Source organism: Atractosteus spatula, chromosome 6, assembly GCF_055471065.1.
Source record: "Atractosteus spatula isolate fAtrSpa1 chromosome 6, fAtrSpa1.hap1, whole genome shotgun sequence".
NCBI lineage: Eukaryota > Metazoa > Chordata > Actinopteri > Semionotiformes > Lepisosteidae > Atractosteus > Atractosteus spatula.
Window position 1 is genome coordinate 19,321,119 of NC_142711.1, and position 51,638 is coordinate 19,372,756.

The window sequence follows — 51,638 nt, forward strand, 5'->3', positions numbered from 1 at the left end:
TAAATACCCTCGAATTAAAGCCAACATTCTGCACTTTAACCTCATAGCCATTGTTTCATTTCAAATCCAGTTGTGCTGGAGTACAGAGCCAAAACAACACAAATTGCTGCACTGTATTTTCTATTGTTGCCCCTAAGGAGAAGAATAATTCCCCTAGGAAAAGTATTAAATAATATTGCATATTCTTTCAATTCAATTCAAGCTTTACAGTCCCAATGTCCCACTGTCCCACTGGGGAAATGGGTGTAACAGCACACTCCCAGCATAACGACAGACAGCACTTGACCAACCGAGACGTCAGCAGTATTACAGTGCAGTACAGACAGGGGAGAAAACAGCTGTGACACGTTGTTTGGAAGACAGATTGCAGTGGGGATGAAAGATTTCCTGTGTCTGTTAGTTTTACACCTGGGGACACAGAGGAGAAGTGTGAGCTCACAGTGGAGGGGGTGTGAGACACAATAACACACTTTTTGCCTGCTTTGCCACCTTCTTTGTTTTTTGTCCAGCCTGTTACAATCAATGGTACTGATATTACCAACCGATAGGCGAGGCAGTATGTTAAGACACTTTCAATAAAAGACTTATAGAAAAGTGTTCAGTTGGTTACCATTAACCTTTTGCCAAAAACCATTAAGCAAGCACAGAACTGTTTTTTAAATTTTTTTTCCATAATGGGAGGTTAAAATTAAATTTACTTCCTTCCGTCTAATCTTCTTTACTATTTGCTTCACCAGAATGGCACATATAGGTTCAAGATAACATTCTTTTAAAGGAAAAAGTACACATTTCTCAATATTCAGAGTTAAACCTGATATCGATTGAAAATATCAATTCTTTCAAGAGCTTTTTTAACCCCCTTCTCTTTCCTTAAAAAATGGTTGTATCATCAGTTAATGACAAATTCTGATTTCTGTTCCCAATAGATTAATACCTTGAAAATGTTCTGTATTTATATAAAGGGCCATTATTTGCATTAGGAATAGAAATAAGAGTGGAAACAACAGCTTTGCCTAATACCTGTTAATCTCAAATATTGGTGATGTTCCGTATGATTGAACTATTCTAGTCTGTTTAATGATTTTATCCTTTTTATATATAGATAACTCTTTTCCTTTCTTCATAGCCAGTTGTCTTATTTTAAATGTAAGTTCATTTTTTTCCAAATATTTTAGTTAATGTGGCCAGTTTCCAACAACTCCCAATCCTCATTTTTGTGTTCCTCTGGTATTTTCTTTCATGATACCCATTTAAATCGATCGATACAAATATGGCCTTGTGATCAGTGAAAAGAGCAGATTAATCCACACCTTAGCAGTCTGACTCTCCAGGAGACTGGCCATGAGCCACAAGTCAGTTCCTGATTGTTCTGACATATCTTTACTGCACCAAAAAAACTGGACTTTATCAGCGTTTTTATATCTCCAAATGTCAACCATATCCAAACCCAAACGAAGATTATTCAAATCCTCAGATTCTCCCCTAGACAATTTTTCTATATCATCATTTTAGCACAGTGTTAAAACCTGTTTAGAGTGTTAAACCCCCTCCCAAGATTATTTTAGCCTTGGCCAGTTTTTCTAAGAGATTGTTTCTTCCTCACAGTTTTGGAAGAGAATTTTATTTTGTAATTTATTATTAGTTGCATGTATACTATATATACACTACCAGTCAAAAGCTTGAGTACACTTGCTGGAAACTAGGTTCATTTATTTTAATAATTGACAATATTTTACCTTGTATGTATTTCTGTAAATACTTGTTCATAAAAAAACACGCTATAATATACCAAACAAAACATCAGAATATCAAAGTAATGTTCGAGAAACCTGAACATTGACTCTAAATCTTTGACTCCTCACACTAGCCACCCTTTGCCTTAATGCCAGCTTCACAGACACGAGGCATTCTGTTAACACGATTCACCAGGAGATCACTGGCCAGGTCCTCCCGGCTCTCTGCAGCCGTTCCCAGAGCTGAAGCCCACCCACCCACAAGGCCTATGGGCTCGAGGTCTGGTCATTAGTCTGACTTGTCCTTCACCAGATAGTTCTTGCACGGCTTTGAGGTGTGTTTTGGGTCGTTATCTTGGTGAAGCATGAAGGACCGCTCAACTAACCGGAATCCTGATGGAACAGCGTGCCTTGGCAGTATGCCATGATAGTCGGTAGGGGTGTAACCCTGGCGTCCTGGCCAAATTTCTCATTGGCCCTTACCAATCATGGCCTCCTAATAATCCCCATCTATGAACTGGCTTCATCACTCTGCTCTCCTCCCCACTGAGAGCTGGTGTGTGTGAGCAGACTGGAGCATCATCCAGGTGGGGGCTGCACACTGGTGGTGGAGGGGAGTCCCTATTACCTGTAAAGCGCTTTGAGTGGAGTGTCCAAAAAAGCGCTATATAAGTGTAAGTAATTATAATTATTATTAATTATTAATTATAGTCATGCCGGTTGAGATTGCCATGGGTTTGGTAAGGGTCACCAACTCCATCAGCAGCAAAGCAGCCCCACCCCATGACACTGCCCCCTCCACGCCTGACTGCAGGAGCCCAACATGCAGGACGCACGCGCCCACCCTCTCTGCATCTCACAAATATTTGGCGGTTGGACCCAAATATTGAAATTCTTGACTCATCGGTCCACGAGACGGACTTCCACTCCTCAGACGTCCAATTTCTGTGTGTCTTGGCCCTTCCTCTTACTCTGCACTCTTAGCAATGGTTTCTTTGCAGCAGTTCTTCCTGGTAGGCTGGCTTCACGCAACCTCCTCTGAACAGTCGATGTTGACACATCTGTACTTCTAGCTGCAGTGAGCTCAGCTTGTACCTCAGGGTTGCCGGTTTCGCAGACCTGTGACTCCAATGAACGTATTCTCTGATTCTGGGGTCACCTTTGGCCTGCCTGACCTTTTTCGGTCCTCATGAGTGCCAGTGTCTTCATGTCGTTTGAGACTCTTGGCCACAGCAGTTACTGACACTTGCAAAGGTCTTGCAATTTGTCTCAAAGATTGACCTTCATTTCTTAAAGTAATTACAGACTGTCTTTGTTCCTTGCTTAACTGAGCACATTTTGCCATGTCCATTCAGGAATTACAAACTTTTGCCCATGCTCCCTATATTTCTAGTATTCGTGGACCCTCACCTGTTCTCTCTCCCTTTTCGGTGCGGGGCCTAGTGCAGGTGTGTGGAGATCCGATTCGGGATCTGCCGTATGTAACAGTACGGGAGACGGGCTGTCCCGTGAATATGAGGGTATTGATGCAATTTCGTCACTATGCATGGCGTTTAATTCTTCTAGAATATGGGCTATTTTCCCATTTGTACTATACATGAATGATAGGTGAGCTGTAACTTGGTCTTTTTTAAAGATTGTCAATTCAATTCAATTCAATTCAAGGTGCTTTATTAGCATGACCGATGGGTACAATCAGTGTTGCCAAAGCAAATGGAAGTAATGATATTTACATGAAACAAAACAAAAATAGAAGTAAAATAAAATCTACAGACATATTACAGACATTTACAACAAAGACATATTATACAATATTGACATATTCTGTAGGCGGCTGGAGCATTATTGGGAGACAGACTCACTGTTCCTCAGGCTGTGACAGGAGATCACATACTGGGCTGCCAGTTCAACTGAGTTCCCTCCTCCCTCTCCCAGTAGGATTGGGACCCGTTGTGATTCTGGCAGGTGTGGGAACTCTGGGATTAGATTTCTGAATTTAGGGAAGAATGTTTCTCTAATCCCAGAGTATCTGTCACAGTGCAGTAGGAAGTGCACCTCTGTCTCTATTTCTCCCCGCTGGCAGTGGGAGCACAGCCTGTCCTCTCTGGACAGCCAGGTCTGCCTGTGTCGCCCAGTTTCTATGGCCAGGTTGTGGTCACTGAGCCTGTACTTCGTCAGGGTCTGTTTCTGTTTGTTATTTTTTATTTTGGTCAAATATTCAGCTAGTGTGTATTGTCTGTTTAAGGTTCTGTAACATTCCAGTTTATGTTGTGTCTGTGTGTGTGTGTCCCAGTGTGTGAGATATTGCTGTTTGATCTGTGCTGTGATGTGGTTGAGTCTGGGTTGTGGTGCTCTAGCAGTGCTGTCCTGAGGCTGGTTAGTGTCGGTGTGGCTCAGGTCGGTGAGCCTCAGGACCAGCTGGCTCAGGGGGCTCTGTTTTGGGCTCAGCTCTTGGCTCAGCAGGGCTTTGTGGTGGTAGGAATTTTGGTCACTGTTTTTTAGGTGTAGCCAATACTTGAATATTCTTTTCTGTATGTTTATCAATAGTGGGTACTGGCCTAATTCGGCCCTGCACCCGTTGTTAGGAGTTCTTCTCTGCACACGGAGGATGTTTCTACAGATCTCCATGTGCAGAGTTTCTGTGGGGTGTTTGTCCCATTGGGTGTAATCCTGGTCTGTGAGGGGACCCCACACTTCACTGCCGTATAGGGCAATGGGTTGGATTACACTTTCAAGTATTTGGAGCCAGATTCTTGTTGGTGGGTTGATGTTGAAGAGCCTCTTTCTTATTGCGTAGAAAGCCCTGAGTGCCTTCTCCCTCAGTGCCTTCACTGCCAGGTCAAAACTCCCGGAAGAGCTGATGGTGAGACCGAGATATGTGTAGCTGGATGTGTGCTCCAATGTGTTGTTGTTCAGTGTGAATTTGTACCTGTTTCCCTGAGGTCTGGCTTTCTTCTGGAAAACCATAACTCTGGTCTTGTCCAGATTGACTGTCAGTGCCCAGGTCTGACAGTACTGCTCCAGCAGTGCCAGGTTCTGCTGCAGCCCCTGTTCTGTGGGCGACAGCAGGACCAGGTCATCTGCGTAGAGCAGGAACTTGATTTCTGTGTCGTGTAGTGTGAGACCAGGAGCTGCAGACTGCTCCAACATTCCTGCTAATTCGTTGATATAGATATTGAACAGTGTTGGGCTCAGGCTGCAGCCCTGTCTCACCCCGCGGCCTTGGGTGAAGAATTTAGTCCTTTTGTTTCCAATTTTCACTGCACATTTGCTCTCTGAATACATTGATTTAATTATGTCGTACACTTTGCCCCCTATGCCGCTTTGGAGTAGTTTATAAAACAATCTTTCATGCCAAATCGAGTCAAATGCTTTTTTGAAATCGACAAAGCAGGCAAAAATTTTTCCTTTGTGTTTTTGGTGGACGTGTTTGTCTATCAGTGTGTGCAGGGTGTAAATGTGATCAGATGTGCGGTGATCTGGCAAGAAGCCAATCTGACTTTTACTCAGGACATTGTGTTCGGTAAGGAAGGCCAGTATTCGTGTGTTCAGGATACTGCAGAATACCTTCCCCAGGTTACTGTTCACACAGATGCCCCGGTAGTTGCTGGGATCGAGTTTATCTCCACTCTTATAGATGGGCGTGATCAGTCCTTGGTTCCAGGCCTCGGGGAAACATCCGGCTGTCATGATGAGATTGAGGAGTTTGAGCAGGGCTTGTTGCAACTTTGGGCTGCTGTGTCTCAGCATCTCATTTATGACACCATCATGGCCACAGGCTTTGCGTGGTCTGAGGGCCTGGAGTTTGTCCAGTAGCTCCTGCTCAGTGATTGGGGAGTCTAAGGGGTTTTGGTTGTCTTTGATAGCCAATTCCAAAATTTTGAGTTTTTCATAAATGGTGTTTTGGTCTGATTGATTTGTATTTGGGAGCTTTTCATACAGATTTTCAAAGTATGTTTGCCAGATTGTTCCATTTTGGATGGCCAATTCTTCTGGTTTTGATTTGTTTAAGTTGTTCCACTTCTCCCAGAAACAGTTCTGATTTAGTGACTCCTCAATTTCTGCAAGTTGTTTGTCTATGTATGTGTTTCTTTTCTTTTTCAGCGTGTGTTTGTAAAGTTTTACCATGTCACAGTACCTGAGTCGCAGATCTGTGTTGTGTGGTTGTCTGTGTTTTTCATTTGAGACTTTTCGTAGTGCATTTCTGATGTTTTTGCACTCCGTATCAAACCACTTTTCTTTTGCTTTTGTTTTTTGGTAGTTTTTTGATTTAGTTGTTTTTAGCTTAGATTTTGATGCTAGTTTGTGGAATAGGTGATTTAGTTTTTGTGTGGCCAAGTTGATGCCTAATTTGTTGGTTTGATACGGAGTGTTTAGGAATGTGTCCATCAGTGTCTGAATTTCGTCATCGCCCAGTGCAGTTTGGTATCTGTCGAGGCTGTCTGTGTCCCATCTGTACGCCTGGTTGAGGTCATACAGCTGGCTGGGCTGTGTCAGTGTGTCTCTGTACTGGTGTGCTCTCTTCATGTAGAGTGTGATCTGGCTGTGGTCAGAGAGGGGAGTTTGTGGCCTGACAGTGAAGGCACTGATACAGGAGGGGTCCAGGTCGGTGATGGCGTAGTCCACCACACTGCTACCCAGAGCTGAGCTGTAGGTGAACCTGCCTAGAGAGTCCCCTCTAGTCCTGCCGTTGACGATGTACAGGCCCAGCCCTTGACAGAGCTGCAGCAGCTCGCGCCCGGTGCTGTTGACCGTAGTGTCATGGCTGCACCTGTGTGAGGTGACCGGTGTGTGGTACAGAGGGGATTGTCCGAATATGTGAGTGTTTCCCTGTGTGCTGGTGAAGTCTGCCAGTGTGCCTGTTCGTGCGTTGAGGTCACCATAGAGCAGCACGTTTCCCTGGCCCTGGAAGTGACCGATCTCCGTGTGGAGACTGGGGAGAATTCCCTCACTGTAGTAGGGGGATTCTGAGGGCGGGATGTAGACAGCACACAGGAAAACCTCGTTTTCTGTACAGATGGTATTTCTTTTGATTTTAAGCCAAACTCGTGACTCTTCTTTCTTTACTAATTGTATGGAGTGACTGAGCTCCGCTCTGTACCACACAATGATCCCCCCAGAGTCTCTGCCCCGGGTGATTTGGGGTTTTTTGACAGAGGGCACCATGATCTCCTTGTAGCCTGGGGGACAGTGGGTAGCCAAGTCTCCCCGACACCATGTCTCCTGTAGGATCATGATGTCTGTCTCCTTTACATCCTTGATAAATTCAGGATCAGTGCTCTTCAGCCCAAATGCTGACGAGCCCAGACCCTGAATGTTCCACATACTTATCTTTAGAGATCTCATTGTTATCGCTTGAATTATCTTTGCAAGTTGTTATTGTTTTCTGGAACTGTATCAAATTTGTGTTGGACATTTACATCATCGGCAGAAACAAGTATTGTGCTGGGTTTTTGTCTGTCGCTGTGGGTGGTGGAAGTTCAGCTCATAAGCCGGGTGCAGATGAGGTTCAGGAGCTGCCGGATTTCTCCCAGCTCCAAACCGCTCGGGACTGCTGGTCTGGCCAGGGCTGCGGCGTAGCTGTGCAGGAGGGGCTCGGTCCGGCTCTGTAGTTGTGCTGGGTGGGGAGGGGTTGTGGTTCTGGTCCGGTTCAGCTGCTGGTCTGGGTGAGGGGCATGGGGTGGGGCGCTGGTTCTGGTCCTGTTAGGTCGTTGGTCTGGGTTGGAGGGCTGTAGGGTGGTGCTGGTTCTGTTCTTTGTGGGTTGAGCTGGTCTGGGTTGGGGGTGTGGGTGCTGGGGCGTTCCTCTGGTAGTCCTCCTGTTTCTCTCTGGGGTGCTGTTCGGGTGTCTGCCCAGTGTGGTGTCTTTCAGAGTTTTTGTGAAGAGTCCAATGGTCTGTTTTTTGAGGTGTTTATGGTCGTGTAGGTGCTGTGGTCCAAGGGTGGAGTGATGGGCCAGGTAGACGTTTGGGAGCAGGGCGCAGCACCGTGAGATCTCGGCGTTGATTCTCTGGATGGTGTGGTGCTGCTCGTCCTGTCTCGGCAGCAGGGTGGAGATGACAATTCGGGCGCGAGGGAACTCCTGTATGGCCCTCTCTGCCACTCTCCTGATGGACTGGGCCACCTGCTCCCTCTGGGTCCTCAGGTCGTTGGTGCCGGTGTGGATGATGATGTGCTGAGGGGCTCCCAGTACCGACCTGGACAGCAGCTGCAGGGCCTTCTCTGTCGTCGGACACCAGAGCTTTGCTGTTTGTAATCCCGGGAAGAGCCTGTGCTCATCGATGTACCTCCCGTTGGAGTCGATGAGAAGGGCTACTTCCATGCGTCTGCCTCTGGTGTCCAGTCTGCTGGAGGGGCGCTGTGCTGCCGGGCGGGCGGCTGCTTGGGGGGGTGCAGTGTGTGAGGTGGAGGAGTTGGGTGGGGCCGGGTGTGTGTGTGGGTCACCCTGAGTGTTCGGCAAGGTGGATGTGCTTTTGGGCAGTGGAGTTGTGAGGGGATTTGGGGTGCCGGGGGGTGCAGTGGGTGTGGTGTTTGCTACGGTGGGGGTACTGGGTAAGTGGGAGTTGGTGGTGGGGGTTGTAGGGGTGTCAGGTTGTGTGGAGGTGGGTGTGTCTTTGCGGGTTGGGGGTGGGTGTTGTGTGTTGTGTGTTCTGGGTCTCAGGGCTGTTCTGTTGCAGTCCGGGCTGCAGTGGGAAGTAGTGAGTTTCCTCAGCTGGTCTTTGAGAGTCTTGCTTGTCCTCTCCGCGAGCTGCAGCTCCTCTCTCAGCTCTGCTACTTCCGACTGCAGCTTCCTGTTGTCCTGCAGCAGCTCCTCCATCTGTGCCCTGAGCTGTTTGTTGGAGGTTTTACATTCATTCTTGTGTTTGTTAACCTCGTCTCTTAGCTGTTGTGCTGTCTGCCCCTCTGTGAGTCTCCCCAGCATCAGCTCCTTGAACTCAGTGAAGTCCAGCTCCAGAGCAGAGAGTTTCTCTCTCAGGAGGCGCGCTGTGCTGTGGTCACAGGGGGGTTGGTGTGGGCTGTGTGTGTCCGGGTGGTGTGTTTCCGTGTTGCCGAGGGCTACACTCTTGCTGGGCTGTTCTGTGGCTGAGGTTGTGTTTGTGGGCTCTAAAACAGGTGGAGCTGAACTCTCCGGTGCTGTGGGCATCAGGCTGCTGGGTCTCTCTCCTGTTTCTGGGGGAGGTTTCTCCAGGTCGGCCTGTGTTTTAAGGTCTGTGAACTTTTCCTCGAAAAGCTCCAGAGCGGCCTCACTGCCCTGTATCATCACTGTACCATTGTGGTAGGTGTTGACAGTCAGGACAGTGTCTTCTACCTCGCTGTCGCCCCCTATGGAGATTTGCCTGCCTTTGCTGATGCCCCTTCTGGTGGTGTTTGTATAATTCTTACACACAGCTGTGTGCCAGGCATTCGGATGCTCAGTAAAAAAGAGCAGGTTGGTTTTTATGTGTTTTTCTCCTGCCTGGCAGTAGTCAGCAATGAGGGTCTCTGGGTTTTCTTTCATCCAGGAGTCTTTGTACTGTTTCCTGGTCTTAACGGTTTTCACGTCCTCAGGGTACTGGAGTACTGTGCTGAGGGGGCAGGGCTGCTCCAGTGGGGCTGTGTTCTGCAACACATTGTCTCTCACTCCTTTCCCTGGGGCTCACTCCGTTGTCATGCGCAATACATTCTTTGCCCGAGAGTGACGTCAGACGGAAGCGGAAATACGAGCTGTTTTCCAGCAGTCAAGATGGCGGCGCCCTGGCTAGGAAAGAATTAGAATGCTACTGTTTTAGAGATGCACGTGTGTTATAATGTTCTGTCAATAAAATATTTTGTTTGTGTGGATCTGAGAACTGTAGTTGTTTAGTCAGACAAAGTATGGCTCTTTTGGGACACATCGGTAGGAATGTTAGCGTTTTTGTTGGTCGAGTACGGACACGGGTGGCGTGTGTCAAGAACTTCAAGGACTTGTCAATTCAGCCTGGTAAGGTTTTCACTATCGTAATAAAATCGTGTAAATTAAGTCTGCGCTTGCAACCCTTTTATTAACCCCTCTCCCTCAGTGCAGTGTTAATGTACTGGAGTGTCCAGTCAGTGTGTCTGGACTGTATTAACCCCTCTCTCTCAGTTCAGTGTTAATGTGCTGGAGTGTCCAGTCAGTGTGTCTGGACTGTATTAACCCCTCTCTCACAGTGCAGTGTTAATGTCCTGTAGTGTCCAGTCAGTGTGTCTGGACTGTATTAACCCCTCTCTCTCAGTGCAGTGTTAATATACTGGAGTGTATTAACCTCTTTTTGTTCTTGTCTCTACAGATGTGCGGTTGTCAAGCATAGCTGCTCCCGCCTCTCAAAGTGCTGTTCTTGACAACGATAACGAGGTCGTTAGTGAGAAGTTCCTTAACAGGAATCCCCGCAACCTGGAGCTGCTGGCCCTGGCAGTGAAGGACCGGGGCTGGCGCACCGTGTGGCCCTCCAGACAGCACTGGCACAGGTACGGTCTGAAGGTGGAACCAAAGGGGAACTGCAAGGCTATTCTTCTATTCTGGGGTTAGAAAGAATCGGTATTTAAGAGTGCATTTGAAACTGCAGTAAAAGTAAAATGTACCCAGAAAATTAAACCCTTAATTTACATCACACAACAAACCCAGATTCCCAGGTATGTGTAGGGACACAGTTTGCTATTCAGAGGTGAAAAAAGGTCCTGTGACATGATGCGGCCTTATTAAATTATAAATAATAATAATAATAATAATTAATAATAATTGCTTACACTTATATAGCGCTTTTCTGGACACTCCACTCACAGCTAGTGGGGGCTCCCCACCACCACCAATGTGCAGCCCCACCTGGATGATGTGACGGCAGCCATAGTGCGCCAGAACGCTCCCCACACATAAGCATAAACAAGCAGGCTTGTGAATACATCTCTTGCAATCCAATAGAGTTACTGCTCTTGACTTCGAGACGGTTTTGCTGACACATACTACTTGTTAACTCTGCATGCGGATCACGCTGGAACATTTCTGCTGCACTTATTGCACCTAACCTGTACTTATTCTCTCTGGCACGTGACGTCACGTGAGTCTTCACAGTGACTAGTGAGCAGGAAGGGCCACAACACGTCGCAGCTGAACTCGAGTTTGTGACAACATGGCGAATTACAGGACTTTCACAAAGGTCATGGTTCTGTGCTTCAGTTCGAAATTTGTCTTTTTTCTTTCTGCACCGTCAATGAATTTATTTTGTTGCCAAGATTTTTAATGTCCGGTCTGAGAAATGGGGACAGCCGTTCCCCTTGAAAGTACAGTTGAAAGTACAGCGTCCGGCTGAGAGCTGGGTGTGCTCTGTCTCTCTCCGCCTCTCCCAGAGTGGTCCTCTCCCGCTCCCAGAAGCACGTCACCGCCCAGGTGCTGTCCGGCGACCCTGCCTCGCTCTCCCGCCCCGTCGTCTCCGCCTCCACGCAGGAGTGGGCCGTGAAGAAGCACCTGGGCCCCACCCGCGGCGTCTCGGCCTGCGAGAATATCGGTCGGGTCTTGGCCCAGCGCTGCCTGGAAGCCGGGATCCGGCACGCGACATTCCGCGCCATCCCCTGGGAGTTCCGATCCCAGTCCGTGAGTGCTCCGAGATTGTTGGGGTGGGTGGGGGGGAAACAGTAGGGAGAGTGAAAGAAATCTGCTGCCCCTCCCCCCCAGCGATTTAGAGTAAATGGATGGGAAACAGGCAGCAGTGTGCAGGAGCAGTCAGGGCTCTGGACTCACAGCTGGAATGTAGATGTGTTCAGAGGGGCCGCAGTGTGCAGGAGCAGTCAGGGCTCTGGACTCAGAGCTGGAATGTAGATGTGTTCAGAGGGGCAGCAGTGTGCAGGAGCAGTCAGGGCTCTGGACTCACAGCTGGAATGTAGATGTGTTCAGAGGGGCCGCAGTGTGCAGGAGCAGTCAGGGCTCTGGACTCACAGCTGGAATGTAGATGTGTTCAGAGGGGCCGCAGTGTGCAGGAGCAGTCAGGGCTCTGGACTCACAGCTGGAATGTAGATGTGTTCAGAGGGGCAGCAGTGTGCAGGAGCAGTCAGGGCTCTGGACTCAGAGCTGGAATGTAGATGTGTTCAGAGGGGCCGCAGTGTGCAGGAGCAGTCAGGGCTCTGGACTCACAGCTGGAATGTAGATGTGTTCAGAGGGGCCGCAGTGTGTAGGAGCAGTCAGGGCTCTGGACTCAGAGCTGGAATGTAGATGTGTTCAGAGGGGCCGCAGTGTGCAGGAGCAGTCAGGGCTCTGGACTCAGAGCTGGAATGTAGATGTGTTCAGAGGGGCTGCAGTGTGCAGGAGCAGTCAGGGCTCTGGACTCGCAGCTGGAATGTAGATGTGTTCAGAGGGGCCGCAGTGTGCAGGAGCAGTCAGGGCTCTGGACTCACAGCTGGAATGTAGATGTGTTCAGAGGGGCCGCAGTGTGCAGGAGCAGTCAGGGCTCTGGACTCACAGCTGGAATGTAGATGTGTTCAGAGGGGCAGCAGTGTGCAGGAGCAGTCAGGGCTCTGGACTCACAGCTGGAATGTAGATGTGTTCAGAGGGGCCGCAGTGTGCAGGAGCAGTCAGGGCTCTGGACTCACAGCTAGAATGTAGATGTGCTCCACCTGCCAAGGTCGAGCCTTACAATGCAGTAGTACTCTCTACCAAACAGGCCCATCTTAGTTAATCCATCCACGTTGTGGTGACACTGAGAAAACTATAGTATCCATAGCTTTTCTACCTACTGTGTCCAGACAGACCAGTTCATTTCACTAAATTCTCCCCTCTCCCTTTATCTCTCTGTTTTTCTCTCAGGTTCAAAAGTTTCGTGATGCCCTGAAAGAAGGGGGCCTGATTCTCAGCGAGCCGAGACGCATCTACAAATGAAGAGACGTGCAGACAGAGCCCCGTCATCTTTCCTCTCTCTTTCTGTGGTGTAGAGAGCACTCTGGACTAAACTCAGTAAACACACTTTTTACATCTGTGAGTTGTGCTCTCCTCTGTGTGCAGTGTGAATTTAATTTGAAATGTAATTCCCCAGAAAGTTGTGTCAATAATGTAATTGGGGTTGTGTACAGGGACCACTGTGCTTAGTAAATGAGTCAGGTTTGCATATGATACCAAATTAGGATACTTCTCAGATAATTAAGACAAAACAAACTATATAAAATGGGAAACTGGGTTAAAAGATGGTACTTTAGTCTGAAGGGAGTGTCCTACACTGACAGGCTGAAGGAACTGAGTCTCTTTAGTCTGAAGGGAGTGTCTTACACTGACAGGCTGAAGGAACTGAGTCTCTTTAGTCTGAAGGGAGTGTCCCACACTGACAGGCTGAAGGAACTGAGTCTCTTTAGTCTGAAGGGAGTGTCTTACACTGACAGGCTGAAGGAACTGAGTCTCTTTAGTCTGAAGGGAGTGTCCTGCCCTGACAGGCTGGAGGAACAGAATCTCTTTAGTGTGAAAGGAGTGCCCTGTGCTGACAGGCTCGAGGAACTGAATCTCTTTAGTCTTGAAGAAGACTACAAGGGGTCTTGATAGAAATATTCAAAATCCTCAAAGTCACTGTCAAAGTCAACCCAGCAAAAAAATCAGGTAATAAATACTTACATTTACAAACAAGAGGAGGCCGTCCTCTCACGGGTGCCGTTTAAGTCTCTACTATAGTCTGTGACATATTACAGAGAGCAGTTCCTGGACGTTGGCCACTAGATGGCACTGTAGTAGTATTTAATTGCAGGAATTGTTCTTCTAGAATTTCAGTCATAGTTGTAAAGTCAGAATTAATCCTGATGGATGTGTATTTTGTAGGAATTTTGGCTTTCTAGATGACGAAAGAAAGAAGTGAAACTTTGGGGTCCCAGGTTGGTCAGGCTGTACTGGTGTCCCCAGTCTCAGTCAGCCAGCCTCCACCAGGGGTTCCCAACCCTGGAGCTGGGGAGCCCCGAGTCCACTGATTTCTGCTCGAGCTAAATTCTTAATCACAGGCTTATTTATGGCAGCTTTCCATTTGAGGCCTTCTAAAATGTTCTTTCAGGTGTTAAAAAGCTTGATCCATCCATTTTCTAAACGCTCCTTTCAATGAAGGGTCGCAGGGGAGCCAGATCCTATCCCAGCACGCAACAGGCACAGAATACACCCTGAACGGGACGCCAGTCCACTGCAGTTAAAAAGCTTAATCTGATACAAGGACACACATTCAGCACCTGTGCAATACCCCCTATACTCAGGACTGAGAACGAAATGGCTCTGTGGTTTCCCAGGGAGGCGCCACAGAGTCAGAGTTCTTCTTGATTGCTAAGACATCTTGACTGCAACTGCGGCTCACCTCGTCACCCAAAACCCAAATGAGCGAAACACAAACATTTTAGCAAAACAGTACATTGTTTATAATGGCTTCCATACAAAATCCACACGCCGAGCCCCTCCTGGGCCAAACTGTAAAGACAACGCTGGACAACACAATGGAAATCACAAAACACTTTAAAAAAAAAAAATCACAAAAAATATTTGGACATACAAAACACAGGCATTTGCTCCCAGTTCATGATAGTTACCATCACTTGGGTTACACCCCGTTACACCTTTCTCGAATTGTTAAATGATTATTCAGTTCATCGTTGCAGGTGGTCATGGAGGAAGAGGGGAACCACGAGCTGCTCGGAGGGGTGCCCAGAGAGCAGAGAGTTGAGGTGCCAAGTGAAATACAGGCAACCGCTGTTCACCATGTGATCAATCCCAGTCTTTTAGTGTGTCAGGCTGGCCACCGTGCGCAGGCCAGTTTCACTCATTCAGCCCCAAGAACCGGCACGAGGTCATGTACAACTTCAGTGCACAAGAACACACATACGGGGTCTCTTCCAATATCTATGGAGCCAGCCTTCCTGCAGAACTGACAGAGAGCCCTGCTCTGGAGGCAAGGCCCCGGTGCAAGTACATACAAACCCCCCCCCCCGGCTTCCTTCTCCCTCCGCCAGCGCACACAGAGCAAGAGAGCAGAATTCCAACGGGCTACAGGCTCACAGACTGAACTAGATACTTAGTAACTAGTTATTTCAAAGTTTACAATTGACTCGTCGGAGCAAACTCAGCGATGATATCACTGAAATCCACCCGTCTTGCGGTGCTGTTCCCTAGAGCTGACAGTCTGGTGGACCCTAGATACGTTTTGACCAAGTTCAGTTTGCTAAACGACTGTTCAGCACCGGCGTCAGCAACTGGAATTCTTAGAAACACTTGACTGTGTTTGGAAATGTGGATTTCATATCTTTGTTGACCCAATGCTGCAGTACTTTAGACGGAGTGTTGACTTCATTGGGGAGCAGATGAGACAAACTTTAATTCAGTTGCCAAATCTCCACCATGAATGGCTCCTAAACACAAGGCAAGTTCGTCGCAGGCTTCAGTTCAATTATCTCCGGTATGTTTTGTGTCAAACAGAAAGCCAAAAAGACGTCCAAATTCGCTCAAGAAAGAAAAACGTCCTTCTGTCTCACTGATGACAGTGTCCAGTAAGCAATTGAAAAAGTTCACTCTTTGCGTTTCTCGCTGCCCGAGTTACATTTCTGGATTGCTTTCATTTGTGCTCGCTAACGAACACAGCTTCGCTAAACGTAAGCTTGTCTGTTGCTCAGTCTTGCAGGGGAACGGGCCTGGTTATCCAATTCTGCATCTTCTGGAAAGAACGCGCCAGTGACCAATTACAAACCATCCGCACAGCCGTGTTTTCCAATAGATCATCGTGTTTTACTTTAAAATATGCCAGACTAATAAAATCACTTTATTGGCCATATACAATTTCTTGCATTAGGAATGTGTCTTTTCCCATACCCCAGCTTGCTCTCCATGAGACACACAGACAGGGAGAGAAGCTGGGGGTCAGAGCGCAGGGTCAGTCATTTATACAGCACCCCTGGAGCAGCTGGGCTTAAGGGCCTTGCTCAGGGGCCCAATGGAGTAGGATTCCTCTGCCAGCTGCGGGATACGAACTGGCAACCTTCCAGCCACAGGCACAGATCCTTAACCACAGAGCCAGCGCATCACCCCAGTATTGCTGTTGGATAACACACTACATTCCCTGCCCCTGATGTACAAACTCTCGTTTGTTTAATTTTACGGATGGTCTTTTCTAAAAAAAAAAGCTGGCATTTTAATGACGTTAGCAACGGGCCCCCCCCCTTTCGATCTGGGCCCGAGTGCAGCTGCACCCATTGTACCCCCCTGTAGCGCCGGCCCTGTCTGGAGGCCAGAGCAAGGGTTTCACTGCTGAACAGGAGGCTGCATGTGTTGAAGTAGTGCTTGCAAACAAGGCCATACGTCTGTGGGGAACCCGGGCCGCTAGTGCTGCAGACTATGCCGTATTTTCAAGCGTCAATAGTCAGTACTGCTGCAATTGACCCGGTGTTCTTATGACAGCACCTCCGAGTGAAGCAGCTCTCCAGGGCTCCCTCTGAAAGAAACAGCGACGGAGTGAAGGAGCTGAGGTGGCATCATGGTCCTGTTTTGGCCTACATAGCGTCACTGTAGACGCTGTACTGTGAATGGTCAAGCATGTTGGAACTTTCTAAGATAATGCAGCGAGAGGGATGAATGTGGTGCCACGTGTATCTGCATGTGAGCATGGAGCTGGGTTCGGTATGACCAAAGGGAGCAACATTATTGGTCACCGGGCAACAGTTAAGCCTGTTAAGAGGCGTGAATATGACTGTGCGCGCAGCTTTCTCAGGAGATGGTGTTCTGGCTCCAATCCCCTCAGCTGGGCCTTACACCCCCCCCCCCACGCTTGATCATGTTGCTTGACGTGCTATACGATGTGGTGATATGGGACAATATTGCCCTCCTCCAGTCATGTGAAGGGAGAGAGAGGTTTGAGGCCCCCCCCCCCCCCACACCTCCTCCCTCCCTGCTCTCCGGTCCCTAACCCCGTCTGGGAGTTCCCTTCGTCCTGGAGAGGGAAACATCCGTGTGACCTCATGCCACTACTGGGAGCAGTGAGGGCAGCTGGTCAGGAGCTGTCTGGAATGGATCAGGCAGCACCCTCCCTTGCTGCAGTGCTGGGGAAACCATCCTGCGTGATGTTGATGAAAACACAGCAGAACGCTGAATAAACAGCAAACTCACTTGTTTTCTTACTATATGCTTAGTGATGGATCTTATTTCTGTCTTTAGGTGGAAAATACAGTGCAGTAAGTATTTTGTGCAAATGTTTTTCATTGGTAAATCAAATCATTCCTCCCCCAGATCTTCCTCTCAAGGCTCACTGATGTGAAAGGGGAGCACATTGGTTTACAGTTAAAGTACTAAAATCTTCCCATTTTAATCTGGTCACACTGTCACAGAGCACGTGCAGTAAGAGTGCAGGGAGCCGTAGTTGCTTGTGATTCTGAAGATGCGTGTTCAGTGTCATTTTTAAGTGACCGATGTAAAGAGCTATTCATCAGATGGTAAGTTATACGGTTTTGACTGTGTTATTTGCTTTTTTACAACGTCAATAAATGCTTTAAGTGACTTTTGTGCACTTTGCACTGGGTGTGTCATTTGGCCAGCACTGTTTCTGTTCTGCAGCCGTTCACTGCTGTGATTGCGTCAGCGCCAGTCACTTTAAAACACTCTTTAAGCATTATGCTCAAGCAATACACAAAGAGCAGAAGACAAAACAAACTGTTGTGTACGATTAATTGTAAACAGTAGCTTATGTAAGTTTGTAATTATTTATAAGGTTAGTAAAATTAGTGAGACCCAGTACTGGAGCTGTTTAATAGTGGTGTTAGTGCAATGAAAGTCTTTCTGTTCTGTCGAATAATCTCCCAGTCCTCCATGGAACAGCTCAGCAGTGGTGTCGGTTCTGTAGGCAGGTGGAACTCGCTCCCAGTGTCCTGTTTCTTCAGCTCCACAGGTTGAGATACAGTTATGGCCGCCCTCCTGATATGTCAATCTCACTCGGCCAAACTATCATCTCTTAGCCTCACTGCCTGAGGATGTTGGTCATTTCCAGATCACCCTGCAGAGAGAAAGAAACACTGGAGCATCAGTCCTGCCTTATCAGATGATCGGATGTCCAGCCCACCTTCTGCCGGCCCCTCCCCTGTCAGGACATGAGTGCGTCCAGCCTAGTCTCGCACCTCTGCGGCACATCCTGGGAACACTCCGGTCTTCTCCTTAAACCCTTCTGCTCTCTCGTGATTTCTGGCAGCTCGACGGGGCTCTGGTCGTTGTCATGGTCTCTTGAGGTTTGGCCTCCACTGTTCTTCTCCAGCTGTGTCTTGGTCTTCCAGGTTTGCTCTTCTCCTGTGAGCTCAAATCAGGGCTTGCCTGGTGGCGCTGGCTGTTGGTCTCCTCATGGTGTGCCCGATCCAGCCCCATTTCTGTGTCAAAGTGTTCATCTGCACTTAGATTTGCTCTTTGTTTGTACTTTTCCACACCAGCAGCAGCCAGCAGCCATATCACCCTGCAGCTCCCAGCTGGCAGCCCCCTGGAGCTCAGCAGGAGGGAGCCTGGTCAGTACCTGGAGGGGAGACTCCTGGGAAAGCTAAGGCTGCTGCTGGAAGAGGTGTTAGTGGGGCCAGCAGGGGGTGCTCACCCTGCGGCCCATGTGGGTCCTAATGCCCCAGTATAGTGACGGGGACACTATACTGTAAACAGGCGCCGTCCTTCGGATGAGATGTAAAACCGAGGTCCTGACTCTCTGTGGTCAGTATAAATCCCAGGGTGTTTCTCGAAAAGAGTAGGGGTGTAACCCCGAGGTCCTGGTCAAATTTCCCCCTGGCCCTTACCAATCATGGCCTCTTTCCAATCCCCATCTATAAACTGGTTTCAATACTCTGTTCTCCTCCTGATGTGTAGTGAGTGTTCTGGCGCACTACTGCTGCCGTCGCATCATCCAGGTGGGGCTGCACACTGGTGGGGGTGGAGGGGATCCCCATTACCTGTAAAGAGCTTTGAGTGGAGTGTCCAGAAAAGCGCTATATAAGTGTAAGCAATTATTATTAACACCCGAAGAAGGCTCCACAGCCAAAACGTTGTGCTTCTCTTTTCAGCCTGGAATCAACCCTTACTTGTTCCTTTGCAGCCTGCGCCTGCAGACGCAGCTCCCTACAGTACTCGCGCTACTTTATGTCCTGTGATTGGCCTGCTTGTAAAGGGTGCTGCTCAGGCATTTGTTCATGGAGGTTTGCAGTTCATTGCTCGAGTTTATTGGGCTCCACGCCTCTGTGCCGTACAATGAAAGGGATTTGACACCGGAGTTAACTATTCGTGTTTTGGCCTTTGTTGATATCTGTCTGGAGTGCCATGTTTGTCGTAGCATTCGAAGAGCTCGTTCTGGCCCGTTCTGTTGCGATACGCTCTGATGCGCGAAGGCGTCCGATTCCCCTGGGTGTTCTTCTTCTAGGCCTGGATTAACACTCGCGGCTTTGTTTTGGATTCGTCCATGTGCAGTCCTGTAGCAGCTGCATCGGTCGACAGTGTTTCAGTTTTGGGGTCGTGTCTGTGTCTTTGTGCGAGATGTGTCCTTGGCAAAGCCCTGGCCTGTAACTGGGACAGGGGTGTTTGAGCCAGCCGGGGTTTTCCTCATGATCCAATCCGCTGCCAGGAGGAAGAGGCGCACGGACAGCGGGCAGCCCTGTCCGACTCCTGTTTTCACTGGAAGCTGTCGGTGAGGAGTCCCCTGTCCACTGCTCTGCAGGATGACTTCTCAATGATGATTACGAACGTTTCCGGGATTCTATCACAGACCGTGAGTTTCCACAGAGTTTTGTGCTCGAGGAAGTCCCCGGATATGAGATGCAAGGCTGCATTGCACTCTGTGGCGTGTTGGACGATGATAGGCAGCCCAGCGGCGTGAAACCCGCTTGCCGGTCTCTCGGTTCTTCGTCCCCAGCTTTTAACAGCCTCTCTAGGCTGATCCTGCTCGAGACAAAACCACGATTGCCCTGTAGCTTCAGGGAGTTTTACCCACTGACCTACTGCCCGCTCTCTGGGGACTTCCTGCTGCTCCCACACCTGCCCGAGGAGCTGGCGGAGCCGGTGTGTGACAGGGGGGTGGGGGAGGCCAGCAGGGACCAAACATAACCCAAAAGAGGAGAGAGAAAAAAAAATCAACAAAAAGCAAAAAGCAAAAAGTGTACCGCTGTGCCCCTACTGAGCGGGGTCCAGCCTGGTGAGCAGGGCGCGTAAGGCAAGAACAAAACAAGTGTGAAAACGGTGTGTGTGTGTGTGTGTGCCTGCCCTGGTGAAAATGCGTGATGGGACAGGCAAAAAGAAAAAGAACGCCTTATGCAGGTTCAACCCCCTCTGGGACTGGCGGTGTAAACTCTCCCTCCTGGGGGTGTCCCTGCTCGTCCCGTCGTGGGGTGTCCAGTGTGCCTTTACAGGACCCACCCACACAGCTGGGACTACCACACTGGACACGCCCCCCGATGCCACACAGGTCTACTGCTTTGCTGGGCTCTGTGGGAACTCCATCAGGCCCCGGAGTGTTGCTCTTCTTCACTTGACTCTTTGGCAGCTTGGATGTGGGCTTTCGTTGCTCTGGTGCGACCAGAGAGTTGCTGGGGCTCTGTTTAGCTTGCTTTCTTGAGTAATTCACCCGAGATCCAGTCCTCGTGCTGGCCTGTTCTCCTGCCGCAGGAGTCTTCACACGCCTCCTTCCAGACTTTCTCCATTCTTCGCCCTCTCTGCTGCCGGGTTTGATCTTCCTCATCCTCAGGGCTGACGAGAGGCTGGGGTCTGTGTGGGAGGGTGCTTTGGAAATACTCTCTTAGGGTTTTGTCCTGGAGAAGGCCAATTTTAAACCATCAGCTGATTTTCCTATCGCCCATCACATAACTTTCTTCAGCCTGAGACTGAGTTTTGAAACCAGCAGTTGGCGGTCTGGAGCTGCGTCTGCTGCCCTTTTCAACCTGACATCTACTCGGGATCTCCTGAACTGTTCACTGACGCAGATGAGCTCTGTCTGGGTTTCTGGGAAGACAGAACCTCTTATAACAAGGCTGTTAAATTCACAAATAACACAGAGTCACTCCCTGTTTTCATTTATTACTCCATATTGCTTGCCTAGGATTCGTTCCCAGTCACTGTCATCCTCTCCGATCCTGGCACTGAAATCCCCTGTGAGGAGGGTGATGTCTTTCTGTCTCTGTTTGGTGATTCCTTCCTGTAGGACTTCAGAGATGTCATCTTTTGGGGAACAGCACTGGGTGACTGAGATATTCTGGGGTTCAGTGAAATATTCTGCAACGATGATTGGGGAGTTCTGGATTCCATTCGGGACTTGTCTGCTTCTTTCAAAAACATTATGCCAGTTCCCTCTGTGTGAACGTTTGCGACCTGAATCTCTCTCCACTTGACAGACGTCTGTCCCCTGCTTGAGTCTGTGTCACTGAGCCCTATAAGCGTAAGATGGTATCTCTTCATTGGGATTTTGTGAATCTTTACCTGCTTCATACATGCTGTGGATGTTCAAAGTGCTAACTTTTGTATCATGCTCAGTCATTAAAAGGCAGGTCATTAATACTGTGGTTATGCAGCAATAACTCTCTTCACAGAACTGGGCTTCCTAACCCAACTGAAAAAAATCAGTAGCCCTGAAAAGACACTAGACTTCCATTCAGTCTCGGGGTGCCACACCAGTCACAGAATCTACGTCCAAGTCTGCCCAGTCAGTAGAGTAACAGCATGTCTGTCCACAGCTGCCAGACCTGGTGCGGTCTGGTAGATCGAGGGGACGTTACTAGGGCAACAGCTCTGCGCTACTCGCTGTGGTGATCACTGACCTCACCACTAGGGGATAACAGACTTTCAAGCTCCATGGAATCAGGGTCCTTCCGGTCCACCCGAGAAAACAAGAAAACAAGCAGGACACCCACTGCAAAATGAATTCTCGCTCTGTGAATCCACTGCTTGCGTGTCTTTCTGTGCTGGGGCTGTAGAGGGTACAGCAGAGAGAAGATCTGGTAGGAGCTGAGATATCACAGATAATCACACAAAACAGGACAGGAGGCACAGAGAGAGAGGTGGTAACACTACAGGACATTAACACTGCACTGAGAGAGAGGGGTTAATACAGTCCAGACACACTGACTGGACACTACAGGACATTAACACTGCACTGAGAGAGAGGGGTTAATACATTACAGACACACTGACTGGACACTCCAGTACATTAACACTGCACTGAGAGAGAGGGGTTAATACAGTCCAGACACACTGACTGGACACTACAGGACATTAACACTGCACTGAGAGAGAGGGGTTAATACAGTCCAAACACACTGACTGGACACTACAGGACATTAACACTGCACTGAGAGAGAGGGGTTAATACAGTACAGACACACTGACTGGACACTCCAGGACATTAACACTGCACTGAGAGAGAGGGGTTAATACAGTCCAGACACACTGACTGGACACTACAGGACATTAACACTGCACTGAGAGAGAGGGGTTAATACAGTCCAGACACACTGACTGACTGGACACTACAGGACATTATGAGACTGCAGTGTTGAACGCAGGCCTGCAGTGATGACCACTGACCTCTCTCAGTCAGGTGAACAGTGTATGATCTCTGTCCTTCTTTGTCTTCCACGGTATATTCCCCGTAGCCCTTGCTGCTCGAAGGCAAGACCGCAAACTCTCCTGTCTCGTGGCTCCAGGTCACCTTGGTCTCCACCCCCCGCAGGTGGACAGTGATCCTCTTCCCCTCCGACACCTCAATGAGGGGGCCGTAAGAAGCCCGCGACAAGGTCCCCTCCCACAGTACGGAGATCGGGAAAGAGTACGACCCTCCGACGGGCAGTCCCACCGTTTCTGTGGGAAGCGGGATCAAAGGCAGGAATGAACATTCCCCGTGTGAGCAGTGTGGAGACGGTGCAGACAGCAGTGAGGTGGTGGCGCTAGCAGGAGGGATCGGGACTGGACCCCGTCTCCGATGGGCGACACTGGCAGCCTAATGTTCTAGACTGCAAGCAGAGACCCCTGGTCTCACCCAGACCGACCTGTTACTACAGCCTGCCGCCTGTCACAAAGTGAAGGAGCATCTCCGGTCTTGCCTCCTGTCCCTGCGGCCTGTTGACTGGACAGAACGGAGAGACTGGGATCTGAAAGGCAACAGTGAGAGAGCGGTTCTGAGTCCAGCGGCAGTCCTGCTGCAGTCCAGCCCCAGCCCCAGCCCACCCCCCTCGCATGTCCCCTCTAGACACCTGCAGACTGGTTTTCTCTGTGCTCTCTCTCTGGAAGACACCTTCCTCCCTCAGCACAGCTCCTCAGAGCTTCTGTGCCTTTCAAGCACCTCGTCTATTTATCTTCCTGGCTCATCATTCCCAGCAAGATGGCTCTGGGAGTGGATTCGGGGCTCTGCTGGGCCGGGGAGGTTCTCCCGACACAGGGAACGAGCCCAGTGTTTCACCTGGTAAGTCATGGCAATTCCGTTCCAGGCTTTTCCGAATTTTCACCGCGGGAGGTTGTGGAGCAGCTACTTTGGTTCACAAACCGAGGAACGGGTCTTGGCAATGCAGCCTGGTCGGCAGGGATCGTGGGAAATGGGGGGGACTGGAATCGCACTTACTGCGCACTTTCAGATTCAGCCTCACCATCTTCTTCCTCTCTTGATCCTTCACCTTGTAAATCCCAGCGTCCTCTGTTTGCATGTCTGTGATCCGAAACACCCCGCACATCCCGTCCCAGGACACCCTGTCTTCGAACCCAGACTCTGTGTTGCAGTTCGCCTGGATCACCCGCGCGATCACCCCGTGCTTCGGGTGCGCCAGCGATCCCTCCTTCATCACGGAGCAGGGGAAAGTGAACGTGTCTCCGCGGGTCATGGTCACATCCACTGGAAAGACACGACACGGGGGCTGGGGTTAGCGACCCCGGACAGCTGCAGCCTCTGCCTTCCTGGAGAACAGCCACGTCAGGCTCTGCTGTGTTATCGTACGGCGCCTGGAGATAATGAGTCAGGAAAGGCGCTGCGTACAATAACGATCATGACTAAACTCAAATACACATCCATACCAAACCGGACACTGATGTGGCCGTCTCTATTCTATCTAATTGCATCTCTGACATAAAAACTTGGATGACTCAAAATGTCCTTCATCTTAACTGCGACAAGACTGAAGTCATGCTTATTGGCACCCCCCATCAACTTCGTAAAGCCAGTCCTGTAACCCTGTCTGTAGATGGCTCTGTACTTGAACTTCAGTCTAAATTGACAAACCTTGGGGTGATATTCGATTCTGGCTTAACATTTGATCCGCATGTGCAGCATATTGTCATAACATCTTTTTTTCACCTCAGAAATATTGCTAGACTACGCCCTATGTTATCACTAACTGTGGCTGAAAAGCTGATCAACACATTTATATTCTCTCGAATTGACTACTGTAATGCTCTACTTGCTGGGGTATCTAAATCTACTCTGAACAAACTGCAGTATGTCCAAAATTCAGCAGCCAGAATCCTGAACAGGTCTAGTGCAAGTGTTCACATTACTCCTATCCTGGAGTCCTTGCACTGGCTTCCGGTCAAATTCCGTGTAGACTTTAAAATCCTCATGCTCACCTATGAGGCTCTGCATGGCTTGGCACCTCAGTACCTGTCTGAACTATTATCGCCCTACTCCCCACCTCGCAACCTCCGCTCTTCTAATTCTGGTCTCCTAACTGTCCCCTAAGCCCGTTTACATTGTATGGGTGACAGGGCCTTCTCCTGTTATGCCCCCAAGCTCTGGAACTCTCTGCCCAAGGATATCAGAGAGTCACCTTCTCTAAACTCCTTCAAGTCCAGACTCAAAACCTTCTTTTTTAGAAGATCCTTTACTTAACTGGTTCCATTCTTTACCCCTCTGCTTCTACTTTTCTTAGTACCACCATCCACGGTCTCCTCTGTATATTGTAATTGTGTTTTATCTTGTGTATTCTTTTTATTTATTGTTGTTGTCATCCTGTAAAGCGCTTTGAGAAGCCAACTTTAAAGGCACTATATAAAATAGTTTATTATTATATTATTATTATAAACTCAAGGGCTGTGAATGACAGCTGGTCACTCCAGGGTCCGTCAAAGGGAGTCACTCCTGTGACCGTCGACAGCAACACTGAGAAGTGAGGACCTGCAAGTGAGACCGTGGTCTGCTCACGATTCAAGTGGAGAAAGATCTGAATGCAACGAATGTCCCGCAGACACCACAGAGCACAGAAACTGCTCTGCTATATCATGTGATTACCACACTACATCCAAGATAAAATCAAAAGACAAACAAACATCTGATCTGGACGGAAGTAGATCTGAGTGTCATGAGCAGAGCGGTGCAGCCCAAGTCCTTGCTGGAGAATAACCTGGCCGAGATGCAACACGCGAGTTGCAGTGAAGGTCCCAGCACAGACCCCTGAGGAACACCCTTGGCAAGAGGCACATTACATTCAACCAGCCAGAGATTCCAGGCTGGCTCAGGATAGTCACACAGGAGTCAAGCCAACGTAAGGAAGTAGCACTGACCCCTGGGTAATGTTCTGTGGAGTCCAGCAGGACACCACTGCTATTGACAGGAGCAATCAGCACTCTCCTCCAGAAGGAGTAGTTGACCTGGACTCAGAAGCCATCAGCAAACCATGAACAAATATAACTGCAAAGGCACAGAGAGGCTGAAGTAGATACGGAAAAGAATGACAGACAGACAGATTAACAGCAAAAGCACAAAGACACATCAAGAGACGGGCTGTCGATTTGAATGAAACTTACCAGGTTGCCGCTTCATTCTGCGGTACCAGATTATGAACGACAGGGCTGCAACAAACAGGACCATGACCACGGACATTCCCACAATCAGCTCCAGTGGTTTAGTAGGAGGACCTGTGAAACAGGAACAGGTTATGCAGCCCTGACTGACTGCAGAGAAATGCACAGTCATACAGTGCAGGATATCTTGGGACAAACTGTCCAGTCATTGTGCTGAAGCCCATAACCTCACTTCTCTCGAGACACAGCTGGATGAGATCCTCCAGTGAGGACAAGAGACTGATCTTTACACAAAGGGTGGCGGGAGTGTGAAACAAGGTGCCAACCAAATTGTTGAAGGAAATACCCTGACTTCCTTCAAGAAACAGCTGGATGAGATTCTAGATCAATTAACTAAACTACCAGATGAGTTACATGGGCTAAACAGCCTCTCATTAATGACCTGTCTTCTGTGTTCAATTTTGTGTTAATTCCGAAGACATCTGTAGGGTTATCTTTGTCGCTGTCTTTGAGTATTTTGAATATTTGGATCAGATTCCCCCCATAGTCTTACCTGTTCAGCAGGGAGACACTTAGTCTACTTAAGCCATTATCAAACTGATTTAGCACCCCTCCAGGACTGGACACCCTACTGTAGACACAGCGCCCCCTCCAGGACTGGACACCCTGCTGTAGACACAGCGCCCCCTCCAGTACTGGGACTGGGCACCCTGCTGTAGACGCAGCGCCCCCTCCAGGACTGGACACCCTGCTGTAGACACAGTGCCCCCTCCAGGACCGGGACTGGACACCCTGCTGTAGACGCAGCGCCCCCTCCAGGACCGGGACTGGACAGCCCTGTTCTAGAGCCTAGAAATGTACTCACTGGACACCGTCAGATGAAACTTGACCGCTCCTCCGTCCTTAATGTCCACTGTATAAACCCCGGCGTCCTGCTTGTTGAGGTTGGTGACCTGGAAGAATCCGGTCTGGCTGTCCCAGCTGAGCCTCTGCCTGAATCGCTCCTCGTAGTCCAGCTCGCTGCGGCCGCCAGAGACCTCAGCGACGAGCCCCAGTCCCCCGTACCTCAGAGAGCCCTCCTGCAGCACGGGGACTGAGAAGGACACCGCCTGCCCCTCCTGGCCTTCCAGCTGCTGAGTCACTGGGAGAGAGAGACCCGGACAGCACTCAGCGCCAGCTGCGAGCCAGCTGGGACAGTTCGGAACGGGCCAGCACTGAGCAGAATGGGCCAGAGCAGGCAACAGCAGGCCAGAACTACTCAGAACAGACTAGAACAGACCAGAACTGGCCAGCACTGAGCAGACAGGGCCAGAACAGCCCCAGCAGACCAGAGCGGGCCAGAACGGACTAGAACAGGCCAGAACGGACCAGCACATCTCAGTGTTTGATTTGTGTGTCCCAACACCTTGTCGAGTCCCGTGGCACCTTACCAAGACTCACAGAACTAAATCAATTCCCTGATAATAAACCCCCTCCCGTCTACTGTTTTAACTGGGTGATTCAGGTGTGCTTTTCCATCCTGTACATTAAGACACGGAGCTGAGACGATAAACATGCTGTCCTGAGCTCGTATCCCCATCCAGTGACTCCGACATTCCCCAAACCACTCTGCCTTCCCTGACTGAGTACGGGAATCGGGTTTGTCCCCAATTCCAAAGGACAAATCACGACAGAGTCTTTACAGTCTGTCTGCAAGTCAATCTGGCACATTTTCCCCAACTCGCCTTCACTATAAAGCAAGTCTCTTGGGGCATGTGGGTTTAGGGACACAAGCGGACACAAGGACCCACACAGACTGCAGGGTGAGCCCCCCTGCTGGCCCCACTAACACCTCTTCCAGCAGCAGCCTTAGCTTTCCCAGGAGTCTCTCCTCCAGGTACTGACCAGGCTCCCTCCTGCTGGGCTCCAGTGGGTTGTGAGTTGCAGGGTGAAATGGCTGCTGGCCATATCAGGTGTCTGTCTCTCTTCCTCAGCATGTACAGCACTTAACCCCACTCATCACAAGCCCTACATGTGCAAGTCTCAGATCCTCCAGTCAGGACAGGAGACACCTCTTTACACAAAGAGTAGTGGGAGAGGGGAACAAGCTGGAATGTGTGAGCATCACAGGCTCTTGTCATCAGCATTAGGACCGTGGAGCGGCTTACCGGCGCAGTACTCGTCAGACTCCATCGTCCTTCGCTCAGTGCTGACCGGGTTCAAGGACACGCAGTAGTAGGTGTGCATGAGCTCCCTGATGTCCAGAGGCAGGGTCAGGGGAGCGTCGAGGTCAGGGGAGCTGGTGTTCAACAGTGTCTCCCCCTCTCTCTGCCAGGACAGGGTCACCTCCTTCCCGTTCTGCACAGAGCACTGGATGGTGCAGGGCCTGTCGGGCAGGTTGCCCTTGTCTGTGACTCTCACGCGCGGCTGAGACACACGTCCTGCACAGAGAGAGGAGAGAGCCGAGAGAGGCTTAACTGTCCCCACAGTGATTGGATTTCATTAAACACAGGGGGAGAAGGGTCCTCTGGGATGGAATAGCTTCCCACAAGACTCGTGACTGATGGACAGGGGGCAGGATCGTGACAGATCAGCACCAGTGACTTTCTGACACAGTCTGACAGTTCTCTCAAATACTGTATATTCTTACCGCTCCGACTCCCAGACCAGCAGATCAGGGCGAAAGAAAGCAGATTCAATAAAAAGACTGATAAAACATCACCAACAATGAATTAATCAACCTTAAAATGTTGTTAAAAAGAAGACATGGACTGTCCAATGTCAGGTTACACACTGTGGACACACTGTGGACACACTGTGGACACACTGTGGACACACTGACTGTCCTCTCTCATGTCACACACTGTGGACACACCGACTGTCCTCTCTCAGGTCGCATACTGTGGACACTCTGTGGACACACCGACTGTCCTCTTTCAGGTCACACACTGTGGACAGACCGACTGTCCGCTGTCAGGTCACACACTGGGGACACACCGACTGTCCACTGTCAGGCCACACACTGGGGACACACCGACTGTACACTGTCAGGCCACACACTGGGGACACACTGTGGACACACCGACTGTCCACAGTCAGGCCACACACTGGGGACACACTGGACACACTTACTGTACACGTGCAGGTTGAACACGGTGACGCTCTTCTGCTCCATCTTGTTGTCCACCGTGTACACCCCCGTGTCCTGCGTGTTCAGCTGCTCGATCTGGAAGAAGCCGGTGTGCGAGTCCCAGGTGACTCTCCCTCTGAGCCGCTCCACGTAGTCGGTCGTGAGCTTCCCGTCGAACACGGCTGCGATGGTGCCGTCTGCGCCGTACTTCAGCGAGCCCTCCTCCAGCACCGGGGCGTCGAAGACCACCGAGCCCCCCACCGCGGCCTGGCGCTGCCGGGGTTCGGACTGGGCGACGGCTGAAGGATCAGTGTGCATGTGAGATCACAGGGTTACGAGCTGCATGAGGTCCTCCAGGCAGGACAGGAGACATTACACAAAGGGTGGCGGGAGTCTGTCACAAGCGGTCCAGCCGTGTTGTTGATGTTTTTACCCTGACTTCTTTCTAGAAACAGCTGGGTGCAATCCTCCAGTCAGGACAGGAGGCACTTCTTTACACAAAGGGTGGTGGGAGTGGGGTATCTCTACACAGAGTGGTGGGAGTGGGGTACAGGCTGCCCAGCCACGTTGTTGAAGCTGATTCCCTCCAGCTTCTTTCTTTCAGGAAGTCAGAGGAGATCCTTCTGCACACAGAGGGTGTACAGGAGACACTTCCATACACAAAGAGTAGTGGGGGTGTGGAACGAGAAGCCCAGCCATGTTGTTGAAGCTGATACCCTGACTTTTGTCAATAAACAGCTGTAAGAGAGCCTAGGATTAATTTACTACCAAACTGACTAGATGGGCCCAGTGGCCTCCTCTCCTATGTGAGCTCTGTTGTGTTTTTATTGAAGGTGACTGTCATTCCTCTTTAACGTAGTTAAGACATTGTAATATTAAGGGTTTAAATGGCCAGAAGATAAGCGTGTAGGTTCTAAAGACACGTGGAAAACCGACTGTCGACTATCAGTGAAATTCAGGTTTTCTCTGCATATCTGAAAACAAACATTTGCCATGTTGCTTTTAAGACGCAGGCGTGATTTGTTTCAGTACCAGTAGTTTCACTTTTAAAGTGGCCCGTATCGCCTTCATCCCTCTGCCGCGTTTCGAGAGAAAGCTTTGGTCGCGTCTCCGTTCTGAAGAAACAGTCCAATCGTTTTATCCCCCACCCATTCTTCAGTAATCCCGCACATCCTGCCACTGGGACAGGCTGTGGCGTAAAAGCGTGAAGCGAGTTCAGTCAACTTCTCTGTACCGCTTCCCTTCTCTCTATCCCTGCAGCGCTACAGTTGACCGCACGGTAACAGGGTCAGTGTTTGATTCGACACCCCAGAGTTCACAGTTCATACAGTAGTTCATGTCTGTAAACGCGTTAGAAAACCCTCCCCGCCGCCCGGACCTCTGTGCAGAGGGAGGCCGGGGAGAAGAGAGATCGAGCCCGCAGTCGCCCAGGCATCACTTTCGATATGTCAGGCGGCGCCAGCGGACGCGGAAGGACGGTTTTAAACGTGAGAGGCGCCGCTGGTTTTTCTCGGTCTGACCGATGCGGGGCCGGCGGCTCTTACCGGAGAGGACGCCCAGAAGCGCCCAGAGCACGGCGCAGTCCATCGCGGTCGCTATTCCCCGACCCGAGCCCTGCTTCCCACTCCGCCGTGTCGAAAATCAGGACTTCTCCCTCTCCGCTGTCCTCACTCCAGGGCACGCCCACATCTGCCTGCCGCGACACGAGATTTCATCCGCGGCAAGGGTACAAGAAAAGGCATTAACTTGCTGTAGACCTTTCTCCCTCTTTTTAACATACTATTAAAATCTTCCGTACTGTATATGTAGCGGAGCTAGTTCGGATACGGTGACGTCAGCGCCCCCCCTGCGCAGAGCGGGGACCTCAGCTGCCTGGGCTGGGGGGGGGTCTCCTTAGCTCACTCGGCTGGCTCCCTGTTGCGTTCCGCCGGGGACCCGGGTTCGCGCCCCAGGTGCTGGGGGATGAAACGTGGTGGTGGAGGAACCGCGATGGTCACGTATACAGTATGTTCTCCTTCCGCCTTATTGCTGGTGCAGATTATGCGTGCGCGTGTATACACATATATGAGCTATTGCGACATTTGTCTTCTTCAGGTTCACAGGGCAGACAAAAGGGGAACTCAGCTCATTCTGTGCTGTCATGGTGTTCGGGATATTCTGGATGTCGACAAAAAGAGAAAGGCCAACGGTCTAATTTTGCCGATCAGGCCCGTTTCAATTTATATGGGGTGACATCACCAGCTGGTGATTGGCTGAGACGCCATCAGGTGCTACCCACCTGTTACCCACCCTGCGGATCACTTACTTGGGCGCTGGATAGTGACCTTTGACCTGTGTTTTCTGGGAATGAGCCAGCCTGGAGCCTGGCTGGAGCTCATCCTCACTGTATGTCATGATATCGTTCATCTTCATTTGGGTTCATGTCTCCTGTCAGAGGGGCCCCCTCGGCCACATTCCGTATAACTCTTTTCACCCCGTATCTGAATTGCTGGAGTACACAGCAAATACAGCACATACAGTTCTGACTTCACTGCCACTGTGCTTATGGGCACTGCACAGCACGTGTCACCTGTGGGTGTGTTAACACTTAGGGTGGTGCAGTGGCTCTGTGGCTAAGGATCTGCGCCTATGGCTGGATGGTTGGTGGTTCAAATCCTGTGGCTGGCAGAGGAATCCTACTCTGTTGGGCCCCTGAGCCAGACCCTTAACCCCAATGTCATGCCCTCTGCAGCCAGAGGGTGCTCCTTCTCTGTGCTGTCCCTAGTTTCCTGCCTGCTGCCCTTCCGGTCCCTCTCTTTCCCTTGGGCTATATATCTCCGGGTCTTGCACTCTGCCCTCGCTCAGCATTGACGTTCGGATGTCCTGAGACCCGCCTAGCACCAGGTCGCCCCACGTCCGCTCCCTGAGGGCCTAGGTTTCTATACGGCACTCCTGAACTCTTTGCACTAACGAGCCCAGGCCTTTTTCCCGTCTCGCCGCTATGCATATGGGTCTTTTTCCGCTCTCCTGCTCCCCACGGTTAGTCCCTTTGGACGTCCGTGACACCCAACTACTCCAGGGATGCCGTATAAATGACTGACCCTGCGCTCTGACCCCCAGCTTCTCTCCCTGTCTGTGTGTCTCATGGAGAGCAAGCTGGGGTCTGGGAAAAGACACATTCCTAATGCAAGAAATTGTAAATGGCCAATAAAGTGATCTTATCTTATACACAGTGGGCCTGGACTTACTGTACACTCCACCCCTGTTGCTCTGTTATCACGTACAGCGCAATGATTCGGGTTGCTCTGCTGTCCTGTCTAAGTCCTCTGTCACTCCCCCTTGCTCCTGCAAGAGCTGAAAAGTGAACTATTGGGCTGGCTACAGAAGAAGTTTCTAGCACATGGGTCAAACAAAACCTTACCTTCTTAAACACACGTTGCCAATGTCTTATTCTTCTAATTGATCTCTATTATTTCCAAATTGTGTATATCTGTCACTTGATTATTCTTAGACTGCACAGAGCTGCAGCGATGGCCATCACTACCTTGCAGTGCCGGGGCTCTGGGTTCAATTCTGGATTGAGGTGCTGTCTGTGTGGAGTTTGTATGTTCTCCCTGTGTGTGGGAGTGTTCCTCCCACAGTCCAAAGACACCCTGGCAGCTTAATGGGCTTCTGGGAAAACTGGCCCTGGTGTAAGCGCGTGTGTTTGTGTCTGTCTGCTGTGTGATGGACTGGTGTCCCATCCAGGGTGTACCCTGCCTTGAGCCCGTCGCTTCTTGGGATAGACTTCTGCTCGCAGGCAACACTGAACTGGAGGAAACAGAAAATGGAAGGATGTATTATTATGATCATTTTATTATTTGATAATTAATTAACTAGAAACATGTGGACAAAGAAGTTTGAGAAACAAGCCACTATAGGGAGACCGAACATTTACATTGAACACCTGCCTTACATTTGCTAAGCTCGAGTGCAGTGAATGAAAATGAACAAAGAGTTTAACTCCTCCTGTGATAGTACAGCTTGTTGTGTCAGTACAGGTGCAGTACCAGTGTCAGTAGAGGTACAGTACCAGTGATCAGACAGTGTCAGTACTGGTGCAGTACCAGTGTGATCAGACAGGCAGTGTCAGTACAGGTGCAGTACCAGTGTGACCAGGCGGTGTCAGTGCAGGTGCAGTACCAGTGTGATCAGACAGTGTCAGTGCAGGTGCAGTACCAGTGTGACCAGGCGGTGTCAGTGCAGGTGCAGTACCAGTGTGACCAGGTGGTGTCAGTGCAGGTGCAGTACCAGTGTGACCAGGTGGTGTCAGTGCAGGTGCAGTACCAGTGTGATCAGACAGTGTCAGTACAGGTGCAGCACCAGTGTGATCAGATAGGCAGTGTCAGTACAGGTGCGGTACCAGTGTGATCAGACAGTGTCAGTACAGGTGCAGCACCAGTGTGATCAGACGGTGTCAGTGCAGGTGCAGTACCAGTGTGACCAGGCGGTGTCAGTGCAGGTGCAGTACCAGTGTGATCAGACAGGCAGTGTCAGTACAAGGTGCAGTACCAGTGTGATCAGACAGTGTCAGTACTAGTGCAGTACCAGTGTGATCAGACAGTGTTAGTACAGGTGCAGTAACAGTGTGATCAGACAGTGTCAGTACAGGTGCAGTACCAGTGTGATCAGATAGGCAGTGTCAGTACAGGTGCAGCACCAGTGTGATCAGACAGTGTCAGTACTAGTGCAGTACCAGTGTGATCAGGCGGTGTCAGTACAGGTGCAGTACCAGTGAGATCAGACAGTGTCAGTACTGGGTGCAGTACCAGTGTGATCAGACAGTGTTAGTACTGGTGCAGTACCAGTGTGATCAGACAGTGTCAGTGCAGGTGCAGTAACAGTGTGATCAGACAGTGTCAGTGCAGGTGCAGCACCAGTGTGATCAGATAGGCAGTGTCAGTACAGGTGCGGTACCAGTGTGATCAGACAGTGTCAGTACAGGTGCAGCACCAGTGTGATCAGACAGTGTCAGTGCAGGTGCAGTACCAGTGTGACCAGGCGGTGTCAGTGCAGGTGCAGTACCAGTGTGATCAGACAGTGTCAGTGCAGGTGCAGTACCAGTGTGACCAGGCGGTGTCAGTGCAGGTGCAGTACCAGTGTGATCAGACAGGCAGTGTCAGTACAAGGTGCAGTACCAGTGTGATCAGACAGTGTCAGTACTAGTGCAGTACCAGTGTGATCAGACAGTGTTAGTACAGGTGCAGTAACAGTGTGATCAGACAGGCAGTGTCAGTACAGGTGCAGCACCAGTGTGATCAGACAGTGTCAGTACTAGTGCAGTACCAGTGTGATCAGGCGGTGTCAGTACAGGTGCAGTACCAGTGAGATCAGACAGTGTCAGTACTGGGTGCAGTACCAGTGTGATCAGACAGTGTTAGTACTGGTGCAGTACCAGTGTGATCAGACAGGCAGTGTCAGTACAGGTGCAGTACCAGTGTGATCAGATAGGCAGTGTCAGTACAGGTGCAGCACCAGTGTGATCAGACAGTGTCAGTACAGGTGCAGTACCAGTGTGGGCAGAAGATGTAAGTACTGGGTGCAGTACTAGTGTGATCAGACAGGCAGTGTCAGTACAGGTGCAGTACCAGTGTGATCAGAAGATGTCAGTACTGGGTGCAGTACTAATGTGATCAGACAGGCAGTTTCAGTACAGAGTGCGATATCAGTGTGATCAGACAGTGTCAGTACTAGTGCAGTACCAGTGTGATCAGGCGGTGTCAGTACAGGTGCAGTACCAGTGAGATCAGACAGTGTCAGTACTGGGTGCAGTACCAGTGTGATCAGACAGTGTCAGTACAGGTGCAGTACCAGTGTGATCAGATAGGCAGTGTCAGTACAGGTGCAGCACCAGTGTGATCAGACAGTGTCAGTACAGGTGCAGCACCAGTGTGATCAGACAGTGTCAGTACAGGTGCAGTACCAGTGTGACCAGGCGGTGTCAGTGCAGGTGCAGTACCAGTGTGATCAGATAGGCAGTGTCAGTACAGGTGCAGCACCAGTGTGATCAGACAGTGTCAGTACTAGTGCAGTACCAGTGTGATCAGACAGTGTCAGTACTGGGTGCAGTACCAGTGTGATCAGACAGTGTCAGTACTGGTGCAGTACCAGTGTGATCAGATAGGCAGTGTCAGTACAGGTGCAGCACCAGTGTGATCAGACAGTGTCAGTACAGGTGCAGTACCAGTGTGGGCAGAAGATGTAAGTACTGGGTGCAGTACTAGTGTGATCAGACAGGCAGTGTCAGTACAGGTGCAGTACCAGTGTGATCAGAAGATGTCAGTACTGGGTGCAGTACTAATGTGATCAGACAGGCAGTTTCAGTACAGAGTGCGATATCAGTGTGATCAGACAGTGTCAGTACAGGGTGCAATATCGGTGTGATCAGACAGGCAGTGTGTCCTCTCTTATGAAGAATAGCTGGGCGATAGAGGAGATATGAACAGTTTGTTGGTGAAGATGTTTTTCCTATTGGGTAAGTCAAGATGGAGTGTTTTTTTTCTGAGCTGTATCTCCTCTATTACGGTTGTACTACAATGCACTGTGCTCACTGTTTTTTTCCTTTTGTTGAAGAGCTAGTAACTGTAATAGTAGCCATTGTATTAGACTCCATTGTGAAAATTGAGGCAACATCATTTTTTGTAGCACAAGTATTATCTGTACTAATTATTATTATTATGGGCGGTGTGGTGGCTCTGTGGCTAAGGATCTGTGCCTGTGGCTGGAAGGTTGCTGGTTTGTATCCTGCGGCCGGCAGAGGAATCCTACTCCATTGGGCCCCTGAGCACGGCCCTTAACCTCAGCTGCTCCAGGGGTGCTGTATAAATGGCTGACCCTGCGCTCTGACCCCAAGCTTCTCTCCCTGTCTGTGTGTCTCATGGAGAGCAAGCTGGGGTATGTGAAAAGACAAATTTCGAATGCAAGAAATTGTATATGGCCAATAAAGTGATCTTATCTCTTATTGCAGTGCTGATGCTCAGAATTGTAGCGAGAATGGAAAGTGTAGATTAATCCAGTGAATCCCAGGCTCCATGCATGGGGAGGCAGTTGGCTGTTTAGAGATCTGTCGTTCCATTCCTTTTCATCCAGGAATGTTGATTGTTCAGAAAACCCAGTGACTCTTCGAAACAGGAGACTCTTGTTTTTTGAATGCTTTTAAATGGTATAATACTGTATATATACAGATATCCGAGATACACAGCAGTGTAAAATACACACAGATATTATACACAGCAATGTAATACAGGTACAGATATTATTCCAGATACACAGCAGTGTAGTACAAATACAGATATTATTCCAGATACAAGCAGTGTAATACAGGTACAGATATTATTCCAGATACACGCAGTGCAATACAGGTACAGATACTGTATTATTCCAGATACACATAGTGTAATAAAGGTACAGATATTATTCCTGATACACGCAGTATAATATATACACAGATATTATACACAACAGTGTAATACAGGTACAGATATTATTATCTGTTACACAACAGTGTAATGAAGCTAATTCTGTATTACTCAGAATGGGTTATACTTCTGGTTTCTCTTAACGTCAGGGTGCTTTCTAAAAGTAAAAGGCTAAATCTCTTCTAAGCTCTGAACCGTCAGCAAGCTTCCTCTAACATGCTGAGGTGTGTAAAAGCAATATAAAAAAAACTCTTCAGCAGTGTGCATGCCAACATCAAGCAGGGCACAGGGGCACTGGACCTTCAAGTGACCATTGAACGCGCCTGATTTCAGACCCAGACAGGTGCACCACTGGACCGCGTGCTTTTGTGATGAAGCAGCCTGGGTCAATATTTCCAGGCGATAGATTAATCAGTTGTGTTGGGCTGCAGACACAGTGGGCTGGCACGGTGGCTGGGGCCCTGGGTTCAATTGCTGGGGTGCTGTCTGTGTGGAGTTTGCATGTTCTCGATTGCTGGTGTCCTGTCAACCAGCCTGTGATCTGTGCGTTGCCGTTGTGGGAAGTGAGAAGCTTCGAAAAAGGAAAATATGAACTGCAGGAAAAGCCTCAAGGGGCGTATTCTTACACGGCATCACTATATATACAGTCTATGATTTGTCTAGTTCAAGCAGGGAGCTGCGTCAGCATGCATAGGCTGTAAAGGAATAAGTAATGGTTTATTGCATCCTGAAAGGAAAAGAAAACAGACAATATTTAAGCTGTGGAGCCTTCTTCAGGAGACAGCTTGACACCTGCAGAAGGCTCCACCGACAAAACATTGTCTCTCTTTTCTTCTCAGCATGGAACAAACTTCTACGCTTTCCTGTGTTTTAGCTATGCTCTATGCTTTGTATACAGTGTTTTGTGTTTGACTTGTTAGAAATGGGGGGTTAACTAAACCTCATATTAACTCAGATAAATAATCAGACACACTTGGTTGAACAAACATTTGTCAACAACGCCAATCCACACACTAAACCACATACATGGACGGGACACGTCTACAGACAAGGCGTTTCAGAGACCTACATCGAAACCACCAGGGGAAGCGTCAGTGCTCAGCTCGCAAGCTCTCTTTAGCAAGATGCAAATGCATCTCTCCAGCTGGGTCTTTTCTTCAGATGATCTAGAATCAGGATCTCTCGCCCGGCACAAGCTTCAAGTTCTGTCTCTTCTTCTTGTCTCTCTGCTGTGGTTTGACCTTTTCTTTCTGCCTTTGTCTGTCTTGATATGATCTTATAGATTGTCTCTTTCTGGACTGGTGATTGACATTTAATCACTTACCCAGAACTTAATTAACTAAGCTTAACTAAGGTAAAGGCTATGATTACATTGATCACAGAATATGGACCCAATACATCTCAGCTAACCTCCCCTCTGCTTTGAAATGTTTACACTACGAGGTGTCACACACTTGATCTAGATTCTTAGAGATGGTTTCTACTTACCTATAGCTGTAACAGTATATAGTTATGTGTTTTAGATGTTGTATCTCTGGACAATGCGATATACACTATATATCATATAGTGTTATGTGTGTTTGTGTGTTTATATACTTTAATTGTTTTATCTCTGCACTATGCTATGCACACTATATAACATACAGTGTTTTACAGATCTGTCCCTTGCTGTTCTGAGGAGGATTAAGATGAGGAATTTGAAAATCCCAGACTGCTGCTTCGTGTTTTTATCTGATATTTATAATGTTTAGAATAATCTATAATAAATAATAATAAATTAATAATTTATTAGCTCCAAGTAATATTTCATGGACAGTTGTCTTGGAAAGCACTAATATAAAAACAATAACATCAATAACACAATTTAGTACAGTATTATTGATCCACACCTCATTACATTCAAGTGAAAGACTAATACAGGCCTTGGTAGGATTAACAAACTCATTTAAAAGACCATTAATGATGAATTAAAAACAGAAACACACCCATGGTTTGCCCAGTCCTTCATCTAAAACATGTGGAACACAAGGTTGAGGGGTCCCCAGTCCGAGCCCTGAGGACCCCTGCAGTAATCAAATACTGACTCTTCCACAGCTGGCAGTGTTTTCCTCTGAGCTGAAAGGCTGACAACTGCAATACTCTTTAAAAACTATAAAGTACATGAGCACACAGGAAGGTCACAAACAAGAGGTCATTCAGCCCATCAGACCTGTCTGGTAGTTAGTAGGCAATTGATCTGAGGATCTAATCTGATTTCCTGAAAGGAGCAGCAGGGTATCAGCGTCACCAACATGGCTGGGCAGCTTGTTCCACACTCCTACTACCCTTTTTGTAAAGAAGTACCTTCTGTCCTGACCGGAGGATTTCATCCAGCTGTTTACTGAAACAAACCAGTCCCTCAGTATTGGAGAAAGTTTTCCGCTTCCCCAGTCAGGAGTCTCAGAAGTTTTTATTTCATGCGCATTGGAGCGAAACACACAGAGATGCTCTGTGTATTTTTCTCAAAGTGATTAAATTAGCACAGCAGTCTGTTATCTATCCTGCTTCCCTGTGCTGGTCATATTGGCAGCATTCCAGGATCACTCTCATTGTCCTCTTCCCTATTTGCCAAATATCACTTCTTTTATCAGAATTGGTTACTTAGCTTTGTAGCTGGCTTTCCTGTATAACACAGTATAGAATTATATAGCAGCCCTTGTGGCCAGCATTCTTCCAACCCAGTTCAAATTAGTTCTGAATGTCCAGCTTATAAAATACTGCAGCTTCAGCAGAAAATGTGTGTGCAAAGTTCACTAAGACCCTCTCAACGACATGGCTGGGCATCTTTTTCCACTCTCCCACCTCCCTTTGTGTAAAGTAGTGCTTCCTGTTCTCAGAACTTCATGCTCCTGCTTGTGGTTTGCCCTGGTGTTCTGGTGAAGGGCCGACCAGCGTGCTGCTGGCACATTTCTCTGCAAGACAGAAGCTCCCCAGCGAGATGTGAAAACCCTCTCGCTCAGTCGCGGGAGTGGCCCTGGCGCAGAAGGGGAAGTGAGGAGCTGGGTTTGAGTCAGACAGGAACTGGGAGAGAGCACTGCAGCAGGAACTGGGGGGAGGGGTGTTTCCTCTGTCAGCTGACGATCGCGGGAAAGACGTGGCCCAGTCTAGTTGAGAAAAGGGCCAGCAGTGCCCCTCCTCGAACAGGACAGCCATGCCCGACAGAAACGATCAGCCGTGTATACCCCCTTTCTCACTCCCAGGGGTCGCTCCACGGTGTCACAAGAAAGCGGACGCAAGCTGTGATCAAAACTAAGGAAATTTTTAAGGATCAAACCAGGGGAACATGCTTTTAAAAAAGCCCTTCCAGAACAGTGCGTTATAGTAGTAGCAGGCTAAAGCTTTAAAGTTGCGGCCTCTCACATTTCACACAAGATGGTAACAACACAGGCTTTTCCTGCTCTGAGGAAGAGGAGGAGGAGGAGGGCTGAACTCCTGCGAGATTCTCTGTGCTCAGACCACAAACAGGGCACGAGTAGAAAAATACGTGGATGTGCTTTAAAACCACAAACTGGAGGTACTTCTCTACACAAAGGGAGGTGGGAGTGTGGAACAAGCTGCCCAGCCATGCTGTTGAAGCCGATACCCTGGATGCGACAGCTGGATGAGGTCCCTGCATCAATTAGCTACTTATTACCTGACAGGCTAGATGGACCAAATGGCTCCTCTCTTCTGTGACCTTGTCTTGTGCTGTAGGAGGTCTTAAAAAAAGCTGTTGATTTTTTCTCTCCTCTGAAAGGGTGTGTGTACAGCTGAGCGTGGGTCTGTTCACCTCTTGACACGGGGTGTCAAGACCACAGGTCCACCTCTTGAGCTCGTGGGGGCTGCACAGGCTGGCCTGTGGAAAATCCTGACCCAGAAGAAGAGGTCAGGGCCAATGACCTGGTTCAAACTTCCCCTTATCACTCCATCATCGAGTGACGCCGGTACGAGTGGAAAATGTGTGTTCATAACAGCAGCAACAGAGGGATTGACAAGAAATAGCTAAATGAGCTGGAGATTGGTCCTGTTTCCAAAGAGTCCAAACGTACCGACGGTTTTCTTTAAAAGGCTGAAATACAGCTTTTGCTTCTGATGTTACTGCGCAGCATCAGTGTGTGTGTCAGCTGGAGTGTGTCTGAGCGATGGGTTTCAGCTCTGTGTGATCAGCCCATCACACAGGGCTGAACAGGTAACAGGAGGTCACCTGTGTGTAACTTCTTCTATTGTGGAGATAATACCACAGTACTGCGACTGACTGACACACACACACAGACACCGACTAACTGACTGACACACACACACACAGACACTGACTGACTGACACACACACAGACACCGACTGACTGACACACACACAGGCACCGACTGACTGACAGACACACACACAGGTACTGACTGACTGACACACACACACACACACACACACAGACACCGACTGACTGACACACACACAGGCACCGACTGACTGACAGACACACACACACACACACACAGGTACTGACTGACTGACACACACACACAGACACTGACTGACTGACACACACACAGACACCGACTGACTGACTGACACACACACAGGCAGCGAATGACTGACAGACACACACACAGACACTGACTGACTGACCGACTCTCACTCACTCACACACACACACACACACACAGGCACTGACTGACTGACTCAACAGCTTCTATCCAAGCAGCAGCATGTGCTGGAGTAATTGGCTCATTTCTCCTTATGTAACAGCATTTTCTAGGTTTTGGTCACTTTTGGTATTGCAAAGTCAGTCGCAACTGAATGCATTACCCTGCTACTTAAATTGTTCAAAACCACAGACAGGCTGCTCTTCAGACAGCACCAGCTCAGACAGCTCAGAACGCTATTCGTGCACTAACCACTGTGAGTGCCACGCCTCCATTTCTCACCATGTCCAGCCCAAGCCCAAGTGCTCTCGCAGCTACAGGTGCCTAAATCTGTATTTGGTGGTTTAGCTGATCTTTCTACACTGGGTTTTGTTCTACGGTTCTGTCATGACGTTTTTCTGAGGAGACCGTAACCACGACCCAGAGCACACTCACATCAGCATCAGTCACCCAGCTTTCCATGACACCCTGAACATCACAAGGTCCTACAGGGAGTCACATTAAAACCATAACCCACATACCAGAGTATAGCAGCCATTAGCAATGACCGACACCGTTCACCTTATAACCAGAAATCCTTTCATGATCACACACTGACCACTAAGCCAGAGAAGCCACACCATGAACCATAACCTGTAACCATACAACCATTACTGTCAGCCAGTAACCTGGAGAACACACCCACACCATGAACCATAACCACACAACCATTACTGTCTGCCAGTAACCATAACCTGGAGAACACACCCACACTATGAATCATAACCTGTAACCATACAGCCATTACTGTCAGCCAGTTACCTGGAGAACACACCCACATCATGAACCATAACCACACAACCATTACTGTCAGCCAGTAACCTGTAGAACACACCCACACCATGAACCATAACTGCACAACCATTACTGTCAGCCAGTTACCATAACCTGGAGAACACACCCATACCATGAACCATAACCACACAACCATTACTGTCTGCCAGTAACCTGGAGAACACACCCACACCATGAACCATAACCACACAATCATTACTGTCAGCCAGTAACCTGGAGAACACACCCACACCATGAACCATAACCACACAATCATTACTGTCAGCCAGTAACCTGGAGAACACACCCACACCATGAACCATAACCACACAACCATTACTGTCAGCCAGTAACCTGGAGAACACACCCACACCATGAACCATAACCACACAACCATTACTGTCAGCCAGTAACCTGGAGAACACACCCACATCATGAACCATAACCCTCACCCGTACCTGAATGAAACGAAAGCCTCAGGTACATCTGAAACAAGTTAGAAAGCACTCATCAAGCCAGCAGCACAAGTACAGGGAGATGTTAGCCTCCATGATTATAATGAATAACCAGAAAGCTCAGATTCCACCAGGACCAGGACTGAAAACCACTGAGCTGGACATTGAAGCCTCTTGACCTCATGAACTGGGCCAGTGCACAGAGAGTATATTTTGTGTCAGTCCTGTTTCTTCTTGCTCACAGGGAGGTATCTGTCTTCCACCCAACACCAAGGGGAGACAATGAGAGGCATTGTGGGAGAGTCAGTGGTTTTTAAAGCCCCAGTATCACAACAGGGGTTTCTGCGCTACGGGACCCATGATGACATCGCAAGGGTTTTCCAAGGGAGCAGAAAGACCTACAACATAGAAACGTTCAGAGGAAGAGTGATCTGGGACAATCAGACCGGACTCTTTCAGCTCACAAACCTCACCTTGAATGACCAGGGGAATTATACAGTGGAGAACATTGATGGAATGAAGACAGTTACAGTATTTCATTTGACAGTGTACAGTAAGTCTCCATTGTGTCCACGGTGTTTAACCCAATAGTGGACAGTTAGTGTCTCCATTGTATCCAGTGTTAAATATGACAGTGAACAGTCAGTGTGTCCATTGTATCCAATATTTATCCTGACAGAGGACAGTCAGTGTGTCCTTTGTGTCCACAGTGTTTAACCATGTTTAACCTGACAGAGAACAGCCACTGTGTCCATTTTGTCCACAGTGTTTAACCTGACAGTGGACAGTCCATGATTCCTTTGTAAAAATCTCAAACTTAATAAGGAAGTACATTTTAGGCAAGAATGTTTGTCCTTTCAGACTTTGTCCATCAGTTGTTCTGTCCTCAACAGCTCGTGTGTCCAAGCCTGAGGTGAGGGTTTCTCAGAGTCTGCCCACAGTAGAAATACACTGCTCTCTGCTGTGCTCTGTGAGTAACGGGAGAGAGGTGACCCTATCCTGGCAGAGAGAGGGAGAGACACTCAACCACACCAGCAACCCTGATCTCAACACCCCCCTGACTCTCCCTCTGGAGACAGAAGGACTCTCTCACTCCTACAGCTGTGTGGCTTCTAACCCAGTCAGCACTGAGAGAACCACATTTAATATTCCAAAGTACAGCATCGATGGCAAAGGTAGGATATTATCTACTGCAATTTTCTCTCTCCCATCAAATAAATAGGTGCACTTTAATACATATTATTTCTGTTTCCATGTCTGAAATACGTGTTCTTAAACTTTGCAAGTTGCTCAACAACACTACTTTTGCAGTATAATAAGAACATTACAAACCATACAAGGCCATTCAACCCATCCTATTTGGTAGTTAGAAATATTGTACATAAATGTATTAACATTAAATACATTTGTAAATATTCACACATACTTTTTCAGATGTATTTTAATTAATTTTAAAATATATTTAAGTGATACACGTTCTGTTTTCCAAATAAAAAGATGCAGTGTTTGTTACAAAAATGTATTGTTACAAACCTGGGGGTGTTAAAATGACAAAATGCATTAGTAGGTAATTAACTCAGTATAAAGATCTACATCCTGACATCCGTCTGTTATGTAAGCAAATAATAAGGACTAATAATCAGTCTGAGTCCACAGACCTACCTTCTAGAAACATAGATGATCCCAGAATTCTCACCTTTTAATCTTACTATACAAACACACCTTAATGGGTGAAAGACAGATAGTGCGCCAGAGGAAAGCAGAGTGATGAAGCTAGTTCAGAGAGGGATGATTATTAGGAGGCCGTGAGGGTTAAAGGCCAGGGGGAAATTTAACCAGGACACCGGTTAACATCCCTACTCTCTTTGAGAAACACCCTGGGATTTTTAACCACAGAGAGTCAGGACCTCGATTTTACATCTCATCTGAAGGACGGTGCCTGTTTACAGTGTAGTGTCCCCGTCACTATACTGGGGCATTTGGACCCACACAGACCACAGGGTGAGCGCCCCCTGCTGCACCCACTAACACCTCTTCCAGCAGCAGCCTTAGCTTTCCCAGGAGTCTCCCCTCCAGGTACTGGCCAGGCTCCCTCCTGCTGGGCTCCAGTGGACTGCCAGCTGGGAGCTGCAGGGTGATATGGCTGCTGGCTAGTGATGATGATGACCCTTCTTTCTTCTTGTTCTGGGCGTCTGGTCTATATTCATGCTGTGGCCCATTCCTCTAGAGACGGGCTTGATGACCTCACTGGAGTGGCTTATTGATTTAACAGTGAAATTAATTTACCTGAATAAATTATTGGGACTCCTCTTGATTTATGAGCGTCTTCCTCCCATCTAGTTCTCTCCTAGGGCATGAGCAGCTTGGTAAATAGAGCAAAGCAACGTCCATTGTTCCCAGGCTTCAGAGAAAGACACAGACAGGCACTGCAGAACCAGTTTTCCCAGAAGCCAGTTAACCTACCAGCATGTCCCTGCACTGTGGGAAGAAACTGGGGGCACTGCTGGGGTTCAGTCAAATTCAGTTAATAAGCTCTATTGATGATGATGATGATGATTATTACTATTACTACTCCTTCTCTCTTATCTGACTGTGTCACTGAGCCTTTCTCTCAGCACAGTGATAGTGAGTCCAGTCTCCTCATGTTTCAACTGGACACGTCTCTAGGCACAGTGATAGTGAGTCCAGTCTCCTCATGTTTCAACAGGACACGTCTCTAGGCACAGTGATAGTGAGTCCAGTCTCCTCATGTTTCAACAGAACACGTCTCTAGGCACAGTGATAGTGAGTCCAGTCTCCTCATGTTTCAACAGGCCACGTCTCTAGGCACAGTGATAGTGAGTCCAGTCTCCTCATGTTTCACAAGGACACGTCTCTAGGCACAGTGATAGTGAGTCCAGTCTCCTCATGTTTCAACAGGACACGTCTCTAGGCACTGTGATAGTGAGTCCAGTCTCCTCATGTTTCAACAGGACACGTCTCTAGGCACTGTGATAGTGAGTCCAGTCTCCTCATGTTTCAACTGGACACGTCTCTAGGCACTGTGATAATTAGTCCAGTCTCCTCATGTCTCAACAAGACACATGGCTCAGCGCAGTGATAATGAGACAAGTCCCTAAAGGTTTCAACAAGACACAGTCATATTTCAATAGGACACGTCTTTCGGCACAGTGACAGTGTTAATCTCTTTTTCTCTGTGTCTCCAGCTGTGCCTCTTGCTCCAGGCTGCCCAGCACCTCTCAATATAGAAAAGCTGATGAGGTTTGCAGTGTTTGGTCTGGTCACTGCAGCAGTGTTCGGCTTCTCAGTCTGGCTTCTCAGAAGGACTTCGTACTCAAGAACGGTATATATTATTTTTATTTTATCCACTGGTAATCAGGAACTTTTCTAGGACTTTTCATTACGGGTGAAACCCCTGTAGTGCTGCTGAAGATAAATTCCTGTCAGAGCCGTTTAGCACTGGCCACACTGTAAGCTCCATGGTGCCTGGCAGGAGAGAGAGTGCTAATTGGATGAGCAGCACCTCTCCCCGTGACATCACACAGGCAGGGGGAGAAGAGAGAAACTGCTGCCCCAGTTGAGTTAAGGCAGAACTGTAGGAAGAACAACTTGTTTAAGACCAGAGTGGGACTGTGTCTGGACACTGGGTTAACACCTCTAATCTTAAGGAGCGGTTTCAGGGGATCATTAAAAGCTCCCTGCAGTTCTCAGGTCAATGAATAATTCCAAGGGTGGCACTTCCTGCAGCACAGTACCTGGCCACCATTGGGACATTAGTTTGGAGACTGTGATCCAGGGGGAAGAGTGCCCCCTACTGGTTCACCAGCACCACCTACAGCAGCATTGTGGTTTTCTGGTCTCCCATCCCAGTAGTGACCAGGCTCAGACTTGCTCAGCTTCTGACATCTGATCTGTTCAGTTTACATACTTGATCCCTGTCTGTCAACTGCTCAATAAAGCCCAAACTGCACCTGTTTTATAATATACAAAGTTTACAGTATTGCATTACATCTTAATTATACATTGTACAGTGGTGCCTTATCTTGTGACACCGGGACTGCAGATTCACCTATTCTGACAACATGAACACGGTGTGCATTACCTGGAAGCAAGGGAACCTTATTAGTGATTAATTTCATCATACATTTCATTCATCATACAGTGTGATCTGCATATCTGGATGTACAGTCTTGTCCAATACTCAGTTCAAACACACTTCCTGTCCAGACTGTCGGTTCGAAAGCACATCCTGTCTGGCTGGTCTGTGATGGTTTGGTGCTTCCGTGTGTATTAAATAATTCTGTCCATGAAAGCCAAGTGTTGGCCTTCTGTTGCGATCACAGCTGCACGAGAGTGTATTTATGCAGTTGTGTGTGCACGTATGTGTGTGTGTTTGTGTGTGCGTGTGTGCGCGCATGGGTATGCATGTGTGTGCACATATGTATGCGTGTGTGTGCGCATGGGTATGCATGTGTGTGCATATATGTATGTGTGTGTGCGCACATGGGTGTGCATGTGTGTGTGTGCATGCATTCTTTAGCACTATGTTCTGTCTCTTCTGTCCCATCCTACACACCTCCCTCCTGACCCCTGAACCCTGACCTGGGTCTCTTTTGTCCTGTTTCCCATGCAGGACGCAGGGTACAAGATGGAAGATCAGCCTGGGGACAGGCGGGCCAGCAGGCAGAGCCCCTGTGCTCACCCAGGACCCCCAGCATCCGCAAACATCCCACACTCTGTGCCCCTCACAGGTCATGAATTTGAGCACCCAGGTGTGGACCCCAGTAAAATTTGACTGCAGCCCCCTCTACAGCGTTTCTCTGTAGAAGAGGGATGCACCCCAGAAAGGATTTGAAGGATTTTACTGCAGACTCCAGTAAAATCAAAAAGATTTGGATGTGAAACAAAATCTAAAGAATTTGGATTCTTGGAAGATTTTTGATGTAGACCCCCCCAAAAAAAAAATTTAAAGGCCATGACTGTAGACCCTGGGACTGGTGTCATCAGCTGCTGTCCTAGACCCTCAATCTGGTCCACAGGCCGCCAGAGCAGGACAAACCAGACCGGACTCTCAGTCTCTGCTGCTGCATCCTGGGAGGCTGGACGCAAGCTGCCAACTGGTCATCTTCTGGTGATGAGTGGGGAGGCCATGAAATCGCATACAGTCAGCAGAGTAGGATTTAACTGAAGGGGTGTTGTGTTGAAATTGTATAGGGCCCTAATAAGACCTGAGTTAGGATGTAGTGTACAGATTTGGTCACTATGTTTCAAAAACAATGTTTCTGCTCTGGAATCAGTCCAGATGAGAGAAGCCAGAGGCCATGGGGCGGGAGGGAAAGTCCTACACTGACAGACTGAAGGAACTGAGTCTCTCTAGTGTGAAGGGAGTGTCCCACACTGACAGGCTGGAGGAACTGAATCTCTTCAATTTGGAATAGAGAAGACTCAGAGGGGACCTGAGACACGTATTCGTATTCAAAATCCTCTAAGACACTGGCATAGTCAACCTAGACGAATTCTTCAGTCTGCACGGTCAAACCAGAGAAAACATGGATTTCCTAACATGGATTATATGTAAGGATAAGCTTACATGGATAAGCTTTTAACACAGGATAGGTATAGATAGAATAGGAGACAAGTCATTACTAAAGGTGGTGGGAGTGTGAAACAAGCCACCCAGCCGTGTTTTTGAAGCCAATACCCTGGTTTCTTTCAAGACAGCTGGATGAGATCCCCTGATCAATTTACTACTAATGACCAAACGACCTAACAGGCCAAACTGCCTCCTCTCGTTTGTGACCTGTCTTGCCAGCACAGGAAGATCCTCGGAGTCAAGTGAGACCAATAAGATCACGGATAACGAGATCACTGGGTGAACTGGCCGGCGCGCAGAGAACATGGCTGGAGATCAGCTGGCGAAGTCCACGCTCCACGCCCGACAGTAACAAAGTCAAGTGAGGTCGCTGGGGGTTCACTGTTCCCCACTGACAGGGAGAACTGGGGGAACCCAGCCGCAATGAGAGGGCCCAAGCTGGTGAGCCAGGAAGTATCCAGCCATATAGGCCTGTAGCGCCCCCTGGTGGGCCAGGGCGTAACCACAGGGCTCCCCTTCCACCCTGCCGCCAGGCCCCTGACTGAACCTCTGTCCTGAGATTTGACAGATTCTCAGATTCCTGGGGATTTAGACTGCACAAGTACAAAACGTCATTTGGAAACTCAAAAATAAAATAGCAAGTGGATTTGAGAACATGAAAATGTTTGAAATAACACTTTTTTTGCAACAAAGTGGAAGTACTCTGTCATAGCAGCGTCAGAGGCTGAAAAATGGAGTGTGGGAGGAACGGTACTGATTTGAATCACTGTACAGCTCGGAGGACACTGGGTAATCACTGTACAGCTCAGAGGACACTTGTTAATCACTGTACAGCTCAGAGGACACTGGGTAATCACTGTACAGCTCAGAGGACACTTGTTAATCACTGTACAGCTCAGAGGAAACATGTGGGGCTGCGAGACGGGTCTGACTGGGCCTCGGACTGAGGGGGGGGCTCTGGAACAGGGTGCAAAGACACGACGCCTCATTACAAGAGGTAACAGGCCCAGTCAGCAGGGACCTAACACACAGAGACAGAGAGGACTCGACCCCCAGGGGCGCCAGCGAGGAAGGCCCCAGCATCGTCTTCCTCCGCCCTGGACTCGGAGACCAACAGCTCGGTGGGGGAGAGCGTCGGGGATCACATCTTTCAGGACGGCCAGGACTGAGAGGATGCCCCAGACCCACCGAAGGAGCTACACAGAGTTTCATCTCTTCGATCAGCGTGCTGGAGAGAGACACACCAGATCACCGACTGGAACTGGCTCCAGAGCACAGCGCTGCAGGATTCTGTTCTGGGATGCTGTGTGCGGAAGCTGGGGTCCAAGGGGTTCTTGTGCTGGTCCAGAATGGGTTTTTGTGTCCTGGGCTCTGCGTGTGGGTAGACTGTGTTCAAGGCTGGAATTGCTAGAGAATTAAAGGTATGTAGGGTAACTGTCCTGCCTGGTCTGTGGGTGCCCTGCTGGCTGTGGGGAGTATGAAGAGACTGTTGTAGGGGAAAGGGCTCCTAGCACCCACATACTGGCCTAGTGGAGCAGCCAGCTACAAAGCCAAAGCCCTTCCTGGATTTAGGGGTCACCAGCTGTGACAGTAGTAATAGCAGAGGCTACTACCCTGTAGTAGCTCTCTGAACCACTGTAAATCTCTCTACACTGTGAGGAAACTGTACAAGTAATGTTACGTTTTCAATAAACGTGCTACAGCTCTGGAGCAAAATAAAAAACGGACTAAAAAAAAGTGACTTTTCTGCTCAAATTCCCCCGGAGCTGGGTTGAGGATGTGTCGTCATGGAAACGGAAAGTCAGTTCTTACCCTGCCGGCAGGGATGCGCTGGCGTGACAGAGGAGCCCGGCATTCACACCACCATAGCGCAGCGCGTGTTTAAAAAAGTTCAGCGCGTGTACACACAGTGTGTCGGCGTGTGTGGCCCACAGCCGAGCTGCTCGTGAAAACCACACACACCTTCTCTGACGGCCCTCCCGGTGAAGTCCTGAATAAAACCACCGGTCTGGTTTTCGAAAGGCCAGCGCACTTGGGCCCTCCTATGTGAGAGGCTCTTGTGTAACAAGAGAAACCACACACACCTCACAGCGCTCATCCGGCCACTGGCCGACTCTCCGCTCGCTCTGTTTAGCATCAAAAGCAGAACAGCTCTGCGAAGCTGCCTTCCCACAGTCCCCCGATACTCGTGTGTAAGCACAGCCTGAGAGCTCGGGCCGACTCTCGCGCCACTGCCTTCCCACAGTCCCCCGATACTCGTCCCCCGATACTCGTGTGTAAGCACAGCCTGAGAGCTCGGGCCGACTCTCGCGCCACTGCCTTCCCACAGTCCCCCGATACTCGTCCCCCGATACCCGTGTGTAAGCACAGCCTGAGAGCTCGGGCCGACTCTCGCGCCACTGCCTTCCCACAGTCTCCCGATACTCGTGTGTAAGCACAGCCTGAGAGCTCGGGCCGACTCTCGCGCCACTGCCTTCCCACAGTCCCCCGATACTCGTCCCCCGATACTCGTCCCCCGATACCCGTGTGTAAGCACAGCCTGAGAGCTCGGGCCGACTCTCGCGCCACTGCCTTCCCACAGTCCCCCGATACTCGTCCCCCGATACTCGTGTGTAAGCACAGCCTGAGAGCTCGGGCCAACTCTCGCGCCACTGCCTTCCCACAGTCCCCCGATACTCGTCCCCCGATACCCGTGTCTAAGCACAGCCTGAGAGCTCGGGCTGACTCTCGCACCACTGCCTTCCCACAGTCCCCCAATACTCGTGTGTAAGCACAGCCTGAGAGCTCGGGCCGACTCTCGCGCCACTGCCTTCCCACAGTCCCCCGATACTCGTCCCCCGATACTCGTCCCCCGATACCCGTGTGTAAGCACAGCCTGAGAGCTCGGGCCGACTCTCGCGCCACTGCCTTCCCACAGTCCCCCGATACTCGTGTGTAAGCACAGCCTGAGAGCTCGGGCCGACTCTCGCACCACTGCCTTCCCACAGTCCCCCGATACTCGTCCCCCGATACTCGTGTGTAAGCACAGCCTGAGAGCTCGGGCCGACTCTCGCGCCACTGCCTTCCCACAGTCCCCCGATACTCGTCCCCCGATACCCGTGTGTAAGCACAGCCTGAGAGCTCGGGCCGACTCTCGCGCCACTGCCTTCCCACAGTCCCCCGATACTCGTCCCCCGATACTCGTGTGTAAGCACAGCCTGAGAGCTCGGGCCGACTCTCGCGCCACTGCCTTCCCACAGTCCCCCGATACTCGTCCCCCGATACTCGTGTGTAAGCACAGCCTGAGAGCTCGGGCCGACTCTCGGGCCACTGCCTTCCCACAGTCCCCCGATACTCGTCCCCCGATACCCGTGTGTAAGCACAGCCTGAGAGCTCGGGCCGACTCTCGCACCACTGCCTTCCCACAGTCCCCCAATACTCGTGTGTAAGCACAGCCTGAGAGCTCGGGCCGACTCTCGCGCCACTGCCTTCCCACAGTCCCCCGATACTCGTCCCCCGATACTCGTCCCCCGATACCCGTGTGTAAGCACAGCCTGAGAGCTCGGGCCGACTCTCGCGCCACTGCCTTCCCACAGTCCCCCGATACTCATCCCCCGATACCCGTGTGTAAGCACAGCCTGAGAGCTCGGGCCGACTCTCGCGCCACTGCCTTCCCACAGTCCCCCAATACTCGTGTGTAAGCACAGCCTGAGAGCTCGGGCCGACTCTCGCGCCACTGCCTTCCCACAGTCCCCCGATACTCGTCCCCCGATACTCATGTGTAAGCACAGCCTGAGAGCTCGGGCCGACACTCGCGCCACTGCCTTCCCACAGTCCCCCAATACTCGTGTGTAAGCACAGCCTGAGAGCTCAGGCCGACTTTCGCGCAGTCCCCCGATACTCGTCCCCCGATACCCATGTGTAAGCACAGCCTGAGAGCTCGGGCCGACTCTCGCGCCACTGCCTTCCCACAGTCCCCTGATACTCGTGTGTAAGCACAGCCTGAGAGCTCGGGCCGACTCTCCACAGCACTGCCTTCCCACAGTCCCCCGATACTCGTGTGTAAGCAAGGTGCCTGCGCGCAGCCTGAGAGCTCGGGCCGGTGGCGGGTATGTTCACTCCTCGTGTGTCGCAGAGAAGACCGGCAGGGTCG

At 49.6% G+C, this 51,638-nt stretch overlaps 3 protein-coding genes across 3 annotated transcripts; 2 read left to right on the forward strand and 1 right to left on the reverse strand.

The window, feature by feature from the left end:
* Positions 1-9,436: 9,436 nt before the first annotated feature.
* Positions 9,437-12,688, forward strand: mrpl18 (mitochondrial ribosomal protein L18). Its single transcript, XM_088918767.1, has 4 exons — positions 9,437-9,691; positions 10,020-10,197; positions 11,074-11,317; positions 12,524-12,688. Exons 1-4 carry the CDS (start codon positions 9,586-9,588, stop codon positions 12,593-12,595), a joined length of 600 nt encoding a protein of 199 aa, XP_088774893.1. The 5' UTR covers positions 9,437-9,585; the 3' UTR covers positions 12,596-12,688.
* Positions 12,689-19,976: 7,288 nt separating this feature from the next.
* On the reverse strand, positions 19,977-30,557 carry LOC148832606 (uncharacterized). Its single transcript, XM_088918129.1, has 12 exons — positions 30,349-30,557; positions 30,095-30,243; positions 28,553-28,849; positions 27,589-27,861; positions 26,307-26,582; positions 25,445-25,555; positions 23,274-23,540; positions 22,759-22,806; positions 22,244-22,516; positions 21,571-21,627; positions 20,759-20,881; positions 19,977-20,431 (listed from the first exon to the last, which is right to left on the reverse strand). The coding sequence occupies exons 2-12, from the start codon at positions 30,135-30,137 to the stop codon at positions 19,977-19,979; spliced, it is 2,223 nt and encodes a 740-aa protein (XP_088774255.1). The 5' UTR covers positions 30,138-30,243; positions 30,349-30,557.
* A 4,333-nt stretch (positions 30,558-34,890) lies between these two features.
* LOC148832607 (CD48 antigen-like) lies at positions 34,891-49,243 on the forward strand. Its single transcript, XM_088918888.1, has 5 exons — positions 34,891-35,043; positions 42,158-42,466; positions 42,807-43,088; positions 45,120-45,256; positions 46,547-49,243. The coding sequence occupies exons 1-5, from the start codon at positions 35,007-35,009 to the stop codon at positions 46,706-46,708; spliced, it is 927 nt and encodes a 308-aa protein (XP_088775014.1). The 5' UTR covers positions 34,891-35,006; the 3' UTR covers positions 46,709-49,243.
* Positions 49,244-51,638: the final 2,395 nt, after the last annotated feature.

Coding starts and splice junctions, on each gene's coding strand:
- mrpl18 (XM_088918767.1), top strand. CDS start 9,586: ATGGCTCTTTTGGGACACATCGGTAGGAATGTTAGCGTTTTTGTTGGT. Junction 10,198..11,073: donor TCCAGACAGCACTGGCACAG/GTACGGTCTGAA, acceptor CGCCTCTCCCAG/AGTGGTCCTCTCCCGCTCCC. Junction 11,318..12,523: donor GGGAGTTCCGATCCCAGTCC/GTGAGTGCTCCG, acceptor TTTTTCTCTCAG/GTTCAAAAGTTTCGTGATGC.
- LOC148832606 (XM_088918129.1), bottom strand. CDS start 30,137: ATGGACTGCGCCGTGCTCTGGGCGCTTCTGGGCGTCCTCTCCG. Junction 26,583..27,588: donor GTCTGACGAGTACTGCGCCG/GTAAGCCGCTCC, acceptor TCTCTCTCCCAG/TGACTCAGCAGCTGGAAGGC. Junction 25,556..26,306: donor GTTTCATCTGACGGTGTCCA/GTGAGTACATTT, acceptor CCTGTTTCACAG/GTCCTCCTACTAAACCACTG.
- LOC148832607 (XM_088918888.1), top strand. CDS start 35,007: ATGAACAGTTTGTTGGTGAAGATGTTTTTCCTATTGG. Junction 42,467..42,806: donor ATTTCATTTGACAGTGTACA/GTAAGTCTCCAT, acceptor TGTCCTCAACAG/CTCGTGTGTCCAAGCCTGAG. Junction 45,257..46,546: donor GGACTTCGTACTCAAGAACG/GTATATATTATT, acceptor TTTCCCATGCAG/GACGCAGGGTACAAGATGGA.